The 66,385-nt window shown below is 50.3% G+C and overlaps 22 protein-coding genes across 22 annotated transcripts in view; 15 read left to right on the forward strand and 7 right to left on the reverse strand.

Moving 5' to 3' along the window:
• Nucleotides 1-3,329: 3,329 nt before the first annotated feature.
• AYO21_09928 (hypothetical protein) lies at nucleotides 3,330-5,126 on the forward strand (the record flags this gene model as incomplete). The annotated part of the gene is made up of 1 exon (XM_022659854.1): nucleotides 3,330-5,126. The coding sequence occupies one exon, from the start codon at nucleotides 3,330-3,332 to the stop codon at nucleotides 5,124-5,126; it is 1,797 nt and encodes a 598-aa protein (XP_022507797.1).
• Nucleotides 5,127-7,851: 2,725 nt separating this feature from the next.
• Nucleotides 7,852-8,664, forward strand: AYO21_09929 (hypothetical protein; the record flags this gene model as incomplete). The annotated part of the gene is made up of 1 exon (XM_022659855.1): nucleotides 7,852-8,664. The coding sequence occupies one exon, from the start codon at nucleotides 7,852-7,854 to the stop codon at nucleotides 8,662-8,664; it is 813 nt and encodes a 270-aa protein (XP_022507798.1).
• Nucleotides 8,665-9,995: 1,331 nt separating this feature from the next.
• AYO21_09930 (hypothetical protein) lies at nucleotides 9,996-12,025 on the forward strand (the record flags this gene model as incomplete). Its single annotated transcript, XM_022659856.1, has 4 exons — nucleotides 9,996-10,391; nucleotides 10,487-11,262; nucleotides 11,330-11,488; nucleotides 11,542-12,025. The coding sequence occupies 4 exons, from the start codon at nucleotides 9,996-9,998 to the stop codon at nucleotides 12,023-12,025; spliced, it is 1,815 nt and encodes a 604-aa protein (XP_022507799.1).
• Nucleotides 12,026-12,671: 646 nt separating this feature from the next.
• Nucleotides 12,672-13,649, forward strand: AYO21_09931 (hypothetical protein; the record flags this gene model as incomplete). The annotated part of the gene is made up of 1 exon (XM_022659857.1): nucleotides 12,672-13,649. One exon carries the CDS (start codon nucleotides 12,672-12,674, stop codon nucleotides 13,647-13,649), a length of 978 nt encoding a protein of 325 aa, XP_022507800.1.
• A 453-nt stretch (nucleotides 13,650-14,102) lies between these two features.
• On the forward strand, nucleotides 14,103-15,432 carry AYO21_09932 (hypothetical protein; the record flags this gene model as incomplete). The annotated part of the gene is made up of 3 exons (XM_022659858.1): nucleotides 14,103-14,357; nucleotides 14,450-15,027; nucleotides 15,087-15,432. 3 exons carry the CDS (start codon nucleotides 14,103-14,105, stop codon nucleotides 15,430-15,432), a joined length of 1,179 nt encoding a protein of 392 aa, XP_022507801.1.
• A 180-nt stretch (nucleotides 15,433-15,612) lies between these two features.
• Nucleotides 15,613-17,636, reverse strand: AYO21_09933 (hypothetical protein; the record flags this gene model as incomplete). Its single annotated transcript, XM_022659859.1, has 3 exons — nucleotides 15,613-17,152; nucleotides 17,203-17,265; nucleotides 17,314-17,636. The coding sequence occupies 3 exons, from the start codon at nucleotides 17,634-17,636 to the stop codon at nucleotides 15,613-15,615; spliced, it is 1,926 nt and encodes a 641-aa protein (XP_022507802.1).
• A 318-nt stretch (nucleotides 17,637-17,954) lies between these two features.
• On the forward strand, nucleotides 17,955-22,580 carry AYO21_09934 (acetoacetate-CoA ligase; the record flags this gene model as incomplete). The annotated part of the gene is made up of 5 exons (XM_022659860.1): nucleotides 17,955-18,647; nucleotides 18,698-19,722; nucleotides 19,771-20,188; nucleotides 20,739-21,521; nucleotides 21,573-22,580. The coding sequence occupies 5 exons, from the start codon at nucleotides 17,955-17,957 to the stop codon at nucleotides 22,578-22,580; spliced, it is 3,927 nt and encodes a 1,308-aa protein (XP_022507803.1).
• A 547-nt stretch (nucleotides 22,581-23,127) lies between these two features.
• Nucleotides 23,128-24,676, reverse strand: AYO21_09935 (hypothetical protein; the record flags this gene model as incomplete). The annotated part of the gene is made up of 6 exons (XM_022659861.1): nucleotides 23,128-23,225; nucleotides 23,277-23,785; nucleotides 23,840-24,176; nucleotides 24,228-24,450; nucleotides 24,513-24,561; nucleotides 24,612-24,676. 6 exons carry the CDS (start codon nucleotides 24,674-24,676, stop codon nucleotides 23,128-23,130), a joined length of 1,281 nt encoding a protein of 426 aa, XP_022507804.1.
• Nucleotides 24,677-25,638: 962 nt separating this feature from the next.
• On the forward strand, nucleotides 25,639-27,337 carry AYO21_09936 (hypothetical protein; the record flags this gene model as incomplete). The annotated part of the gene is made up of 5 exons (XM_022659862.1): nucleotides 25,639-25,819; nucleotides 25,883-26,130; nucleotides 26,181-26,984; nucleotides 27,042-27,085; nucleotides 27,139-27,337. The coding sequence occupies 5 exons, from the start codon at nucleotides 25,639-25,641 to the stop codon at nucleotides 27,335-27,337; spliced, it is 1,476 nt and encodes a 491-aa protein (XP_022507805.1).
• Nucleotides 27,338-27,725: 388 nt separating this feature from the next.
• Nucleotides 27,726-29,224, forward strand: AYO21_09937 (hypothetical protein; the record flags this gene model as incomplete). Its single annotated transcript, XM_022659863.1, has 2 exons — nucleotides 27,726-27,744; nucleotides 27,798-29,224. 2 exons carry the CDS (start codon nucleotides 27,726-27,728, stop codon nucleotides 29,222-29,224), a joined length of 1,446 nt encoding a protein of 481 aa, XP_022507806.1.
• Nucleotides 29,225-29,841: 617 nt separating this feature from the next.
• AYO21_09938 (L-lactate dehydrogenase) lies at nucleotides 29,842-30,969 on the forward strand (the record flags this gene model as incomplete). Its single annotated transcript, XM_022659864.1, has 4 exons — nucleotides 29,842-30,035; nucleotides 30,088-30,179; nucleotides 30,238-30,524; nucleotides 30,583-30,969. 4 exons carry the CDS (start codon nucleotides 29,842-29,844, stop codon nucleotides 30,967-30,969), a joined length of 960 nt encoding a protein of 319 aa, XP_022507807.1.
• A 1,010-nt stretch (nucleotides 30,970-31,979) lies between these two features.
• On the reverse strand, nucleotides 31,980-32,680 carry AYO21_09939 (hypothetical protein; the record flags this gene model as incomplete). Its single annotated transcript, XM_022659865.1, has 4 exons — nucleotides 31,980-32,203; nucleotides 32,252-32,342; nucleotides 32,397-32,530; nucleotides 32,593-32,680. 4 exons carry the CDS (start codon nucleotides 32,678-32,680, stop codon nucleotides 31,980-31,982), a joined length of 537 nt encoding a protein of 178 aa, XP_022507808.1.
• A 1,204-nt stretch (nucleotides 32,681-33,884) lies between these two features.
• Nucleotides 33,885-34,892, forward strand: AYO21_09940 (hypothetical protein; the record flags this gene model as incomplete). Its single annotated transcript, XM_022659866.1, has 1 exon — nucleotides 33,885-34,892. One exon carries the CDS (start codon nucleotides 33,885-33,887, stop codon nucleotides 34,890-34,892), a length of 1,008 nt encoding a protein of 335 aa, XP_022507809.1.
• A 2,103-nt stretch (nucleotides 34,893-36,995) lies between these two features.
• On the forward strand, nucleotides 36,996-39,339 carry AYO21_09941 (hypothetical protein; the record flags this gene model as incomplete). The annotated part of the gene is made up of 8 exons (XM_022659867.1): nucleotides 36,996-37,082; nucleotides 37,129-37,462; nucleotides 37,521-37,715; nucleotides 37,799-37,838; nucleotides 37,898-38,147; nucleotides 38,203-38,636; nucleotides 38,702-39,028; nucleotides 39,075-39,339. The coding sequence occupies 8 exons, from the start codon at nucleotides 36,996-36,998 to the stop codon at nucleotides 39,337-39,339; spliced, it is 1,932 nt and encodes a 643-aa protein (XP_022507810.1).
• A 901-nt stretch (nucleotides 39,340-40,240) lies between these two features.
• Nucleotides 40,241-42,337, forward strand: AYO21_09942 (hypothetical protein; the record flags this gene model as incomplete). Its single annotated transcript, XM_022659868.1, has 1 exon — nucleotides 40,241-42,337. One exon carries the CDS (start codon nucleotides 40,241-40,243, stop codon nucleotides 42,335-42,337), a length of 2,097 nt encoding a protein of 698 aa, XP_022507811.1.
• Nucleotides 42,338-42,974: 637 nt separating this feature from the next.
• AYO21_09943 (hypothetical protein) lies at nucleotides 42,975-44,771 on the reverse strand (the record flags this gene model as incomplete). Its single annotated transcript, XM_022659869.1, has 3 exons — nucleotides 42,975-44,458; nucleotides 44,515-44,568; nucleotides 44,618-44,771. The coding sequence occupies 3 exons, from the start codon at nucleotides 44,769-44,771 to the stop codon at nucleotides 42,975-42,977; spliced, it is 1,692 nt and encodes a 563-aa protein (XP_022507812.1).
• Nucleotides 44,772-45,311: 540 nt separating this feature from the next.
• On the reverse strand, nucleotides 45,312-49,655 carry AYO21_09944 (hypothetical protein; the record flags this gene model as incomplete). The annotated part of the gene is made up of 1 exon (XM_022659870.1): nucleotides 45,312-49,655. The coding sequence occupies one exon, from the start codon at nucleotides 49,653-49,655 to the stop codon at nucleotides 45,312-45,314; it is 4,344 nt and encodes a 1,447-aa protein (XP_022507813.1).
• A 2,937-nt stretch (nucleotides 49,656-52,592) lies between these two features.
• Nucleotides 52,593-54,315, forward strand: AYO21_09945 (hypothetical protein; the record flags this gene model as incomplete). Its single annotated transcript, XM_022659871.1, has 5 exons — nucleotides 52,593-52,647; nucleotides 52,731-52,851; nucleotides 52,913-53,476; nucleotides 53,530-54,133; nucleotides 54,193-54,315. The coding sequence occupies 5 exons, from the start codon at nucleotides 52,593-52,595 to the stop codon at nucleotides 54,313-54,315; spliced, it is 1,467 nt and encodes a 488-aa protein (XP_022507814.1).
• Nucleotides 54,316-56,206: 1,891 nt separating this feature from the next.
• Nucleotides 56,207-57,361, reverse strand: AYO21_09946 (hypothetical protein; the record flags this gene model as incomplete). The annotated part of the gene is made up of 1 exon (XM_022659872.1): nucleotides 56,207-57,361. The coding sequence occupies one exon, from the start codon at nucleotides 57,359-57,361 to the stop codon at nucleotides 56,207-56,209; it is 1,155 nt and encodes a 384-aa protein (XP_022507815.1).
• Nucleotides 57,362-60,147: 2,786 nt separating this feature from the next.
• On the forward strand, nucleotides 60,148-62,516 carry AYO21_09947 (hypothetical protein; the record flags this gene model as incomplete). The annotated part of the gene is made up of 2 exons (XM_022659873.1): nucleotides 60,148-60,503; nucleotides 60,557-62,516. 2 exons carry the CDS (start codon nucleotides 60,148-60,150, stop codon nucleotides 62,514-62,516), a joined length of 2,316 nt encoding a protein of 771 aa, XP_022507816.1.
• An 836-nt stretch (nucleotides 62,517-63,352) lies between these two features.
• AYO21_09948 (hypothetical protein) lies at nucleotides 63,353-65,479 on the forward strand (the record flags this gene model as incomplete). The annotated part of the gene is made up of 7 exons (XM_022659874.1): nucleotides 63,353-63,532; nucleotides 63,662-63,775; nucleotides 63,828-64,222; nucleotides 64,275-64,383; nucleotides 64,434-64,589; nucleotides 64,639-64,823; nucleotides 64,981-65,479. 7 exons carry the CDS (start codon nucleotides 63,353-63,355, stop codon nucleotides 65,477-65,479), a joined length of 1,638 nt encoding a protein of 545 aa, XP_022507817.1.
• Nucleotides 65,480-65,518: 39 nt separating this feature from the next.
• AYO21_09949 (Acetoacetyl-CoA synthetase) overlaps nucleotides 65,519-66,385 on the reverse strand; it is a gene marked incomplete at both ends in the record, with an annotated part of 1,272 nt that continues 405 nt past the window's right edge. Inside the window, one exon of the mRNA XM_022659875.1 lies at nucleotides 65,519-66,385. This exon is cut by the window's right edge and continues 18 nt beyond it. Coding sequence (XP_022507818.1) covers nucleotides 65,519-66,385 — 867 coding nt within the window.

The following is a 66,385-nucleotide window of genomic DNA, read 5'->3' on the forward strand; positions in this document are numbered from 1 at the left end:
CGCCCTACTTTACTTATAAGACTCTAGAAGGTTCTAGAGGGTATATTAGTACGAGATTAAGGTCTAGATCTAGTAAAAAGTAAATTAAGAGGAGGAAAGGGGACCCTAACGCTACCCTCCAGCTACTGTACTTAGTCGTAGTAAGTAAGCTACGACCGACGGGAGGTTCTCTCCTATATAGTCATTTCCGGGAAATTTCTAGCCCTAACCTAATATCCCTAAGCCGTTTTTTCCCTATAGTATAGTTTAATATATTAGTATACTAAAGTACGAATAGGTCGAGTAACTAACTTCTTAAGAATCTATTATAAAGTATTTAAGAATATCGGAATACTTCGAAGTACTAATGTAAAAGCTAAGTATAGTTTAGTATACTAGTATACTAAAGTACGAATAGATCGAGTAACTAACTTTTTAAGATTCTATTATAGAGTATTTAAGGATATTAGAATACTCCTAAATACTAATGTAAAAGTTAAGTATAGTTTAATATACTAGTATATTAAAGTACGAATAGGTTAAGTAACTAACTTCTTAAGATTCTATTATAGAGTATTTAAGGATATTAGAATACTCCGAAATACTAATGTAAAAGTAAGGTATAGTTTAGTATATCGGTATACTAAAGTATATAGAAAGTAACGTAAGGTAAATAGATAAAGAATATAATGTTAATATAGAAAGGAGGCCTAAATTTCGGCTTTTTAGGCGTTAATTAAACGAAGAGGGGTAGAGAGGGACGATACGACGCGAGAAATCATGAGAAAGGCCGGAAGAAACCCTAAGATTCTCTAATCCTAACCTAAGTACCCCCCCTAGATAATTCTTTCGGAAATAAATAAAGAAGTAGAACTCGATATTCTCTATTTAGTAGGCGAAAAAAACGTACTTCGAAAATTTCTAGTTAAAGAGATATTTACGACTTTAATCTTCTATAGATCTACTCTCTAAGGTTAAGACTATATTAGTCTATCTACGAGACGGAGAGTCTATTAAAGTAGATATTATCGAAGAATAGACCCTAATAAACGTAAAAATCGAAAAAACCGTCTTTTTTTACGATACGTATTAAGAGATATTCGACTTTCTATTTCCTTAGTACTCATTAGGGAAAATATCTTAGAATCCTTCGATAGGTACTATCGAGTAGGGTAGTAGGGTACTGAGTTAGGAGGCTACTATAGGATCTAGGCCGTTGCTAATCCCGAGATGTAAGTTTAAATCATGCGGTCATGCGGTGTACTACCGACCTAGGTTGACCCTCAGCCCTTATAGTGGTATCCAAACCCCAGCACATCAAAGCTGCCTTTCAAGACCCAGACAAGCATCTTAAGGCTCATGATAACGACTCAGGTTATTTGATGAATTAAGTACTGGGAAAATGCCTCGGCCTAGTAAGCGGAAAGGAATATGCCACGCTACGGGAGCTCCTCGAGCCATCTTTCACCTACAGCCAATCCTACTGCCACTTACTCCCGATCTAGCAGAGGACTGAGGAGTGGTTCCGGAAAAGGCTTCTCATGGATAAGGGTCATAAAGACAGGCTGACAGCAGATCCAGTCAACGACTTCAAATTACTTCCGTTCCTGATTGTCGCTGATATACTATATGGAAACGTCTCGCCCGAGATGGAAGCTGAGCCATATTCCATGGGCCCGGAACGCGAGAAGCTATTCCAGCATGTAATTGGTGCAGGTATTTCTCGGTTTAACCTGTCCAAGCACCTGCCAACGGAAGTAAATCGGACTTTGCGATCTTTTAAGCTGTAATGGACCAGGTTCAACACAAAATCATACGAACGCACTGTCAAGGAGGGCTACTCTGAGGTAGTGGTGGTGAAACTCTTCGAAGCAGCCTGGAGAGAAGCGATAAGCTGGGATCATGGCCATCAGACTCTTGACGAGATGCTGTTTGCAAACTTGGACGTCACCATGGATGCCTTGTCCTAGCATCTCGTCCATTTGGCGGACAACTCTAGTGCCCAGAGCAAACTCAGGGAGGAGATCGCTACAAGAACAAAGTCGGGTCGGGACGGAGGTACTGCTTCGGGCTGGTCCGACGAGGGGAACGAATACATCCAGAGCTCGACAGCGCTCCTCGCTGCGTGTATCTTGGAGTCGTCTCGGCTCCGTCCATTGGCCGCATTCACGGTTCCCCGAGCTTCGCCGACAGATCGTGACATAGATGGCTATACCATCCCTGCAAAGACAAATTTTGTAGTTGATACGTTGGCACTTAACATTCGACAAGACTATTGGGGCGAGGACCGGCATTCCTACAGACCTGAGCGGTTCTTCGGCATCCCACGCTCAGACATACGCTACCGCTACTGGCGCTTCGGATTCGGCCCTCGACAGTGACTGGGAAAGTATGTTGCCGAGTTCATTCTGCGAATGGTAACGGTAACAGTGATCAGCAAATTTAGTCTGCATCTGTCGGCGCCCGAGGCTGAGGTCTTGGGCGAGGGACCGAGAGGTCTGAATTTCTCAACCCAAAGTCCAACTAGAATTTGAACGTCTCGAGTAATTTACTAAGAGATACTGCGGGTCGAAATCAGACATGCCAAGAATGATCGATGCCCTTCTTGTCGTGTCACGTCCAATCAGCATATAGTAGAAAGCGATAGTCGTGCCCCGTTTCCTCGCTTCTTCGAAAAAAAGCCTGCAGATCCCCCGGTCACGAGCGATGCCATGTGAAACTACGAACATGCAGCACAACATGAGCACGGAACACGCTTTTCTCGACCCACTTTATATGCTCCTGAGCATCGAGGTGGAAAAATGGATATGACCCGTTGGGTGGTCATAGGAAGGATGGTAGTCCACCGGGCAAGAACGGAGTATAGTGGATGAGCAACGTGCCTTACCCGTACAGCATGTGCGGAAGGCGAGTGATCCTCGTGCTGAGGACAAGGAAACGCAGCCGGGCGAAGCTTTTGCATTTCCTTCTGCGGACCGGCCAGGGACTGAGAGTACATGTAGCTGAATAAAAGAGCGTGAGGCGGAGTCTTGGCTCTTCAAGGTCCTCATTTATATTTGAACTCGGCCCACATGCTAACAAGTACACCTTCAATCTTCTTAGTAGATAGCCAAAGGATTCAGCAAATAAAAACAGCATCTCATTTACACTTCTGCTCGTCGAATGCAAAGCAGAAATTGCCACCCGGGTCCACTGTAGCTAAGTACGCGTAGACCGTATATATATATAGGCGGGTGAATGAGTAGCGAGGGCCAATGCTGTGGACAATCATTGATACTTAAGTAACTTCTTTCAGTCCTGTTGTTGGCAATCCTTAGTCAGCCTGCTCCCCTCAAGTCTCCTCCTTCACCATGTCCTCTACAAATGGGGAGAATCACGGTCAAGCCAAAGAAACAGCTTCTGTGAGCCCGTTCCCAGTGGCAGCACCAGACAAACTCCCCGGAAAGGCAGACACGACAGAATCGCCAACAGGGCACAAGTCCATTGGGGTTCTCCGAATCGAGGCGATATACAACAGCCTTACCACGACCAGCCTCACGGCCCTTCTGGTCTGCATATTCCTTGTAGGCTATGCCTACGGGTTGGACGCGACGGTCAGAAATGTCTACACCACGTATGCCACCGCGAGCTACCAGAAGCATTCCTTGCTGGCAACTGTTAATGTTCTGCGCACCGTCTTCGCTGCCGGCGCTCAGTTTACTTCGGCTCGACTGGCAGACGGCTTTGGCCGTGTCGAGGTCATTGGACTGGCCATCGTCTTCTACCTGGTCGGCAGCATCGTCGAGGCGACGTCGACAGGTGTGGACAGCTACGCAGCCGGAGCGGTTATCTGGCAAGTCGGCATGACAAGCCTGCAGACCATAGTGACGGTCTTGGTCGGAGATCTCACATCGACCCGGCTTCGCCTGTTTGCCGTGTACATTCCCAACCTTCACTTTGCCATCACCACTTGGGTCTCGGGCAACATCACATCGGCCGTCCTCAAAGATACCACATGGCAGTGGGGTATCGGTATGTGGTGCATCATCATCACCATCTGCGTGGCACCACTGGTCGGTACCCTGCTCTTCCTAGACCGGCGGGCACAACGCATCTCTTCTCAGCGATCCACCGCCAAGCGTCTCTCCCTTGTAGAGACATTCTGGCGACTCGACACCATCGGGCTTTTGCTTCTTATCGCCATCATCGCTCTGATACTTACCCCATTCACCATCGCTGGCGGCATCAAGACAACCTGGAAGACGGCGCACGTAATTGCGCCGCTGGTTGTTGGGTTTGTCTGCATTCCACTGTTTGTGTTTTGGGAGCGTCGAGCACCTCAACCACTCGTGCGGCTCCAGGATCTGAGAGACCTAGGGGTCTGGAGTCCAATTGCGCTGTCCATCACTACCAACTTTGCCTACGCATTGCAGGGAAACTACCTATACACACTTCTGGTGATTGCATTCAGCTTTTCGGTCAAAGCGGCCACTCGAATCACAAGTCTCTACCTCTTCACGTCCTTTGTGGTCGGGCCGTTTTGTGGCCTGTTTGTCTACTGGTCCCGACACATGAAGTATCTCGTGGTGGCAGGAACGGTGCTGTACATGGTTGCGTTCGGGCTGCTGATCAGATACCGCGGCGACTCATCCTCGTCCTCCCGGTCGGGTGTCATCGGCGCGGAAGTCCTCCTGGGTATTGGAGGTGGCATGTTTCCATACGCAGCACTGTCTTCCCTTCAGGTCGCGCTGAAGCATGAACAAATGGCGATAATGACCGGTGTCTTCCTTGCATCTCACAGTATTGGTCACGCGCTCGGTGCTAGTGTGTCAGGAGCCATTTGGTCGCAGGTCCTGCCTTCGACCTTGGAGGAGAAATTGTCGTTTCAGTCGAATACCACACTCCCCCGATTGATCTACGCTAATCCGTTTGCCGTCGCGGCTCATTACCCCGTCGGGACACCCATCAGGGAGGCTATCAATAACAGTTATCGCCATGTTCAGCTGCTGCTGTGCGTCACGGGCTTGTGCCTCTGCATTCCGTTGGTCGGATTTGCCTTGTGCTTCAGAAATCCAGAACTCACCGCGGCACAAACTCTAGCGAAGGAGGACGATGTGGATGACTCCAACCTGGCTCATAGCCTAGTTGAAAGACCGTTAAAGATCTAAACCGGTTCTTCGTTGCGTGAGAAAGCTAGGGTCTGGACTCAGAGTTCTCTATAGACAGTAAAAGTCAGAAGCGAGGAGCACGTAGGTAGATAATCAGCAGGTATGGAGTACCGAGGCCTACGGGTAACTACTCCTATGAAGAGAATGAACCCGAAATTTGTACTTCCGTACTCGTACTATCCAGCTTATGATGCATAATGCGTATGGCTGTGACAGGGCGAGACTCACTATGCTGCCTGTCCAATGCTCCACCAATCACTTGCATGGGAACAAAGGCTCATGCGTGAGGAGACATCGTCCGTCTAGGGGAGACGGTCACAGTGCAACAGGTGAAGAGGGCAGAGTTACAACGAAGACACCCGTCAGACACACGCCACAGACCGGCCCGAATCATATGATTTATTGTCTACAGGGATCGCTAATAAAAATGCCTATGCTCCTGTTCGAAGGAGTATGCAGACTTTTCCTACGTTTCAATTACTATTCTTCACTTGCTAGCCATAATTACTCAAGGTAGAAGAAGAATTGATAGACCTGAAACGCTCTCTTGAAGCTTTTTCGACCAAGATACGGGGCTCATTAAACGCTAAATTATTGTAGGCACTAAACGCTTACAGGGGCGAGTAAGAATTCAAAAAAATTAGTAGTTTTACCGAGGGTATAATAATGGTTACACCGCTATATACGTATATAGCGGTATAGGTCTACGTACTTTAGAATAGCGTAATTTATCTAGTAAATAGCTATCCTATAGTATATAAGATTATATTAATATATCTACGCGACCTCGCCGTAAACCGACACCTTCTCGCTACCTCCTAGAAGTACGTGCCTTAGCTACGCTAACGAGAGTAAACTAGCCTATAGTAATGTTAACGCCTTTAAGGCTACTATCTCTAACCTCTCGGGAGCTAGTAGAGGCTACTCTTATACTACCTAGGTCTATAACCATCATTTCTGTTAGTCCTAGTATAATAGAGAACCCTAAGAGACCTAGTTAGTACCTCTAGCTAAGGTTTAACACCTTACGCGCCTTAGCCTAGGCGCGATCGCCTATTCCTAGTGCTACGAGGGCCGCGGCGAGCGAATCTAAGTCTACCGAAGGTAGACTTATACCTAATAAGGTGAGATCGATCGCTCGCGTAGCGCTTAAGGAAAGCCCTATATAGCGATTCTATACCTCGTAGAACTCGTAATAGCTATCTACGCCTTAAATCCTTAATAAGGACGATAGTTTAGACCTATTAGACGATCTAGATGACTAGAATAACTTAATAATTAGCGTCAATAGCTAGGTTTCGAAGCGGCCTTAGAGTAGTAGTACTATTACCGAAAATATATCTATTCCTCCGCCCTCTCATTAACTATAGGCTAGAGAATAATATAAACGCTCTAAAAGGATCTTAGGAATAAGGTAAATAGACTCTCTAGTAATAGAACCCTTCGAAATAACTAAAGTTTCATTTAAAATCGCTACCTCTATAATAGTAGGAAGGTCCTTAGAACTCTCTACGGAGGATAATAAAATAGAGCTATTTAATATCGATATTCTAACGTACGCCTACTAACGATGCCTAGAAGCGAAGTTTCTACCTAACTAATCCCATCTTATAGCTCCTATCCTTAGTAGTAAACTAGTCCTTATTATTTCTATAGAATATCGCTATCTAGGCTACTTACTTTATTAGGCTTAGCGTCTAAATGACGTGACTAGGTTACGTATCTAGGTAGCTTAGCTAGGTAACGTGACTAGGTAGTATACCTACTGAACTAGGGCGAGGCTCTTAGCTAAAGGTCTCTACTCGTACAGTGGTAGGTATAGTATTAGGGGTAATAACTATTATATAGTAATAATAAAACGGTATTAAAGATCCTAATTAGATAGATTCTATTACTTAATTAATTACTCTATTATCCTCTTATTATTAAGGACTCATTAAGAACTAATCCTTTAAGAGGATCTCTTAGAAAAGAACTCTTAGACCTAGTATCTAAGATCTAGCTAATTAGGAGGTAGGAATGTTTACCTGTACATTAGATAGGTAAATTCCACTAGTTACGTACCAGCCTGTAGATTCTCCTATTACATTATATAGGTGAATTCTACTAATTATATTCTAGCCCATAAACTCCCCTATTACAGTATATAGAGGGGTGTTAGTAACGGCCTATATAGATAGGTAGAGGGTAGCGATAGGTAATAGATAGGTATAGGTATTCCGTAATAGTATATCTTTACTAAGACTTAAAGTATAAGGGAAGGGAAGGAAAGCTTTCCTTAGGCGGCGAGTATATAATACTTAAATAATAAGGAATTACTATATATATAGTATACTTAGTGGTTCGTGATCGTTAGTATATAACTTAGCTAAGGGACTTCCCATCATTTCCCTTTCTAGTTGTCACGTGCTCCTATCCTCTAGTCCATGCCCCTGTGAGACTACTACAGCTGGTAGACCTTTCTCCAGGTATCCTCTCTTTAGGTCGTATGTAAGGCCGTTTCCAATACGTTTTTAGGTTACCTTACGAGTCGTAAAACCTTTTGTCGCCCGAGGTCAATTCAGCATAAGTGAATATAATAAGTCTTTACCGGGGGATTACACGGAGCATTTCCCCGTCCTCTAACTACCATTAAAACATTAACCTCATCTGACCCTATAGTCTCGTAAAACACCTACTTCATCAATTTCCATATATCACTATACTCGTTCGTCGTTATATCACCATGCCTCGAGGCGAGCTTAATGTCCGAGCCGCATCTAGCGTTCCTGCGCAAAATCCTCTTTATCCACTAAAGAGAATTGAGTATTCAGATACAGATATGCTCAGAATCGAATACCTCACGGCAGCGGAGGTAGTAAAACACCTGATTCCAGATGATTTTGAAATTGAGGACAAACCACTAGTTGGTGTGACAGTCGCCAATTGGGGCTTCAGCCAATTTGGAGCTTACTCGGAGCTCATAACCACTGTCGAAGTGACGTATCAGGGTATCAAATACGACTTTGGCTTGGAGCTGATTTTGGAAAACGAGGCAGCTTTATTCATGGGTAGGGAACAGTTGGGCTGCCCAAAAATCATCGGAAGAGTTGTCTTCGACCCAACTAGTACTCCGAGAGATCCAGGCTTTCAACTAGGCCACGTTGAGCGGCCAGTCGGTCACAAAGTGATACAATTTGGCTTCAGGCCTGAAAGCAAAATCCACGGGCTGCAAAAAATGCCTGTCCCTGCAGATCAGAAGCAGTTCCTGGTTCTGCGCATATTACCGAATCTCCATAATGACAAGGATCCGGTCGTGCGTGAATATGTGGCCATCCGAAACATTTGCACCGAAGGAGAATTGTGGACAGGAACTGGCTCTATAAACTACGCCCCATCCTCTCGCTTTCTCTTGACAACCCAGCTTCCGGTACTGGAATATCGCGAATCCATACTTCTGAGACACTCCGCGCAGTATATCTCTACCGATTTCCAGACATTTGAGCTCTCACCGAAGGCCGGGACTACACAGACTAACGGTAAAGTCAGTGGGAAATAGGCGTTGCCACTGATACTCTCTGTATGCCCGTGCCACGGACATGACGTTGGCCACACAACTTTTTGATGTCGAATGGCTGATCCGTTCAATAATCAGGGTCAATGGTGAGGGAAAGAATGAAAAAGGTCGAAAGTTTGAATCGCATTGTCCCTCGTGGATGTTTGTCGTGATAAGGTGTCAGTCACATACTCTCTTAGGGTGTCAGTCACATACTCTCTTAGGGTGTCAGTCACATACTCTCTTAGGGTTATTCGCTTAATTTGATTAGAGATGGACTGAAGTCCATATTACCTTACTTGACCACTGGGCTCATATCTTTAGGGGGATGAATTATGACTGATAGCATCACTAAGGCCTGAGATCTTTGGTTGAATGTGTGGCGCTAGTATTCGGTACACCTTCTGTAAGTAAGTCCCATGACTGTGTCACAGAATCAGAGGATCCAGGCACGTGACCAACTCACTGAGCCTTGTCTGAGGAACATCCCCGAGCTACTACCGGGGAAGCCCCTTTCCGTCTCTGTACCTATCTACCCGTGGTGCGGATACCCACATACCCATCCATGTCTGTGTCGCTCTCTCAATGTGGATGGAGACCCTGGAGTTACTTCTGCCAGGCTTTATCCCGCAACGAACTTTGCGAAGCCTGTAGGGTTACAGCCCTAGCTGGAGCGAATACTAGCCCACCTAAAAGAAAACATGACATATTTCATTAGCGAAGCAGCGACCAGGTCAGGATAGCGCGGAACCTTAGTCGAGGTCAAGGTAATTGAGTAGCTTCACGCATCCACGATCCTTTTACTTGCTACTCCCAGGCTGTCGCCGGCATCCGGAGAGTCTTGGCATTCGCTTCCGTACAACCCTTGTCGATATCAGATCGACTCCTTCAGCAAAAGGAAGATCAAAAAAGGGCCGGATCCTCAGGTCTTCCAGTGCATCGCCGCTCGCCGAATTGCTCGTAGGCGAGTCGACCAACAATCATGCATGCACTTATCAAAACCCGAGCGTCAAAAAGCCTCGCCAAGTCCGGCCGAACGCCATCTGGTCAAGCGGGAACCCGCCCATTGTCTTGGCATAGGGCCCGTAGGGCGGCTCCGGGCCACTGAGAATGGTTTCTCGGGTACGACTGCAATCACCAATGTGCGAACACTCTTATCAGCATTTTGGCTAAGGGAGATCTTGATTCTGGGCGTGGCCATTTGATATGCTTTACATCATCGCGATATATCAACCTCCCTGAACCCCAGGTACGTCAATGTTTGCTTTGACTTCATCTGTCTTTCGTCTGTCCTTCTGTTCATTTGTGTCGACTGCGTCACGGGAATCGAAAGCATGGGTATCAACGAGATGATTCACAATGCCAACATGGCCGTGGCGCGCTCCTTCGTGGGCAAGCGCTTCCGGCTTGATGGCTCAGGCCATCGGAGGGAACGAAAGGGAACCTATTTCTTCACCGAAATCCGAGCCGGGTTGGCCACCTTCTTTGCAATGGCCTACATCATCAGCGTCAACGCAACAATTGTGTCCCAGTCTGGCGGCACCTGCGTCTGCTCTCCAGATAGTCCCGATCTGTGCGATAGTGACCCTGACTATATGATCTGCGTGGCTGGTGTCCAGCGAGATTTGGTTACTGCGACCGCCGCCATCTCGGCCTTGACCACTTTCTGCATGGGTCTTTTCGCAAACATGCCAATCGCCCTGGCGCCGGGTATGGGTTTGAATGCCTATGTAAGCTTCTCACCGCGTCCCATGGCTATGTGTCCCTTGTGTGCCACTTGATGTGTCAATCTGAACTTCGCGGGTAATGATCTGACGACTGCCAGTTCGCTTATACTGTTGTTGGATACCACGGATCCGGTCTCGTACCATATCAGGTTGCAGTTACAGCAGTCTTTGTTGAAGGCTTCGTCTTTGTCGGCCTGACCATCCTTGGTTTGCGCCAATGGCTTGCTCGAGCGATCCCGGCATCAATCAAACTCGCAACTGGCGTCGGCATCGGATTATATTTGACTCTCATCGGGTTGACCTACAGTGCGGGTATTGGCGCCGTGGTCGGTGCGCAAGCCACTCCCCTTGAGCTGGCTGGTTGCAAACCAGAGTTCCAGGACGAGGCAGGGCTGTGTCCCTCGGCTGAAAAGATGCGAAGTCCCACTATGTGGATCGGTATCTTTTGCGGAGGTTTCTTCACCGTCATGCTCATGATGTTCCGTGTCAAGGGCGCAATCATCTTCGGCATTTTGCTGGTCAGCATCATCTCCTGGCCGAGAGGGACTCCTGTCACATATTTCCCGTACACGGAGCTCGGCGACAGCATGTTCGATTTCTTCAAAAAGGTCGTCACTTTCCATCCTATCGAGAAGATCTTGACCGTCCAGGAGTGGAATATCTCGGGATATGGAGGACAATTCGGCCTGGCCTTCATCACTTTCCTCTACGTTGATATTCTGGACTGTACCGGCACATTGTATTCCATGGCTCGGTTCTGCGGCGCCATCGACGAGAAGACTCAAGATTTCGAAGGCTCCGCGGTGGCATACCTTGTTGACGCTTTTGGTATTTCCATTGGCGCACTCTTTGGAACACCGCCCGTCACTGCATAGTGCGTACTCATACATCGAGGCATCAAGCTTCGCCCTTTGGCGACACAAATGCTAACAACATTACAGCATCGAAAGCGGTGCCGGTATTTCGGAAGGCGGAGGCACTGGTCTCACTGCCATCACCACCGGGATTTGCTTCTTCATCTCTATCTTCTTTGCCCCAATATTTGCATCAATTCCTCCTTACGCTACGGGCTGTGTTTTGATTATTGTTGGGTCGCTCATGTAAGTCTTCCCAACGTCTTCCTCCGACTTGATCTCACAAGCCTGTGTTATAGGGCCAAAGCTGCCAAGGATATCAACTGGCGCTACATCGGTGATGCGATTCCTGCATTCCTGACAATCGCCATCATGCCGTTCACGTATAGCATTGCGTATGGCCTTATCGCGGGAATCATCAGCTACATGGTGCTCAACACCTTTGTGTGGATTATTGAGAAGGTTTCTGGTGGCCGCATCAGGCCCGCCGACAAGGAGTTCAAGGACCCCTGGACATATAAGATCGAAGGCGGGATTCTCCCACCCTGGCTCGTGCGTGCTGCCAAGGGCAAAAAGGACTTCTGGCGGCCGTATGAGGATATCGAGCACAACACTGTTCCTGCTGGTGCCCCGGGAATGACCCTCGAGGGCAAGGACGGCGACAGTCTCAGTGCTACGGAGGCCATGGCTGCAGCGGGTGCCCCAGAGAGAGGTGGGTTCAAGAGCGATATTAGACACAGCACGACGAGTGGGAGTGAAGAGGGGGAGAAGGTAAAGGTTTGAGTGAGGCCTCCTGCACGGCTAGTATCTTGAATTTGCTTCAGATCTGGAGAGCTATGTCTGTTAGTGACAAAAGGGTCATGTAATCAACCTACACAGTAGGTAGGGCAGAAGTGAAGAAAATGGCGGAGGTATCAGAATGGTAAGTAGATCCCATAAAGTGTAAGGAATAGGTGGTATATGAGCAGTACGTCTAGAGAGAAATGAACTCAGCAGAACGTTCAAACCATCAGCTCCCGAAGCTAACTGATGTATACCGAGGGAGGATGTTGCCGACGAGGAGTCGTAACACCGGAGCTCAACTAAGACTTTTCAATCTGTGAGAAGATGTTTATAATCTGACATCTACTCGCGCTTTGCTCACCGACTGGAGTAATAATCATGTACAACCGGGAATCTATCCGTGCCTCTTCCTCCCATCACAATGATTGTCCCCGGGAGATGACGCAGTTTGCAGATCTTCTCGTTTCCTTGCGATCTCGGTTAGCCGTCCACCCGTCCGCGGCCGTTGCCGAACCTCGGCTTTTGAAAACACCTGAACCTGTACCAGATGCACTCTTGCGGTCACCCAAACCTCCTACTTTATCGGTTGCCTACTTTACAGATATCCGGTTGCATTCGAGTGGAAGTCAGACAAATAGAATTCACAATGAGTGTACCGATGGCGAGCACTCTCTCAGAGCAGATTGCCGTCAAAGCAACTGGTCCAGATGAGTTTTGCTCACTATTCCCGCCGGCAAGAGGAGCGAATCAACTTGGCATTGCGTATGGCGGTTGTACAATGTCCATTGGCGTGCACGCTGCATATCACACTGTGAAACCCGGCTACAATCTCTATTCCGTGCTCGGACACTTTCTCGGACCAACAAGAACGGATCGTACCCTGACTTGTCGAGTTCAACGTTTGCGCGACACGAGAACATTTGCGACACGCCGCGTTGATGTATGGCAGAGTCTTCCCAGTGGAGAACAGCGGCTCTGCATGACGCTGCAAGCTGACTTCCACGTCAATGAACCAGCAATGATGGAATATTCAGCGCCGCCGAAAGGTCGATACAGTGACTGGAGCCAATGTCCGCGAGTGGAGAAATTGGCAGAAGACCTTTTGGCAAAAGGCCACATCACGGAGGAAGATGCCCGAGCTTATCGACATACCACCTCCGTCTTGCTATCATTCTTCGAGAACCGATTTTGTCCCGAGGGAATCTGGGGACAGAATCTCGGTGGAGCTGCAAAGCAGCTTCGGACGACCCAAGACCACCTCCCAATCACCTCCAAGACGTCTGGAGACTGGTTTAGAACAGCTCAACCTCTGACCTCCAGGGCCGAGCATCTTGCAGCTTTGGCCTTCATGATGGATGCGGGACCGTCTTTCATGCCGCTGATCCACGACCACAAAGGCATGCATGATGCTGGTGCTGCGTCAACGTTGGACTTCGCCCTGAGAGTGTTTGTCAACGATGTTGACATGACCCGCTGGCATCTCCGAGAGCGCATGACCCGAACTGCGGGAGTTGCGCGAAACTATGCGGAGTCAAGGATCTGGGACGAGAGCGGCAAAATGGTGGCTTCTATGACGCAGCAGTGCATGCTACGACCGAAGCCTCGCACGGGCGCAGCATTATAGATCCTCAGCATTGCATTCCGTCTCATTTCTATCTTTCCGACATAAACCCCAGTCTCCGAAGGATTCAAAGAATCCTAGCGCCCGAGGGATACTTTCACCTCGGAGTTTCGGTTCAGCACGTCTGGAGTGAGGGATGCGGGGTCAGCGATGGTGTTCAATAGATCGGAATGAATGTTTTCTATGTCAAAGAGCTCACCGCCAGAGTAGAATCAGTGGGGGAATGACGGAGCATTTGGGGTTTTCCACGGAGATAGAACTATAACTGAATTATATCTCTTAGACAAGGACCTTCGTACCGACGAAGGCGGGGAAGAAGTGACGAAGAACCTAGGCTATATATTCAGCGGATTGACAGGGCTGCAGGGCTATATATTGCTACCGAAAAAGTCGCGATATCGATATCACCAAGCATTGAGGCTTGTGTAGTTGCTAAGCTCAAGAATTCTTATCAAGATGTATCTTACAGTCTTACTTCAATGCTTAGCTGCGGGTGTCGCCACAGCATTAACTCTCAATGGAACTGTCTCCATCCCCATGAATTATACCCACTTGATCACTCCAAATTATACGAGTAACGCGTCAACATACTTCATTGACACGAAAACCAATAACAACGGTCTGGCCGACCTCCTGAAGGAAGCCCAGAATGCAACCTTCATCTCCTACAGTTCCGAGTTCACGGACATGCTTGGCCCCAGCCCAAAGGCAGTGCTCTTGGAAGAGAGAAATGATTCGTTTGCTTTCGAGGCTAGTTGAAGCTCCCCTGCGACCCCTCAACAATCTATACGGGATCTGACTAGAGAGTCCAGGGTGCCACGTATGATTGGAGAGGAAACCAAGTGTGGTTCACGAGCAGCATCCTCGACGACAAGCCCACCACGATTTACCGGCTCAATCTGACAGACAATTCAATCCATCAAGTCAAGACGAACCTTGTCAATCCTAACGGAGCATACTATTTTGATGGTTTTGTCTATTTAGTCTATTTTGGCAATGTAAGCGTTCAACCGGGCATTGCGCGAGTCAATGCTGTTACCTACGAAGCCGAAATACTTGCCAATTCATGGTTTGGTTTACCCTTCAATGGACCTGACGATATCACTGTCGTACCCGCTAATCACGATGGGAACGGCCTCGATACGACCCAAGTATACTTCACTGACAACCTCTATGGTGGGCTTGTTGATCGACCAGATTCGGACTACCAGCTCCCTGATGCTGTCTGGCGATACACACCGTCTACCGGTGCCCTGGTTGCTGTTATCCCCCGTTCTGATATTGTTGGAAGCAATGGTGTCCAGGTTAACGCCAATGGAACCAAGCTCTACGTGGGGGAGTACGATTCTCTGCCAGCAGGTGAACTGGAAATTGGGAGCAAGTAAGCATTCCCTGGATATGGCGGTTTCCTGACGACTGGAAGACTAATCTTTGTTTCAGGAATATGCCTGGCTCGATGGGAATCTACGAGTATGACCTTGATAGCCGGGGATTCCCAATAAACAAACGCATGTTCGGATTGGCGAGAACATTCACAGACGGCCTGAAGGTCGATGATTATGGCCGTGTATGGACTGGGGAAGGTGAGGGCGTTGTAGTGAGAAACAGTCAAGGAGCTGTCATCGGGCTGTTTAACCATGACACGCTGATGAGCCAGAAGATGCAGGGGACCAGTGTCGCACAGGTCGCTCTGGCAGGCAATTCTGCTATCATCCTCGCATCAACAAGGCTGTGGAGGATTGACCTGGCTCAGACTATTGCGAGCCCGGGCGCATTCGGAAATTGACGCAGGGACGACGAATAGCATCTTAGATATATACAGCATGTATCCAGATGAGTAGCTGAGCGGAAAATGGCGGCCAGTCTGGCAGTGGGACAACTATCTCTACTGCGGTTGATCAGATCGAGAACTTTTGGAGAGGATAACCTACAAACGATATCTCAGGACATATACTTCACTATACAACTATAGTTTGGCGCGACTTGTCTGCCTGTCTCCGATTCTGTAGCCCGTTGCGGAGCCGTCAGGGAGGTCGATACCCCAAACTATTCGACAGTCCCAGTTGATCTTGTCCCTGTCACTGGTTGGCAACACACGCCCTGACGCCTTAACGACGTTCGGGAGATGAAACTCGCCTATATTTCCTTCACCTTCCAGAATCCAGCGTCGTGCGATCTCCAAAGCAACCACATCCGTGTCCCGAGCCGCGTCAAGTGCAAGAAGCACCCCCGCCACCAGCCAGGCGAGGGTGAACATCAACTGCCGTCCCATGGCGAGCGCAGAGACCAGATCATCCCTTCTCTTATTGAGCGTGCTGAAATATTCACCCCAAGCCACTTCCAGTGTCTCTCTCAGCTCAGCGTCTTTCACGCGCGAAATCGCAAACTCCATCCAGGCGCTGAAAGCAGAAAGATGTCTTGCGTTCTTATTCAAGAGATGTCTAACCACCTCGCTGCTCAACACGTTTGTAGTACCTTCCCACGTCATGTTTGCCGCTGTGTCCCGCATGAGGCGCGAGATATTGAAATCTGGCTCGTCTGGCTCGTCCATGTACCCGACACCGCCCATGGCCTCCTGGCATTCCTGTAGCGAAAGAGTGCCGGTCTTACAGATCACGGCCTTTGAAGTTGCGGTCAGAGTTCTCAGGATAATCTCTGTCTGTTCTCCAGGAGACGGCAGAGGTACGTAGCCCCTACGTTGGATATCCTCTGGGGGAAACCCGTTGTCTGCGAAACTCAGCAATGCAGTAGTGAAGAATGCGAGCTGGAGAGCCCCTCGGTGCTTGACCTCCATATTTGCCAGCATTCGGAGATGCATGGGAAACGTCCACAGCGGTTGATTGATCGTGGTCCGGACCTTCGCGAAGCTCTTAGCAATCGCCATGCCCCGACGCCAGCAAGATAAGGCAGTGATAAAATTATGAGTTCTGGTAACATTCAGAAGCAGGGCGATGGTAGCGATTCCGCGGTCCAATGGACCGATGAGATGAGCTCTCATGTTGTCAAGCTGCAATTCAGCGGTCGGAAGCTCCTTGGTGCCCATCTTGTTCTTGAGGCGATGAATACGAACACCGTTTGTCACCTGCTGGGGTTTCCCATCAATAACCACCGTCTTTCTGGTTGGCGCGACAAAGAGACTGAGCTGCCCAGATTCTGTTTTGGCCAGGATGAGGGCCATATTGCAGTCGGTGGCCGATGAAAAGAACTTGAACCCGGACACAAGATAGTCTCCTTCTTCAATGGCCCCATAACGTCCTGACTTGGTGGGGAGCGGAGAGAAGACAGCAACAGTTTCGGAGTTCTGTACGTCGCTGCCACCGGGTCTCTCGGTCATCCACTGAGACGAGATCCAATTCCCTTCCCGGGAGATGAGGAGACGATAGATTTCATGAAATGGATGATCAGCGGGCACGGAGCTAAGCTGTTTAGCCACGAGCCGTGCTGCTCCGCTGGTCATTGAAACTGGACATGAATATACCGCCGACGATGCAGAGAATGTATAGTTACTACACCATTAGTCGCTGCCCCGACCTGTGGGCTCTCTGGCAAGACTTACAATGCATGCTGAACGAGCCGCCGGTACTCTTTGAACTCGTCCTCGTAGCCAAGCGCTATCACTCTGTTACTTGTCAGGTCGAATCGTCGAGGTATTTTGGTGATGACTTACCCACTCTTCGACCCCCATTTTCCCAGTTCTTTCCAGCCATGACTGGTCACCAGTCTATCATATGGGTAACGGGCACCCCACACATTATAGGCCTTGACGTATGGCTGTTGCGATTCTGCGTTTGATATCAATTCATTGACCTCCGATGAGATTGCCTCTTCCGCAAATTTGATGAGACAAGGTGTGACAGTCTCGAGAATAGAAGGTGGAAGGTACCATTCGAGAACTCGTTGATACGATTTGTCCGACGTGAAAGGATTCTCTAAAGCATGGGGAGCTAGGATGAACCCACTGTCGATGGTAGATGGTCTGAGAGGAGACATGCTTGCGATCTTGAAGGTCTTCAGACAGTTTACTGTTCCGTCAGCAGGGTTTGGAGATTGTTACCCGTATTAAATGGTCTCTTTGTCTTCAAATTGGGGTCGACAAGTGCCGAATGCCGCTAGATACTTGAGGCTAGCCCTCGGCGTTTGACGGGTAATGTAAGTTTGGACCCTGGCACACATTACTGCTTCAAAGGCTAGTACTTTTGGTTGACAGGCATGTTACTCGGCGTAAAGCGGCAAATGCCAAATAACCAACAGCCGACGGAGAGCGTTCCGGAGCGCAGATATTGATACTGAGTACCTTTCAGGAAGAACATGAGACTTAATGCTGGCTTTGAATTACAACATGATAAGAGCAAGGGCTGGCATTCTCAAGATACGCTAATCACCATCAAAATGGTTGCATCTCGATCGAGCAACATCCCGTCTTCCCAACACAAGGCTCAACACCACACTATGCAGCCTAAACCAGTATGGAAGCCGATGATTCCAGCCCACCAGATACCAATGAACATTTACAGAGAGCATATCAACAGTAAATTCAGTATCCAGTTGAGGGACTCCCACGAGCTACACCGATGGAGTGTGACAGCACCCCATGCGTTCTGGATTGATCTCTGGGACTATGTCGGCTTGATACCCGCACTGCCTCTGGGAGTAAAGCATGCATACAATCCGGTCCTATCCATTTCAGAGGTTCCGCCATTCTTCGAAGGAGCATTGATCAACTATGCGGAGAACGTATTGAGCCAGCCGCTAGTGGATGACCAGAGCCCTGCTCTAATCGGCTTGAGCGAGTGTCAACACCTCGAGGGCGAAGTCTGGACATGGTCCTTGTTGCGAGAGAATGTGCGGAGGATCAGAAGCGCTCTTCTCAGAAGCGGCATTCAAAGAGGTGATAGAGTGGCTGCTCTGATATCTACATCGGTCTGGTCAGTTGCCCTGCTCCTTGGATCAGCGAGCATAGGAGCCATCTTTACCTCGATTGCTCCTGATCTTGGGCTAGAGGTAAGATCCCAGTGACTAGTGAGTTCTTTAATATAATATTGACTCTCCAGGGATGTACTTCCCGGCTGCAACAAGTCCAGCCTTCTATATTGTTCGCCGATAGCCACTACATCTACAAAGGTCAACAGCATTCCAATACATCCAAGATTTCGTCAATCATGAAGCTTCTCGGCCCGAATTTGGAGCTGTTTGTCGTACCTAAAGGGCCGGTGGGGCCATTTCGCCCTCTATCAGATTTCCTAGGTAGGTCCAAAGAGACTGATGGTCTAAAATTTGCCAGGCTCCCATTCACAACACCTCTTTACATTCTCTACTCCAGCGGAACCTCTGGCCCTCCCAAATGTCTCGTGCACAGCCATGCCGCCATCATACAACACAAGAAGATCGGGAAGCTTCATAATTCTCTGAAGCCAGGAGAGGTTGTGTTTCAATATTCGAGTACATCGTGGGTTCTCTGGAACATTATGATCGGACACTTAGCTATGGGGACCACCCTCGTCCTATATGACGGATCTCCTACCTGGCCAAAACCTCAGCGCATGCTCGAAGTTGTCGAGAAGTTCCGTGTGAACTACTGGGGCGTCTCGCCAAAGTATCTCAAGGAATTGGAATCGACAAGGTGTATACCCAAGGCAGAATATGATCTATCGAGTCTCCGGATGGTGCAAACCGGCGGATCTCATCTTGCCGCTGATCAGTACTCCTGGTTCTACGCTGTCTTTCCCTCAAGCGTACATCTCACAAGCGTGACTGGGGGAACCGACTTGGTCACCTCGTGGTGTGGTACTGATCCCGCTGGCCCATTGTTTCCAGGGGAGATCCAGATGCCCATTCTCGGACACGATGTCGACATAGCAGACCCCGTTGATGGCAGTTCTATCAAGAACACTGGGGAAGCAGGGGAGTTCGTCTGTCGACAGCCATTTCCGTCAATGCCAGTCTATATGTGGGCTGATGCAGATGGTGAAAAGTATCGAGCATCATATTTCAGTCGCTATTCATTTCCCTGCTGGGCGCAGCATGATTGGGCTAGTGTCAACCCGGTCACAAAGGGCTGGGTCATTCACGGAAGAAGGTACACCACAAGATATCCAGAGAATTTCATGATAACTAACTCTGACAGTGACGGGGTTCTTAACCCGCAAGGCATCAGGTTCGGCTCCGCAGAGATCTACTCAGTTACAGAAGCGGCACCCTTCTTGGACACGATTTCCACCACCCTCTGCGTCGGTAGAAAGAGGCATGGACTTGATTTTGACGAGTCGGTGTTCCTTTTCGTTGTCATGCGCGCTGGGCACATGTTCTCCAATGAACTAGAGCAACTACTGAAGAGCACTATCCGCAAGTCCCTTAGTCCCAGACATGTTCCGCGCTTCGTGGTCGAAGTCAAAGAGATTCCGATGACATCAAATGGGAAGAAGGTCGAGACCTTGGTCAAGGAGACCATCTCAACCGGGAAGATGCCACGGACGATAAGTTCCACGGTGATAAATCCTGGGTGTCTGAGAGCTTTCCAGCACTTCTACAGCCTCGAACCGCAGGTTCGCCCAAGACTATAGAATCTTTCCCATGGTTTATTTTTAGTCGATCTAGAAATCATGTTATGACCTTGCCCGTCATCTCCTGCTCCAGTTGACGATTGAATGTGCTCATGCCCGGGAGGAATATATTCTGAATGAGAATACCTGCTTTCCCTTTCTTTCGGGATCATTCGGGGTTTTAAAAGCCAATCTTTTTTGTCCCGCCTCGTAATGCCGAAACCCCGCAAACAGGGTAAGTCATAGCCGATGAATCATTTCCGCACCGGCGTTGAATGTCTTCTTTACAACATCAGTGTCCCATGAGACGAAGGTGGCACAAATGTCAACATCGACCAGGATCCGGAAAGCATGCGACATATGTCATCGAAGAAAGGTAGTAAACTCCAGAGGGGGATCAAATGGATAAACTGATGGCAACCCTGTTTAGATCAAATGTGACTTTAGCTCTTGCAATCAGCCATGCAGTAATTGCAGGTTGGCAAGCCTTCCATGCAAACCGCATCAAAGAAAGCGGCCCCGATACTTGCCAACAAGCGAATCTCATCCACAGAGCCCCAGAAGTTTTACTCCGCTCAATGAAAATGGCAGATCACCGTCAACACCAGCGAAGACTCCTCAGTCCGTGGATAATCAGACTCAAACGCCGACCAACAGGCCTAGACGGCAGTGGGAGAGTGTCGATATTGAGGTAGGTGCAGAACCTTTAGCAGAGACAACTGAGAGAGAACCCGACGCATCGCCCGAATATGTGGCCACCACGGCAAGCCATGTCGGCAGAAGCGACTATATTGGGAGCAGTGATATCAGATTCCGAGAGGAGATGGTGCAGGGTCAAAGCGATGCCTCACGACTATCACACACAGACTCTGCGCTACTCCAACTACAAAACGCATTCGAGTTGCCCCAGAGGTCTGTACTCGCCAGTCTCGTCGACAGCTACTTCAAGTATTGTTCTCCTTGGACGCCCGTTTTGGAACCTCCGGATGTGGAGGATCTCCATGCCAATGGAACATCTCCTCTCTTACTCAACGCCGTGCTTCTTGCTGGGAGCCGTGTGGCATCGAGTGATACTCTTTCGGCTTCTGCTGAGGAGTTTTACCGCAAAGCTAGGTTGCTATTCGTCTTGGGCCATGAAAGGGACGCGCTCGCCTCCATTATGGCTGTGACGCTGCTTCAATGGTACAATCCCACGGGTCCAGAGCATATCTCGACTAGCACGAGTGGATTTTGGGTGCGTATCGCGGCCGGATTAGCATACCAGGTTGGACTGCACCGAGAACCTGTCACCGGCAAGGACAGGTATCTCCGCAGGAGACTATGGTGGTTAATTGTGGTAAGTCCTGCTCGTCTCAGAGCAGACTGAAGATCTGTTGATCACTCCCAGTGCCGAGACGATGTTATATCCATAGGAACTGGTCGACCTAGGACAATTAACCTGGATGACAGCGATGTCGCTCCTCTGGCCGCCAACGACTTCTCAAGCCCAGACAGCAAGGCACGGTTGTTCTTGGCTTACTCGGGGATTATTCGTCTTCTGGCAGATCTGACCGAAAACATCCGACGCAAGACCATGACGGGAAAGATACAAACCTTTTTAGAGAATGCCCTTTACCGCTGGATCAAGGATTTACCAGCAGAATTCCAGCTCTTCCATGGATCGCCAAAGAAGCTCAGAGCCTACAACTTTGAGGGAAGACAGCTCTTGATCCCATATTTTGTGTTTCTCGTAATACTTTCTCGGCATTCCGCATCGCGAAATCAGTCCATATGCATGTCGTTCGTTGCCTCCTCGTTCGTGGCCGGAATTTTCGAGGACATCTTAAACAGGGGCGAGCTCTGTCATTGCGGGCCAGTATTTACATTTTACGCGTTTGCGGCTGGTCTTGCTCAGATGCTGGCGCTACGCTACGGCTTTCTCCACGATACTGCCGAGGAATCGTTGTCTATCATACAATCATCTCTGGCGGAGCTGAAGAAGAGATGGGGATCTGCTGATGGTGCCCTGGCTGCTTTAGCCGAGATGAAGCGTCTGACTCTGAAGAGCCCCAGTCTGGGCGATACACCAGAGCCTGATATTGAGAGGCTCAAGGAGTTTGTGGATGATTTCGGCCCGGACCTATGCAAACAGTACCAACTTTCAGAACACGACAGCTTTTCCGCGCACGTTACTCACACCTCATCTTCATTATCCCATCCAAGATATACCGATATGACACAGGGTTTTAGAGGGTCGATGAATACTCTCAACGACAGCCGAACATCTGGTCTGCAAGACCCCCGGTCCGAACACATGGACTCTCCCTTTACAGGACCAAGCAATCTGTTCTTTGGCGACTTAGATCCTTTTTCAGGGTGGATAGACGACTTGGAACTGGGCTTGATGACTTATTGATTGTTAAATATTTCTTGTTCGGTATCCACGTGCTGAAGTCTGAGAAGCCTGACGAGAGGGTTAACGATCGATACATAACAAGCCGCTACTACCTTGTACTAATGAAGTTAATGACCAGCATGAAAGAGGCTGAGTTATTGGAGGATGGTTTAGAGGAGAATTTACCCCAGAACAACCGATATCACAGCCGTCAGGGGCCCGGGGGTATGCAGACCACCACTCATGACGGGTGGGATGGGTGTCTGTGTAGTTTGAAAACTATCTATAGGGCAATTCGAGAATGCGAGATTACATGACGGCCTACTTGTGAGTTAGGCCATGGAGAACCTCGCATCGATGTTTGAAATGCTTTCCCAGGAGATATATCATGTAGGATCCCTTGTTCGCCTCTGCTGATGTGATAAAATGCTTCAAGACTCAACTCAGCAGTCGCACAAGCATAGTTCAAAAGAAAAGCATCGACTACAAAAAGCCACCTCTGACACTGTTGATCCCGGTCATTTCCGTGCTGGGTTTTCGGGCTACTAGTACTGACGGTTCGTCTCCTTTAGTCCAATCTTGGGCCATGGTACGACCTTCGGGCAAAAAGTACCCAGTTGAGTGCCGCAAATAGTGCCATAACCCCAATCACAGCAGATGTATAATCTTACACGGAGTCAGTTGGCAAATACCGACCTGTAACTGTGGCAGACTTACTCATGTTTGAACCGCTTACCGGGATGACAACCGGGAAATCGTAGAAGATCAAGACCACGACAGCGAAGGCGACGGTAGAGAGGTTGACAACCCAGCCAACCGGGCTGAACAGCTTGAATGGCCTGTTGATAGGCAGATACATTGAAGACCGCCTCCTATACATCAGCAGGGCAGCTGGAATTGCATACGTGGCTTGTTGCAGGATGAGACCCGTCCCGATAAAGGCATTGAAAGCCGTCGAAGATCCGAGGAAGATGAAGCCGATGATGAATACAATGGTATTGTTGGCCAGGAGCGCCCAGACTGGAACTTGCAGGGACGGATGAACATGACCGAGAAATCTGGACCAGATCAAAGCCTCATCTCGTGCAAGTGACCACGTCAGGCGTGAAGCTGTTTGCTGAACGGCAATGAGTGCCACTGTGGCTGCTGTGAGGAGAATGGCCATGAAGATCGTGGCTGCGGTACTAGATCTGGTCGCTTGTAACCAGATCTCATAGATTGGAAACCTACGCTGCATTAGCAATCGTACTATGCACAGGGGATCATATGCGTCTCCTCACCCAGTAGGGGTACCAAGTACGGCGTCGAAGTCTGCAATACAGTATGTCATTGACACCGCGAACATAAAACTTGTGATGAATCCAATTGTTAAGGTGCTGACGATGGCCCTCGGGACAACCTTCTCGGCCTGTTTGCACTCTTCGGCAAGATGGATTGCGCCGTCAATGCCTGCGTACATGTAATTTGGTGATACCAGTCCCGTCAGAAAGCTGATGCCAGCAGGCCAGCCGCTTTCGTTCACAAAGTTGGTCCAAACGAACTCGCTGCTCTGCTTATGGGGTGCTCGAGCCAGGCAGGTAATGATTATCGTGACGAAACCTGTCAAGGTGATCACAACTGTCGCACGAATCAGCAAAATGCCAGTAGACAGCAGAGACCGTGACTTACATGAAACATCATTGACCCACATGGTCTTCTTCAATGAGAAGATATTGTGCATGCAAACCAGGAAATTGACGGCTTGATAAAGGAGGAAGTAATGCCAGGTTTGAGCCACGTAGCCAGGTTGATAGTGGACGACCATAGCCAGGATGACCTGCGGGACAATGATGGCGATGCCGGCTGTGGTAGCAATCCAGGCATAAGCATTGGTGATGCCGCACGCATAGCTCTATCCGCGCAATTAGCAGAGTACTAACACTTCTGGGTTCAGCAAAGCAATGAGCACCATACCAAGAAACGACTGGCCTTTGGAGGTGCCAATATAGAAGTCCAATGATACCTGCAACAAGTTCTAGTCCCGTCCAGCTCTATAAAGGCAGCGAGACTTACTGGCCCCCAGCAGTCGGATAGACCGATGCAAGCTCTCCCATAGTTAATCCGCTGCACCCGATCATGATGAAACAAACAACGACACCATAAATGAGGGTCACAGAACCCCCTTGAGCAATTGTCAAGGCCAAAGTGGCTGCCACTCCAGCCCAACTGTTGCAGATATTCCAACCAACACAGATTGTATCAAGGGGTCCAATGTCCCTCTGGGTCTCTTGACGAAGGCCTAATGCGGAGAGTTCAACCGTTCGGAATGTTCCTTGGTGCTGAGTCTCAACTGCGGTTATATGAGAAACTTGTCAGTCACCCATATCTGGTAGACTGCATGGAAGCAGCTATAGAAAAGCCACATGCGAGAATGGGGCTCTGTCCATACCTTGTTCAAGCCGATCGAGGGGTTGGGTGCCGTACGCATGATTTCCGACCTTCTCTGTCTCAACGGATCTCATCTTGATGGTCTGAGGCGCTACTAGTTGATAAGGACAGGGCGCAGTTGGTGAGACAAAGGTCATTCATCAAGTCCGCGTCGAAAAACATGAGCTTCCACCGCTTTAATAGACACATGGATGAACGTTTGTAGTGCAAAGATAGAGACCTGCGGAATGGGCCCGTTGACCCTCCACCCCGGACCCCAGACTTGGCAGTCCTAAAAGGGAATGTTAAGTGAGTGCTCTAACCGCTCTAGGTAAGCGCTTCCGTGGGCTGCTCTGAGCCAAACTTTATTTTCCAGAAGGGGAAGCCCGGACGAAAGTGCATTCCCTTTGCCACTCCACTCAAACCAATGAATGCTCCAAGACGATGATATGTTTATCAGACGTCTACTTCTCAATCCATTTCACATCAAAAGGAGTAATAGAGTCCCGTTCTCTGTTGCCTAAAACGACGGGGCAGGCCGGCAGCGGAATTTCACACAGTTGCCTTCAAAACCTATTTATTTCTACGCGCCCCTGCACATGTAGAATAAATTCCCTATCTCCCAGCAAGGCCACTTTATCAACAGTACTAGTACTATAATCAAAGAGAAAACATGCACAGATCGCGAGAAGGTTGGCATTGGACCCCTGGTACGGGGCTCCAAGCTGGCATCCCAACAATTGCAGTGGTGGAACCGTCACACATGATTCGAAATCCCAAAGACTCGCTTGATGTGATTGTTATCGGCGCAGGATATACAGGGCTCACAGCGGCCAGAGACACATCAACTGCCGGTTAGTTTGGTTGAGCTGAAAGACCTCGTTCAACCAACCTTTCTTCTGCTAACCAACACACAGGCTTGAGAACACTGTTGCTAGAGGGCCGAGACAGAATTGGAGGCCGAACCTGGTCATCCGATATTGACGGATATCCTTACGAAATGGGAGGCACGTGGGTTCATTGGTTTCAGCCACATGTCTATCGTGAACTGTCAAGATATGGGATGAAGGACCAGCTAGTGCATTCTACCGACTACAGTAAGAAGCACAATTTCTTCACCTTCAAGACAGCAGCAGGGACCAGGAACATGAGTCACGAAGAAGAGGTGAGTCCGGCGCAGGCCTCAAGTCTTTTATGCTGACTTACCCTGTCCAGGATGCTCTTTTCGCTCGGGCAATAGAGAAATTCGTCAATGTCGACGGCAACCTTGGGAGGACCATCATGCCTTTCCCTTTCAACGCATACTGGAACGAAGATGTGTTCAAGTATTCCAACCTGTCGGTAGCAGAGAGAATAGCCCAAATAAGCCACGATCTTTCCAGCGACGAGAGGCACGCTATCGAAGCCTTTGTGCTCCTTTGCAGTGGTGGAACGAGGGAAAACTCGGCATTCCTTGACTTTCTCCGGTGGTGGGCCGCAGCCAATTACGACTACAAAACGCTTCTGGACACCATCATTGTTTTCAAGTTGAAGTGTGGTCAATCTGGCTTCGCAAGACGCTTTTTCGAGGAAGCACTGATAAGTGGCAATCTTTCATACTCTTTCAACGCGCCTGTGGCGGCGGTCGATTCCTCAAAAGGTTTGGTAGAAGTCAGGACAAAGGACGGCCAACGTTTTTTGGCGAAAAAGGTCATTTGCACGGCGCCGTTGAACGTACTCGAGAACATTGAATTCAACCCGCCACTGGATCAAGCGAAGCGCGAGGCTGCTGCATTGAAGCATGTCAATCAATGTGTCAAGGTCCATGCAGAAGTTAAAGACCCAGAGATGAGGTCTTGGAGCGGCGTCACTTATCCTCATAATAAACTCGTTATCGGAGTGGCAGATGGCACAACCCCGGCAGGAAAAACTCACTGTGTCTTTTTTGGATGTGATGCCAATCATATGCATGCCGATGAGGACATCGATCAGACCCTCGGGGCTATTAAGGAGTTTGGCCCTATGGAGGTTGACCGTGTTGTGAGTGTGAAATCAACTCAGGTCCCAGGGGAAGTGAAGCTGACCAGTTCCACATAGGTATTCCACAACTGGTCTAAGGATGAATTCGCCAAGGGAGCATGGTAAGGAGAATCCCCTTGACGTGACCCAGACCATCACTGCTAACAGTGTTCAGGGTGTGGTATAGGCCAGGTATGGAGGTGCAGTACCTTGAGGCTCTCAGGAGGAGGCAGGGATCCGTGCTGTTTGCTAACTCGGATTGGGCTGCGGGGGGATGGAGGAGTTTTATCGATGGCGCCATTCAATCGGGAACTGAAGCGGCATTGACAGTTCGACAGGAGCTGCGGCCAGTTTCGAGAACAAGTCATTTGTAGCGGAGGATAAGAGGGCAGTATGAGAGTTTTCATCGCCGAAGTACAAGCATACAGTACCGTATATGGCATGACATGTAGGTGTTAAGGTACCCTAAAATATCGAGCTCTTTTGCGTCACGATAATGTGACAGAAATTGAGGCTGTGCATAAAAGTGGCTGATCCTCGGGCCGCACGTGATTGTGGCGTAGTGGCGCAGTGCAACGAGTTCTCAGATGAAGGAATTCGCAAGAGACTCACTCCATTGCAACCTCCAGCACATCCGAATTCCTCGCCATCAAATGTTCTCCTCGTGTTCGCCTAAGCATCCACCAATCTCGCTACACAGAGTCCTGCTCACTATGGCTCCATGTCAAAGCATGGCAGTGTTCCTCGATGCCCACAGATAAAATGCCAAAGGAGCTTATAGGTGAGTTCGTTGTATGCTTCCGAGCCCGACATCCGTGCTAAACGACCATATAGGTTGCCACAATTGCTCGCGGCGACGCATCAAGTGCGACCAGTCCCGTCCAAAATGCAACAAGTGCTTGCGGAAGGGTCTTGACTGCCCCGGGTACGGGATCCGATACAGATTCAATGATGGTATAGCTTCACGCGGCAGATTTACGGGCCGCACAATTCCAATCGACCAGGCCGCAAGTACTCAAGGGCCGCTGGAGCACAGGACAACGCCGGTCCTATTGTGGCCAGATGGCACCACGACTTCAACACTCACCCAAGCCGACCCGGTGATAGAATCCCGTGGTTATGAGGACACAGAACTGCTTTCAGAAGGCGATCATAACTTGCCAACTTTGTCCGCCGACATTGCAGACATTGCAGACAGCGAGCAGCATCTATCTTTCATGAGAGCATTTACTGCGGCCTCGTCAGAGTTATTGCTCGAACCCATAGTCTGCCTTTTATGCAACTCGACACATCAGCACGGAGTCTGCCCCAATCAGGTTTCACCACCCCTCCAGCTTGTCGGTCCGCAGTATCGAGAATTATTCGCACATTTTTCATCAACAATTGCACCGGTGATGGTGGTCTTGGACGGCAAATTCAACGGCTATCGTGATCTTATACTGCCACTTGCCTTTGAAGATCATCTTGTCAGGTCTGCAGTATGCGTCGTCGCGATGCAGCACCTCGCTTATCAACAGCCGGGATTGCAGTCTCGTGCTGAAGCAGGCTTTCAGTCGATCATCTCTGAGCTGCGCTTACGCACATCCACTCAAGCAGATCTCCTCGACATTTCCGCTTGGACCACGATAATTATCCTGTTAACCGGCGAGACCATCACTGGCGGTACCAACTTACCCTACTTGTTCAAGATCCTTCAGCACCTCGCCGCTGCGAACACAAAGGATGGCCGAAATAGCGTAATGCACTCATTCCTGATGGAGCAGACTCGTATGATGACTCTCTTTGCTCAGCCTCTCTTAGGAGAGAGCTCTGGGACTCTGACCCTGAGCACCCGACCAGCAGCGTACTTTGAGTTCATCTCCAACGCAGCTATTTTTCACCCTATGCTTGCACCCCAGATCGGTTTATATAAGTCTGCCATACATATGGCCTGCAACATATACTTGAAGCGTGTCACAAGCGGTCCACCTCACAGTGAGACTGTTGCGGATCTCGCTCGCCTGAAAGGACTGTGTGAACGGATTCAACCCACTACACCAGGACATCATACGCTTGTCTGGGTCTACTTTATCGCCGCAGCGGAGAGTTCGACACTGGAACATCGCGACTTCTTCACTATGCGACTGCAAGAGGTCTTCTCGCGCACCCGATTCCATAACATCCCGACTGCACTTGCAGCGTTGCAGGAGTTCTGGAAGGTCCAATCGGAGAGAAGGTGGACTGAGATTCTACCAGAAGTCATGCCTGTCTTCATAATCTGACAAGGGTCAGAAGGTCTTCTACTACACCCCGCTTTGAATTCCAAGGTAGTCTGCGATAATGTGAAGAGGCTGCATCCTTACGCTGACGTCAAGTCAAATGGGCTGTCTGTCGAGGTCTCCCTCGTCGGAATTTACGCAATCACCGCCTACTCCCCCGTCATTAGGAAAATCAGTTTACACGTGAGACTTTGCACTTCTAATCGCCCTTCGAAGTTTAGATTTTGCACCTGTGTGTGCATTCAAGGTTTCGATTATTTCTGGCATGAAAGAGTTCTACCTGCAACTCGCCCTGTTTAAGAGCCAATGAGCGGGGCAACAGGAATCACGCAGTCTCATAGAGGCACTCCATCGTACCAAGTCTTTACCCCTCCTTGTAAACCCTGTAATGGGAGGACAAATCGACGATAGCTACGAAATCATCCCACTTCCCAAACGATATACCTTCATCTTTACAAATTTTGTACTGTGGGACCGTGTCGGGGCCTTGAGTCCTTTTTCTTCTCCCAGCCTCGTCATCTGCCACTTCCAACCTTGTCTGCCAACTTTTAGATTCAACTATACATTCGGTTAACCCCGTTGTGAATCTGATCAAATTCATCGGAATGGAGCCTACACCAATGGATCCCGAGGTGGTCACTGGCAGATCGCGTATTGCTATCCTCGGTGCTGGAAGCGTGGGCTCAGCAATAGCACTCTGCCTTATCTTGAACCCAGTTGCAAGCGAGATTCTTCTGGTTGACCCGAATACCAAACAACGAGATGCGCAAGTCAGAGACCTCGAAGATACCACCACTTACCATGGCGCTGTTGGGTTCGTTAAATTGATGCGTGGTCCGACACTCGACTAACTAATCAATCGACAGTGGCGGCGGAGTCAGAATACGGTCTGCAACACACAGGGAGGCTGGACAATGCGATATCGTGGTCATCAGCGCGGGTGCAAAACAGAGACAAGGTAGCAATGCCATTTGCTGAGTTCCATGCGAATGTCCACTAATCATAACCTCTTCTAGGCGAATCACGGACCGATTTACTGGGTCGTAACCTCGCAATTCTGAAGTCTGCTACAGATGATATGAAACCATTCCGCGAGGACACAGTCATTCTTCTCGTGGCAAATCCTGTGGACATACTAACCTACTTCTGCCAGAGGTTCTCCGGGCTACCTCAAGGTCAGATCATCGGCAGCGGGACTTTCCTCGACACTGCAAGACTGAGAGGCATCCTGGCTGCAAAGCTGGGAGTCGACGCAGGCAGCGTCGATGCCTATGTCCTTGGTGAACATGGAGAATCACAGATGGTATGCCGTCACGGACCAAAGATCACCTCGGTGTTGTTGAGCTGATCAGAAGCTACAGGTTGCTTGGTCTTGCGTCACCATCGGTGCCGTGCCGCTGGATCATTGTCTGCCACCAGGAGCGTTCATTGACCGCAAGGCCGTTGCGTTGGAGACAAAAGACAAGGCGGCAAAGATCATTGAGGCCAAAGGGGCGACAGCTTACGGCATCGGCGCTCTGAGCGCGGCTATCTGCAAATCGATTCTATTTGATCAACGAAATGTTCGTCCCATTTCTCACTGGGTTGACCAGCTAGGATGCTGCTTGAGTTTACCGGTCGTCCTAGGACGACGGGGAATAGTCAGATCCCTCAGCATCCCCCTGAATCAAGAGGAGAGGATGCTTCTGGTCAAGAGTGCCGACGCCTTGAAAAAGCTGATTCAAGAAGCGGAAGCGACTCAGCTGTAGCGGCCAAAGATTACCGCGTCCTGCACTGACCAACTCTCACTTCCTTTGCCTGCGAGGTAATCTGCGTTTAACGCTCTGCCAGCACCAAAGAAGCCTGGAGCGTTTCGAAAAGACAAATGGAGGAGCTTCTGACATGACAGCTTCGGTGGAGGTGTTTATGGAGCACGAAAGAGGCGGTTTGGGCAGTGTGTATCGTTCAAGGTGGATTCGTCTGAAACTGACAATATTTCCCTCACGATGCACAGAGGCCTGTCATTGTCATAATTCTCCACGGGATTGCGATGAATATTTGTATTTCGGGGTTCGTACAGGGGCGTATTGTTTTGTCCGAAGTGGTTCTGGCGGTGAAATTGGGTTATTACGGCCTTATCGAATACCTTGAAGCTAGTGCTTTGATGGTTGGATACAAGGCGCGGCGATTATTCGTGCTACCTCCAAGCTTTTCAGTACTCATTCTTTATCTGCGTGCACAAGATGGTTAAGAAAGTAGTTCCTCAATTGATCCCAGTAAGAACGTTCTGTGCGCACTCAACCACCACGTAGCCCTTGCGGTCTCCCCACTGCAACGCACCACACTGAAGAGTATGTGTGTGGACCGCTCTTCCAGAGGTGTTTGACTGTTCCCATAGTGTTCCAGCCCTCGCAATACCCTACACTCCTGCTTTGGCTGATCCGCCTAATGTAACCTACAAGCGTTGTAATCTCAATAACAAGAGAAAACTTTGTTCTGCCTATGTCGAAGTTTCACTCCTTGCCACCGCCTCTCTCTCGTTACCTTGGCCCTCTATTTAAGCGAAGAAAGCCACACGTTAATACCGAATGGCGTGATATCTAACGTAGTTGCAAACGAGGGACGGTGGAGCGTGCTCTAGAACACATTGCTGGAACAAATAGTTGCGGACCATATGAAACGGAGTGTTTCCATTCGAGCTGTAGCCGATGTGGAGCATGTACCCAACTATTGCGAGCAGTTTCAACACATATCCAGTGAATGCAGCCGAGGAATGTGGTCAAGGCCGATCATCTGACGTGTCATGGGTGCTCGTCAAATGCAGAGGTATCCGGCGATCATTGTACCAATCCAAAGTTTGTTCGAAGTTTCTGCATCTGTGGTTCGTGTAGAAGTCAGGTATATACTCTGCCATGGGAAATTCAGGCGTTGACGCGTTGAAGGTTATGAGTGTGAGATCACTCGTGCATTGCAGACTGATGCGGAGCATATCGATACAATGATCTGCATGCGTACTTAGTGTCGCTCTTTGGCGAGAACGGCTCGACTTACCAAGGTGCTCCTGGATCATATGAGGTGTTGTCTTGAACATAATCTCTTTGTCGGCGTAATATTCGAAATGAGTCGCTTTCCGCAGAAGATTCTGGTACATTGGTTACATAAACCCTCTTCGACAGCCAATGATGAGGAAGCTCACCAGGCAGTGTAACTGGTGGAAAACCTCTAGATTGGCAGCATACTGGCCGCCTTTGTCCTCGGGGTATCTGATTGAAGACTCCAAGGATTTCCCAACCTTGACAACTTCAGAGGCTGAAATGGGAAATGGGTCCTCTATTTGGACTTAATGTAAGTGCACGTCAACGTCTCTGGGTTGGTGGAGATAATAAGCATACCTGGAGTGATTCTGTCCCACGCGGCATCACGCTCAGGGCTTGGGGGACCACGAAATCCATTGTCGTTAAACAGCTCGCCGTGGAACATGACCTCCTGATAGGTGCCCACAGAGAAGAGCGCCGGAGCTAGACTTCTTAGCAGACTGGTCGAGTCGGTCCCATTAGATGTCCTTACAGTATGTAGACAGCTGTCTGCTACAGTGTTGGTCGCTCCTCAAGAAAGATATAAGGCCATATGTATAGGTCAAAAGAGCAGCGAAACCCACGAGGACATAGGCGCAGACTATTATCGATATGCAGCCCTGTCTCTTCGTTTGTTTCTTGACATTTTGTGTCGTGTAGAGGAATGGAGTGGATTGATTGTCCGAATGAAAAGGTATCTCTAGGGAAAGCTCAACTGGCTTCATGGTTTGGTCGTGGGCAGGAGTCGAAAGAGGTCGAGAATCTTGATGCACATACGTCCCACTGCTCGCGACGCAAAATCCAGTTTATACTCTTCACACCTCTTGTCGGTGACAATGGACATGCACATAGAGAGCTCCTCTCAGCTTCCAACGCCTGGAATTCGCTTGACTGTGCCACATTGTCGCATCACTGTGTCTCTCGTTGGAATATGCCGCGGACTTGTCAGTAATATTTCGACAAAGAGTGGCCGAACAAGCATTCGAAGACGCAGAGAAATGTTCTGGAATCCTTGGGAGGAGGGACATGGAACGCGACGTGACTTTCGGATAATAGGGTAAATTGTCAGCTGAGCCTTCTTGCGATGATATCGTCATGGCTGGTGCAACCCCAGGCCTCGCATGGGCTTGGCACCTTGGCTCTCTTGGCATCCCCAAAGATCTTGGCATATTGGCATCTTTGCGATTGGTTGCGACGGAAGCGAACGAGGCTGGTATTCCTCCACTCAGCTCGCTACAACGAAACGTTCACTCTCGCGTTGATCGTGCAATTCAATCTTCGCAAACTTTGCAGGTACCTCATGGTAGTTGAGAGGTCTCGCCATCATGGATTCCACTCCTCATGCGACCTCTGCAATGGCTGGGCAAACGTGCTTCTTGAGACCACGAAACCTACTTGGCAGTTCCAACTTGAATGGAAAATCAAAGCAGTGTATATCGAAAGCAAGTCGTCTGGAGAGGGAGATGAAAGGCTATAAGTAGAGACATCCTTCCTCTCTCTCAACAGCTATTTCTCATACGCATTAACAAGCAAAGGCACCAAACCATTCATTATTCACGTTCCAACCAGAGGCAACCTCTTACAACAAAACAAACAAACACTTTTCCACAATGAAGACCGGAGTCATTCTCTCAGCCCTTGCCGGCGTTCTTTTCTCTCAAACACTCGCTGCTCCTCTTGCTCCCGCGGAGCTCGCTCGCGAGGCTCAGAACCAAGAGCTCTCCAATGCTGCAACTCCCATTGCCATACGACTTGCTGGAACTCCAGTTGGTACTCCAATTGCCAAAACACCTGCTGTAACTCCAGTTGGTACTCCAATTGCCAAAAGACTTGCCGGGACTACAGTCGGTACTCCCATCGCCCTTCCGCTTGGTACTCCCAATGGAGCAGCCGATGGAGAACTGGCAGCCAACAAAGTCTTCAGACGCGAGTCACAAGAGGATGCTCTGTCGCCATCCGTCTTCGCGTTCGCGTACTTACAGCCTGCCGAGGAGGATAGCAGCGACCTCATCACTGCCAACAAGATCTTTTTAGCTGACGGCGAATCCTCGGCCAATAAGGTCTTCAAACGTGACATTCGGCTTGCAAATGATCCAGCTGATGCTCTCTCCCCGTCTGTCTTCGCGTTTGCCTATGTTCACTCTGCGGATGAGAATGACAGCGACCTCATCACTGCCAACAAGGTCTTCAAGAGGGGTCTCATCAATGCCAGCAACCCTGCCGACGGCGAGGCATCGGTTAATAAGATCTTTCAAGTCGACGGCGAGGCATTGGCGAACAGGATATTTGTTGCTGATGGCGAGTCATCTGTCAACAAGGCTTTTCTAGCTGAGGGCCAGGCTTCGGCTAATAAGGTCTTCAAAAGACGTCTCATACTCGCCAGCGACCCGGCCGATGGCCCGGTCTCAGCTAACAAGGTCTTTCTAGCTGACGGCGAGGCATCGGCTAACAAAGTCGCCAAGAGAGGTCTCATCCTCACCGACGATGACTCGAACAGCGCGGGTTTCTACTCGATCTACTGGAATGCGGCAAGTGACGGATCCCAAGATGCCACTGCTACTCTTCGGGGAGCTACCGCTGGTGCTGGTCCTATCGCTCTCCCGCTTCTCGCGAATTAAGCACGGGGTGCAACGATATCAGGCACAAAATATCAGAAAGCCTCAACAAAGGAATCTGTGGTGATAGACGTGAACCCAGCCTTTTGTTTCTCTGGAAGAACAATTGGCGAGCATCAAAATTTGGCGATGCAAAGGGACAACGAAAATCAAGAGACTTTTCAACTCGAGATCATCATTGCTGTGATATAGCAATGGTCATGGGAGAAGGAAGTTGAAATACAAACTCTCGTTAAGTATTTGAAAATCGCTGAATTAGTTAGTTTATCAGAATGCATTGCTTCGCTCTTAATCCCTCAGCCCCCGATGTTTATAACAGTGAACCAAGGTAACCCTGATTGATATACACAAGAGATCGTTTTGCAGAGACAAGTCTTCCCGATGGACTGTCTGTGGTTTATCCAAGCCAGCGCCATGTAGAGGGCGAAACAAAAACGGGCAGTAGATACTTTGTGGTCCGTCCTCAGGCGAGGTGTGAGGAATCATGTCACCTCTACCTTACCGGCTCGGGTCAGCTCCATGTCACTATGACGGTGCCAGGGGGAATCTTGCGCACAGGATTGTTTGGGGGAGGATGTGGACCAGGCTCAACACGGGCATCGAAGATCTTTCAGGTATGCTGTACCATCCTCCAAAATATCCAGCTGCTCCTTCTCACGTGCATCATATTTTCGCCTGACATCGCGAACTCCCGCAACTTGAAACGGATGCTGGAGGGAAAGAGCTTCGGGCTTGGTCGAGGCTTCAGACCAGGGTCCATGAGTTTGTCTCCTTATTTTGGAAAACGAGAGACGAAAAGGAGGCTCAGCTAGGCTCCTCCGGCACATCCAACTGGTCTTCCTTCATTGTGAAGAATGGCAGCCAGACTCAAAGCTACGAGAAATCTCAGCATTGGAAAAGTAACTGAGATCTCGAACATAAGAATCAGGGAGAATGCGTTGTAGTCAATGATCGTGCAACTTCTTTCCCTTTTGCGTTGCCTCGGCTAAGAGTCAGCAATCTTCCAAAGTGGAAAGGCAGACTTTAAGGCTGAGCAATTTGTTCTCGACTCGCGATCCATCTAAAGCAAAGAGCAGGACTACACTGTTCAGTGCTCAAAGAGCTCCACCACGAAAGGGAATCTGATGGAAAATTTGTGGCATGTCCATTGCCCACAGGAATTTGACTGGAAACTCCAGTATTTCAGGTTCGTTGCCAGTTTGTCCACCTGGGGTCTTGATGGGACACACAGCGAGGGCCTTGCTCTTCCTCTTCAGCCTTCTAGATCACTCGTCCTCACCGGCACTAGCATTGTCAATCGCGATTTGACGCGCTCGCGACAAGTGATCGCACCTTTTGGCAGCTACCGCAACTTCTGCCACAAACGTAGAGGGGCAACCTTGGGTGGCTAAGTATGTTGTGAAGTCCACGTCGGCGAGAGATAAATCCCTCGCTCTACCGCTCTAGCCTCACGCAATACGGCATTCCCCGAACCCTGGTGTTGCCCTCGAAAATTTTCCAGGTACTGATACGAGGTATGGCTGACATGCAGAGTTGCGAGTGCGGCTGCCGTGCAAGAAAAAGTTACAGGAAAGTGAAAGATAGAGGATGAGAACGGCTTTGACTCGGATCAAGAGGACTATATGTCAACGAGGATTTCGAACACCCTGGCCTCGCCAAGAGATAGAGCGAGCTGGCCATTCTCGCACGGAAGAAAAGGCAACTTGTTGACTTGTCACAACAAAATGTCGGTGCCAAAGAGGTAGCCATCGGACGTGGCCGGCCAATGAAGTCGACAAGAGAGCTTGGAAGGAATTTTGTTCTGCCGCAGGTTGTCTGGTCAATCAGATTAGAAGATCGAGCCTGTTTGCCCGAGTCGGGTGCTTCACCCCTAACAGGTCTAGTAGAGTCGACAGTTGCCAAGGAAGCTTAACTCCTTATTTCACGCTCATGACCCGCCGTTGCCACGTCTGGACTCTCAAATCGTGGATACAACCCCCTCGTTTGTAGGTGCCATCCCGATATCAAAGACAAGGGAAGAGTGTAACCTGAGACGAGCTCATCCAAATATCCGACAAACAGCTGCCACATATCGCTGGGGAATAGCATTGTCTAGAAATGCCCATCATGTTGCCGCCGATAAGTACATTCGCTGAACGGATGCTACCATCCTCGTCCCTCTTTCGCCATCTCGTCCTTCGCCCCTACCTGTCTGTGAAATGGCACCTCGTCATACCGCTGTAGCTATAAAGACCTTCAGACGCCCACGGACTCGGGTCAGAGATACACCACTCCTCATACTCACATTTCTCTCCACTGGTCCCTCACCGTGCCTGTTGACAACGCTGAGACTGCCAGGGCCGGTGGTCTGCAACACCTGGAGGCCGACAATGGCCGTCAAGGCGCCACCACCAAGAATGAAGTTGTGCAGTTCGTTCGCCACGACTCAGAATATGACAATGCTCCTACACAAGAGGAGCTTCATGGACCCAATGCTCTTCGCCGAGTCGCCGTGCCCATTCCATGGTCAGTGTACACGGTCGCCTTTGTGGAGCTTTGCGAGCGTTTCTCCTACTACGGAACCCAGGTTGTTTGTATGCCTCAAAAATGAAATATCTGCTGTTTTTACAGGCCACTAAACATCCATTACAGACTCCAACTTTGTGAACCACTCTCTTCCACTCCCTGCGCCGAATGGTCCGCCGGGATCTCACCATAACACTGGGGCTGGTGGTGGCTCCGACCAGGGTATCTCTGGTGCTCTGGGTCAAGGTCCTCGGACCGCCAATGGCATCAATACCTTCAACACCTTCTGGGTGTATTGTGTGCCCCTTCTTGGAGCCTACAGTAAGTCCCCTTTCGCTGGTGTCACCATAGGCTTTTCATGACCCGGCCACTCAAGATTTCAGGGCGAGGCTAACTCGAGACAGTGGCCGATGAACACTGGGGAAGATACAAGACCATCTGCGTGTCTATTGCTATTGCTATCATCGGTCACATCGTCCTCGTTATTTCTGCTATCCCACCAGTCATCACAACACCACCGCTTGCTATGCCGTTTTTATGCTCGGTCTGATCATCATGGGATTTGGGACTGGTAGTTTCAAACCCAATATCTCGCCTTTGATCGTCGAACAAATCGATGTGACCAGAGCCTTTGTCAAGACGTTATCCTCCGGAGAACGCGTGATTGTAGATCCGATCATCACGCAGAGCAGGATATATCATTACTTCTACCTCTTCATCAACATTGGCGCACTTGTTGGCCAAATTGGCATGGTATGTTCCCCTCTGAGAACTGTGCTTGCCATCCAAAGCTCACCATTATGCCCAGGTCTACGCCGAGAAATATGTGGGGTTCTGGCTTTCGTTCCTACTCCCTCTCCTAGCCTTCCTAACGACTCCTTTTGTCATGTGGTGGGGACGCAACCGCTATCAGCAAAGACCACCAGCTGGATCCGTCGTAACCAAGGCCGTCCGCTGCCTCGTCTACAGAATGAAGGGTCGCTGGTCTTTCAACCCAGTCACCATGTGGAAGCATACCAGCAACGGTTCGATTCGGGAAGCAGTGAAGCCTTCCAATATTCAGCCCTCTCAGCGGCCCGTGTGGATGACGTTTGATGATGCTTGGGTGGACGAAGTCCGCCGTGGCTTTGCTGCCTGCGCGGTCTTCTGTTACTACCCGCTTTACTGGCTTGCATACGGTCAACTGACCAACAACTTTACTGCTCAAGCAGGCACAATGAAGCTGAACGGTGTGCCCAACGAGTAGGTTCATCTTCTGCCATGTTGTGTGGTGCATCTGCACACATGCTGACTGGAGTTTCTTGTAGTGTTGTCAACAACCTCGACCCTTTCGCCCTCATTATCTTCATCCCCCTCTGCGACTCATTCCTTTACCCTGGTCTGCGAAAATTGGGCTTCAACTTCACTGCACTGAAAAAAATTACTGCGGGCTTTTGGCTCGCGGCGGCAGCCATGATATGGGCTGCAGTTGTTCAGTTTTACATCTATAAGAGATCACCATGCGGGTACCAGGCCAACAGCTGCTTCAATGACGATGGCTCTGTCAACCCGGCGCCTCTCAACGTCTGGATTCAAACGGGTTGCTATGTTCTCATTGCCCTCTCCGAGATCTTCGCGTCGATCACATCCCTGGAGTATGCATATTCCAAAGCGTCCAAGAACATGCGCTCTCTAGTCCAGGCTATCGCTCTCTTCACAAATCTCGGCTGCTATCGCCGAGGCTTTGAATCGTCTTTCGGGTGATCCGTTGCTTGTCTGGAACTACGGTGTGTTTGCTGTGGTTGCCTTTGTTGGTGGCTGCTTGTTCATCTGGCAATTCTGGTCGCTTGACCAGCAGAAGGATGAACTCAACTTGTTTCCCGGGGGTTTTGTGGTGGCGCAAAAGGATGTCGAGGAGGTCTCGATCAGTGAGCCTCTACCGCATACAATTGACGAGAAGAAATAAACTGGACATGGCGGGTTAGATAGTGAAACTTGCGAAAATCTCTGAAGGGATTGTCGCTGATCCGCAACCTCTTTGGTGCTATCTCTGCGACCCCTGAGAACACTTCTCCCACAATTGTCGTCCCACGGACTGAGTGCTCTATTTCAGCTACTGAATGATGCTACCATCCGAGTTTATGCCGTACTTTCGAGAGTCACCGCGGTAACCGTGCTCGTGTAGTGAAATAGACGAAAGTAACAGAACGCAATCTTGATCCTCATCTACTGAGTCTCCTGAGAAAGGAGGTTGTTCAGTGGAACCAAACGGTAAGAGCCAGGCCTTCTGACACCGACCGACAATCAGTGGTCAATCCCGAAAGGCAATGAACGCTCGCGTCGTGGTCAGTCTCGTCGACCGAGGCAAAATTCCAGTCGATTCAGCCGCCCAGCTTTGTAGTGAATGGTTTTCCTCACCATCTTACACTCCGAGTGTGCCCGAGCGTGGAGGTGGCGAACGCAGCTCGATATACCCATCAACATCAAGGTACTTGTATGGACAGGCTCTTGGCAATTTCCATGGCGCTCAATGGGAATGGAGCTGGGTAACCGAAGCATCTGCCGCAGGCTTGAGTTACGCACGAAGTTCGTTAAAATACGTGGGGCGGGGGGGCTCACTAATCCCCAAAGAAGCTGAAGAGGGTGAATCGATGATTTGAACCGAGGCATCTGGACAAGGCTTGACCTTCCAAACCTGGCGATGATAATTTTGGCCCGATCATGACACCTGCTTGCTTCAAGGGCAGTGAGCAGCTTAAATACCAATCTTCCCCTTCCCTTGAAGCCCTTGATTCAAGCAGGCTGGCTTCTTCCTGTCCCTATCTTTGTTTCTAATCGCTTTCCGGTTCCTCCGAAACTCCCTCGAGATGCCTACGAATCCAGAATGGGTCAAGGCCCTCAAACCGTCTGGTCCTCAAGGTTCCGAGCTGCTCTCCCAAGAGAGAGCCAAATCCAGCCTCGACGTCGATCAGCTCGCTGATTTCATGTTTACACGGGAGAACCTCGAGAGAAATGAACGTATTCTTAGGATCCTTCAAGCCGATCCTGTTTTCGACAAGTCACAAAACTACTTTCGAGGGAGAATCAGCCGGATTGAAGCGGCGTTGGCTAGAGGGAAGAGACTGCATCAGTTGGAGGTCAAACATAAATGGTCAAGAGATGAATATCAGACAGCCAATGATCTAATCAGCGAGCCAACTCCTTATGGCCTGCATGCGAGCATGTTCGTTGTCACTCTGCGCGAGCAAGGTACTCCCGAACAGCACAAGCTCTTCCTAGACAAGGCGGAGGCGTATAAGATTATTGGCTGCTATGCTCAGACTGAACTTGGTCACGGCTCGAATGTCAGGGGATTGGAGACCACTGCTACCTGGAACTCCGACGACAAGACTTTCACAATCAATTCGCCATACCTCACTGCCTCAAAGTGGTGGATTGGCTCGCTTGGAAGAACTGCCAACTATGCCATTGTCATGGCACAACTGTTCATCGACGGTAAATCATACGGCCCTCATCCTTTCGTGGTACAGGTCAGGGATCTGGAAACTCATCAACCGCTCACTGGCGTTCACGTCGGTGATATTGGCCCAAAGTTTGGATACAACACCATGGATAATGGTTTCCTCTTATTCAAGAACGTCAAAATTCCACACGTCAATATGCTGGCTCGCTTCTCCAGGGTCGATCCCAACACCAACAAATACGTCCGCCCTTCAAACCCTTCTCTCGTCTACGGTACCCTCACCTTCGTTCGAAGCACCATCGTCCTGCAAGCGGGTTCTACCCTGGCCCGTGGCGTCACCATTGCCACCCGTTACTGTGCTGTGCGACGACAATTCCAAGATCGGGATATCCACGAACCCGGTGAAAATCAGGTTCTCAACTACACCATGGTCCAGATTCGACTGCTACCGTTGCTCGCAGCAACCTACGCCCTCCACTTCACAGGCAAGAGCATGATCCGATTGTATCAGGAAAACCAGAAACGCATGAGCGCCGGTGATGCTGGCAAGCTATCCGACTCCACTCGGGGACCAGGACCAGAGGAGCTTAATCCAGGCACCGATCTTCTGGCCGACTTACATTCCACAAGTTGCGCCTTGAAAGCCTACGGTTCCACCACCGCGGCGGAGGGCCTGGAAGTTTGTCGTCGCGCCTGCGGCGGTCATGGGTACTCGTCCTTCGCTGGTATCGGTGCATGGTACGCGGACTATCTTCCCACAGTGACTTGGGAGGGCGACAACTACATGCTCACACAGCAAGTGTCCCGATACCTCTTGAAATCTGCCCGGAGCGTTCTCGCTGGTAAGGCGGCAAAGAATGACACCACACGGATCCTGACTGATTTCATCCGCCGTCGCGACATTGGCTGTGCATTCGATGTGATTGGCAACGACGAAGACCTGGTCGCAGCATTCGCATGGCGTGTTTCCTTCTTGACTTTTGAGGCTCTTCGTCACCGCGATGAGGACAAGCAATCCTGGAACTCCTTGCTTGTGGACTTCTGGCGTTTGTCCACAGCACATGCCCAGTATATGATCGTCAAGAACTTCCATGATGCGTTGCAGGATCAGGCCACCAAGAAACAATTGGACGAATACACGGTGACGTTGTTGCACAAGTTGTTCCGTCTGTATGCTCTGCATACACTTGAACGCGAAGCATCAGAATTCTACTCATCCGCCGCAGTGACGGTTCGCCAAATTACGTTGGCACGCACAAAGACGGTGATGAAACTGCTCGAGGAGATCCGCCCCCATGCTGTTCGATTGGTCGATGCGTGGAAGTTTTCCGACTGGCAACTCGATTCATCCCTCGGAAGATACGATGGCAATGTGTACGAGGACATGTTCCACCGGGCGAGTGAGTTGAATCCGCTGAACAACGTGGTGTTCGATCCATACCCAGATTCCAAGACGCTGTTCAGAAAGGACGAGAGACAGGATTTGAGGAGCAAGCTATGAAAACACTTAGAGTCTTTGTGCTTCTTGTATGTTTGAGTATAGGCTTTTTCACGCACACACCCTTGGTTATGTTGACATGGAAAGCTTGGAAAGCGTGGAAAGCGGTCAACGTCCCCATAGACTCGGTATAGATAAAATCTCAGGATACACGTTATCTATGGAGTTGACCGAATCACAGGGCCAATTCTGCATCTCATCCTGAAGAGTCTGCATTTATTATAGTTCACCATAGCCAATGATTTCGATACGACTCCTTTCGAGATTGGAATAAGAAAAACACAAAGCTAAGGAGAAATAAAATTGGCAGAGTTGCGTATGTGGGTATCTCATTTATGATCGCTCCATGTTGCCTCGCCCATGCGCCAGCTTGCTCTTTTCCAATGCTGTATCCATTGCTACACCAAAACCCCTTCGCAGCGAGACGAAATCGCAAATCGACAGCGACAGTGAAAGCCGCCGCCCAGATATTGCGACGACGGACTCAAAAGGATGGACGGATTCAGCCAACGGATGTTCTCCGGCAAGGTTTCGTCTCCTCCATAATTGACGCCTGGGTTTTTCGGCTACAGATGTGGTGAACAAAGTATTGTGCCGTAATATCTGTCGTCCCATTGATTCACATGTCTAATTTGCAGTTTTAGAGGGCGCCAACGTCGATCTCTTCCCAACCCTTGGGCCCAATCGCTTCGTAGACACCCACGCGCCGACTTAGAACCGTACCCAATCCCCTGTGAACTTCAATCTGAAAGGGTTCAAAAGGCATCTTCTCCCCGTCGACTGAGAAATGGCCAGCGTCTCGATTTATGTTCTTTCTGTAGTTGCTCTGGCCGGCCGCTCGACCCTGCTTGTACTGCCCATGGTCGCTGTCTCCTGCAGACTCTGCCATTGTCCCATAGCGCGGAATGACACGGAGGGCGCTGACTTTCCGGACGCGTACGCTTTCCTTGTCAAAAAAGGTGCCTTTAGGAACGGAAAGCAGGAGGTCGATGGCTTTCCGTCTCGGAATGTCGCCATCGATGGTGACTAGATCGAGCAGGCCATCCGAAGGAAGAGAAGCAGGAAAGAATGGGGCATCCGCCGTCATTATGGTCATGTTGCCGCAGTAAAAGTTGCCCAGATTGGGGTAGGGAGTCAGAGGGGTCCAGCCAGCGTCGGTGGGCAGAGGATCATTGACCGTCCCATACTGTAGTGGGGGGAGTCCAAGACTTTTGGACATATCCAACGGCCCATCCAGATCAGCATGAGAGATGGGAGCTTGGGTCGTTCTTTTAGCCATGTAGCGGGCGTAGTGTTTCTTTATTTCCTCCTTGTCCTCGATCTCGGTCTTGACAGCGATCTCACAAGGGTAAAGCGTCTTGCCCAGGAGTCGGACGAGAAATCCGTAGAAAAATCTTGCGTCACCCATCCATCGAAGGTTCTCTGTTCCCAGGTCACTTTCTGCCACTATGCCGAGCGATTGCGACAAGAACGAAAGCGTCCTGGTATTTCCCTGTGTGATACTCGCGAGGTCCAAAGGAGTCCGCACACCTTTCACAATGCAGAGGGCGGCGGTGCTGCATTCACCGGTTCCGGTCAGATTCCACGCCATACCGTTTCCACTACCACAGGGTAACTGGACGACTGCCACTTTTCTGAGGGCCTCAGCGGCATTTGGTTTCCTTGCGAGGCCGTTTATACATTCATGGGGCAAGCCATCCCCAGACACACTCGCAATGGCGTCGAATGCGTTAATGTCCAAATTTTGAGCAATCTCGACCGCGTGGCCACGATGCGTTGTCTGCTCGGCGTCGATTTCGCATCGGGCTGCCGCAAATACAGGTTCAATCTCTTTGCTGTACTGTTTAACCGCCTTTCCCTTTCCTCCAAAGGGGTTTATCAGAACTTTTATCCTTTTATTGCGTTGAGCTTGGCCGTATGACCGTCGTAACAGACGCTCGACCCATCTCTCTGCCTTTTCCAGTATCGCGGTAGAATTGTCAAGGGTATAGTTGATATATGCGACAACAACAGGGGAATTTGCTGACTTGGAGGTTGGCTTTGCGTAATGAATGGTGAGCTCGCTCTTGACGATTTCCGCCCAGAGGACATTAAAGTAAGGAATGGAACGGGTATTTGTGGTTCCTGATGCTCGAGGTCAGTCACGGAGGGTTGTCTAGGGCAATTGACCCTAGACCTACTCTGAGAAAAGAATCCAAAGCAGTCGAATCCTTCGCTTCCGCGGAGGCCTTCATCTGCGAAGCAGTCAGAAAAAATAGGTCTCTGCAACCAAAGACGACAAACCTAGAACAATGACCGCGTCAGTACCGAGGGTCAGAGTGGCATTTCTACCGACGCCCAACGTGGACTCTGCGATTGTCTCGCGTTCGTCTTGGATTGCGGCTTGGTCAGAGAAGGGATCCGACGAGCCATGACTGGAAATGTCAACACTTGCCATTGCGGAGGCAGCGGGAGCGCATTATGAGAGTCAAGAGGAAGTCGGGTGACTATGACCAACAATAAAAGAAAGAATAGTGAATGAGTGAATGAATTCGTACCGGGTATCCGCTCTACTCGGATGGAAGACTCGGAGTACAAGTTACATGGAGCATGGAGCAAAAGCCTGCCATTCCGCATGCCAGGCATAAAACTCCCCAAGACCGAATGGAGTCTTGGTTCCCACTCCACCCGAGAACACCAACGTCAAGATTCCCCATTTGGGCCATGGCGTGGATTGCCCAAACCGACCTGCATTTAACCCTGCTGTTTGTGTGTTCCTTGCCTGTGAAAAGGACCTGGGCCGCGGCTCAATGATATTAGGTACCAGGTGGATGCCAGGAAAAACACGAAGTACGGATACGGGCGTATCACGTAAGCTGGAGAACAATCAGCCGCAAAGGCGCCGCAGGTACAAGACAGAGCCGGTTCGGCCGTTGAGCAGGTCTTATTATTATATTATATACCACTTTTCTTGCACTCGGTGTCGACACCAACCCCCTCACGAGGCTGTCGAGTTCTGCCGGCTAGGAAGCGACACGCCTCCGCTGCTCTCACTCCTGGGCGTCTGGGCCTCTGGATCATCAACCACCATCCGTCGAATCTCCACAATCCACGGGTGTTGCAACAACTCAGCAGCCGAGCTCCTCTTTGCCGGATCGCGCTCGAAGCACTTCTTTAGGAAGTCAATCCCTTGCGGACTCAGCTGGTCTTCGGTGGGTAGCTGCGGCGGATTACCCTGGGCAATGTTGTACATGATGGCCCATTCATTATCCAAAGTCGACCAAGGGCGACGGCCAGTTGCCATTTCCAAAATCACGCATCCCAATGACCAAATATCGGCGGCTCCCGAAAAGCGTGAGGTTGCCGGAGCATCGCCACGAATCACTTCAGGTGACATGTACATTGGGGTGCCCGTCATAGTCTTCTGGGGCTGTCGTGGAAGCTGACCAGGATCAACGTTCGCGCGCTGCGGCGCCTCTGGAGCCATCATTGTTTGTCCTTGTCGCGCAATAATCTTTGCTGCCCCGAAATCGACGTATTTGATGACGCCATTGTGATCCAGCAGAACATTTTCTGGCTTAATGTCCCGGTGGACAATGTGTGCTGAATGTAGATAAGCCAGCCCCTCTAGCATCTGCAGCGCGTAGACCATGATGACCGTTTCGTCCTCAATCCGTCCATGCTCGAGGAGGCCGGCTACCGAGCCACCGGAGCAATATTCCATAAAGATGTATACCTTGTCGCGATGTACTTCGATACCATAGTAGGAAACAATGTTGGGGTGATCGAGCACGGCCAAAACACCCATCTCGTCGCCAATCTGCTTGACAATGGTCGGAATCAACTGCGGGTCCTGCAGACGAATCTCTTTGACGGCCATCAAGGTTCCTGTATCAAGATTGAGAGCCGCGTACACGGACCCAAAAGTGCCACCACCCACAAATTGGCCTTGTTGCCATCTCATGGTGATATTGGTTGCAGACGAAGAGAGAAACGTGAGTGATCGATCAGCTTCGTTCGAGCCCTCCAACACCCGTCCGAGAGTGGTCTTGGTCCCTCGTTCCTCGCGAACCTGATCAATGGCAATAAGCTCAGACAGTCGCTGCTGGCACATTTCATTCCGACAATCTTCGTCGTTACGCAACTTGTTGTAGTCCAGTCGCTTGTTCATGCCTGTCAGGGCTTCCATTCGCGATTTCTCTTGCTGTGCAGCCAAGGTCGATCTTGCTCCCATAATGTCAAAGTGAGAGATCAACACAGACATACAGCCAGCCACTTTGACCCTGATGCGTTTGTAGTCCTCGTCCGTGATGTCCAAAATGTTCCGGCCTCGCGTCATCGCCATTGCAAACTCCAACGCAACCACCGCCCACTTGAAGGTCCTTCGGTCCGCCGCATCACAATCGTCGCAGATGAAGCTGACCCAGTCCAGCGCAAGCCGAGTAAGTTTCATATTGTTCATCATGCGTCGATTGGGATCCATGTATGTCAGAGATCGTTTTCCGAATTCCGTAGCGAAGGCGAAACAAGATTGTACCAGCTCTGGACTGGCAATCCCACCATTCTGGGACCGGATCACCTCCACACTTTCCATGATAGTATTCGACAGTTTGAAGGTGGTCTTTTTGATTTTCCCAAGCTCAAGATTCACTCGAGACAAGTTAGCTCGCTGTTCAATCACCACGTCGAGCTCCCTGCCAATCGCATTGGCAAATTCCATCCGCGCACCTTGCAGACGAAGCGATGATCCGTCAGCCACGAGACGAAGTCTGCCCAATCTCACGTCAGTGGGCAGTTCCAGAGCATCGAGCTCCATCCTGGGACCTTCCCAAGTCATATCATCCTCCGGTCTAATGATCAAAATGTAAGGGTTTGAGGGATCTTCCGCCGCGTCATCTTCATGGAACGATGTGCCCAGCATTGACTGGATCTCTTTCGGTCTGTTCCACAGCGAGGCTGAAGCCACAAAATGAATGCCTTTTGGACTGTTTGTGCTTGGTTCCACGAGGAAGTGTCCAGACAACACAAGAGCTTCGGCGAATGCCTGCAGCTGCTCTGGTCCCATACCGACATTGAATTCGGTCGCATTCTCGAATCTTTGCCGCAGAATGCGAGAGAATCTGAACAGCTTTCGTTGTCGTACACGAACGGAATCCAAAATCGCCTTGTAACGTTTCTCCATCTCCTGTGGACTTTCATCCGGTTTGCTTCGAAGCTCTCGCTCAAATGAAGCAGTGAGCCGGAGTAGTGACTTGGCTGTAAGCGAACTGAATTGCTCCGCAACTTCAATATCGCCCCCTTCGAGTTGCCGCCCTATTTCGTTCGAAAAGCCCCATTCTTGTTCGAGAATCTCGGCTTCGCGGAATGTGTTCTTGTTCGCGCCCAATTTCCAGTTCAGCATCTTAAAGTAAAACTTCAGAGCGTCCACGATGACCTTGTCGAAGTTCTCGTCAATGCAAGGAGGCAGATCCCATCCAGGCTCAGGATGCGCCATTGTAAGGTATTCTTGCTTGATAAGGCAGGCAAGCCGCATGAGAATCTGAAACTGTGCAATCATCTGGTCAATGATCATGACGGACTGCTGCGCTGACTCCTTCATCTTTTTTGCGTAGGACAGCCGCATCCGGATAATCTCCTGGATTAACCTGGAAGGGAAGTTAATCAGAGTCAAAAGCTCTTCGATATAAGGTGGAAGGTGGCGCGCAGCAAATGCCTCCGCGTTTTCGATCAAGGTGCTCTTGGCCTTCGTGATGACCTCGCTGATCGCCAGGAACATGCTCTTGTCGCCCTGCAACGACTTCAGCCCATCTTCCTTCAAAATTCTGTCGATAAATGAAGATTCGTCTGAAAGATCGCCGTCTCTGCTAGAACGACGTTTTTGCCTGGTGAAGTCCAACTCAGAATTTCCGACCCACGCCTGGAGGACAGCCAGTTCAGTGTTGATGGATTGTGTGATATTGTGCCAGGAGATGATGGCGTCGCAGCTTTGTTTGAAAGCATCAGAGGCAGCCCTGGTCTGGGCAGCTTCCAGTTCCCTCCGTGACGGATACAGCCATTCACACTTTTCGATGTTGGCCACGGCCTCTTCAACTTGTTCCAGCGGTGATTTACCCACCACCGTCTCGCCCTTGATCTCAAAGGCAATGATTTGTTCGATAATGGGCCCGATATGTGCACGGCCTTCCTCGATGAGCTTCTTCTGCATCTGCAACGGCCGACCATAATATTTTGCTCTTACACCCAGCCAAATCTCGGCACCCAATTCTACTTTGCTCTTTTGCTCGGTTGTGCCGATCAGCCTCTGTTTCTCCTGTTTGACAACATCGCCTTTGAGTACGGAAGCCAGCATAGAATGCCACTCGAGGCGCTCTCTGTTTGCGGAGTTCTGTAGTTCCTCCTCTGTCGGCTGAAGATTTTCCTCATTGCCTAGGAACATCAGTGTTTCCGGATCGTAGGGATCGTCGAATCCGTGTTCAGCTGAAGGCGACTCGTCGTCGGTCTCGTCATCCGTGCTGTATCCGATACTAGGTGTCCGAGGATCATTATCAAGCCAATCCGGTGGTGGTTGTCGGACTCGCTGGACATAAGCCTTCTCTTGCGCCTTGTACTGTGCATTCGGATCCCTCCTCGTGCTTCTCATTGTATTTGACGAATGCATTCTCTTAGAATTGAGGGACAGGAATTGAGGCGGCTTTCTCGGAGGTGCGTAGGTGTTTGAAGGAGTTCGGAGAGGAGCCCCTGGTCTGGCGCCTCGCAAATCCGCAATTGCACTCTGAGCGCTTTCCGAGAAGGATCGGTCCATATTCTGGGGTCCTCCGCTTCCTCCTCTCGGTCGTGGTCCATATGAATTCCAAGACGAGATTGAGGACGAGAACCCCGTCGAGGGCGTATACGCGGAGATGGACGAGGTAGGAGTATAGGTTACAGAACCATCGGGGGGGTCGTAGGAGGTAGGAGGATACGGGTACGAGGAAGATGTGAGGGCATCTTCGTCAGAGCCAGATGAAGATCCGCCGCTTGGGCGATGCATCGGCATCTCCTCATGCTCCATGACGAGGGGCAAGCGACCTTGTTCGAGACGTTGCTCTTCAGTCTTGGGAGCACGGGGTCCGAATCTCGGGAGGGCGACAGGATGCACAGGTGAAGGAGCGACAACTTGAGGTTGGCCCTGGACTGAATGGGATAACGTTGGGTGCAGTAGTGGTGCTGGCTGCAAGTCGGCTGTTGCGGGAGGAGGAGCACTGGCAGTTGTGGTGGCTGCCGCAACCTGTGGCTGATGAACCACCCCAACTCCAACTGGCACGGGGACTGGAATTGGTTGGCTTGTTGCTGACTGAGGCATGGCTGCTGCTGCGGAGAAGAGTTCCTTGTGAAACTCTATCTCGCCGCGTTCAAGGGAGTTGCAAGGATAGTATTGATGGAGGTCATATGGATTTCCTGACGACTTCAGAGCAGAATAATGGTGGAAAAATTAGAAGACCAAGTATCACGTCGACGCCAATCTCCACGGGGCACGCGTCTTGAGATGGTGTCCAGTGCCGTGCCTCCCGTTGTCGCCTCCGCGTCGATGAGTCGCCGTTGGAGGCTTCTTGATTGCCTGGATCTCTGATCCGATCGTGAGGAGCGAGGAAATCAAGTTTGCAGCCTGCTTGGTTACCCGCCCACTATTCGCCCTTCCCACTTCAATTGACACAAAAACCTGGCAGAATGGCGAGATCGCTCTCCTGGTGCTTCCTCATATTTTGAGCTGTCGTGTTAAAATCTCCCACTGATCAAGTCATGAATTTATGGTCGACTCGGTCACCGATTTCTTCAAGTCATTGCTCACAGTTGGTATTGCTAGATACGTCCGCGTTCCACCATATTATGATGGTTTGCGAATCTCCAGTCATTATATCTATATATGCTGCCAGGTTCCGTCTCATTTGGAATGCGAAGGACAAGTACTCAGTACACTATCTATAAATGTCTCAATGAAGGACGACGACTCATTATCCAATTCAGGGTCTTCAGGCTGAACAGTCGCAACACAGCCAATCTGGTGAAAACAAAAAAAGGTCTTGGGGCCGGCAGACTCTGTCATAGCACGTGAGGAGACAGTAACGACTTCAAACTGAAGCGACCCCGACTTTGTCAACACGTCGCGGGGAAAGACCAACTACAGCTCCTACTTGGGTTTCACAAAACGACCTCTCTATCATGGCCCGGCAGGAGCACGGTCATCAGACGAGAATGCTTCGATGGTCTGAAGACTGCGTGAAGAGGGATGCAGCACCATCAGCTCTAGAAAGCAAGACCAATGGCAGAGAGACTGCAGGCGACTCATTTCGTCCTGAAGGTTCTTCAGGCGATACGAAGACAGCTGATGGGCGCACCTCGCACGGAGCTCGGAGTGGTATTCCTTCCAAGGAGACTACCCGTAATAATGATCGAGGGATCGCTGCGGCCAAGTATCTGGGCTTGTAGACCATTTGCGACCATCCCTCCCGTTGTTGAAGCTGCGACACTCTTCTTGGCTGTAATTGTGAGCAACCAATGCCTGTTCGCATTCCTTGGCTATTATTGGAAGTCGCCTGCATTGGGAGTGTGTGCCGTGTGATCAAGATACCGCCAAATAGCGCAGGCAGGATGCGTCTTCCAGATTTTCGACACAAAGAAGCGGATTTTATCGCCCACCTATTCACGAACCTTTCCGAGGTATTGAAGTATTTGGCCACATTATACCAACTAAAAGGAAAAGAACGGACGTCGGTCTCGGTCAGCAAAAGGATCAGGTGAATGTCACGCGGGAAGGTAAGAGGTTCTCGGTAGTAAGTCCCCGCCGCTCACTCGCGAGCATATTCGATTCTGGCGAGATGAGCTCGTAGACGAGGTGTTCGGTAGACGAGTAGCAGTTAGCGTACTCGGTAGAGGTCGAAAGAATCGTGCTGGCCCGTGTCAATCGCTTTCTGTACGGTGCGCGGAGTAGGTAGATACAACCTTGGTATGAGTACTTGTAGGGTTGGCACGGCAGGACCAGTGCCGAAGTGAGATGAAACAGACCAGAAGCGTCGAAATCGTTATCTGTGTGGAGATGTGCTGAGCGTCACCATGCCCCCCACTGGAATCTGGATTTGCATGTGAGCCAATTGTGAAGTAGATGCTTATCTCGCCCAGAAATGCGAGCACAAGGATCCACGCTCCTCAGGCAATGCCCCTAGTGTGCCTGGCAAAAATGGAGTTTGGGGCTTATGCAACCTTCAATTTTTAGCGACGACTAGTAGGCGAAAAGCACGAGGCAGCCTTGGAGGACCGGATATATTGGGCCGTTGGATGGAACATGGGACACAAGAAAGGAATCCCCGTCATTCAGTCAGTACCTGTGGGGTGTTAGGGTGGAGTGGAAGAAGAGGCTGTTGGGACTTTTCCTCGAACCTGCTACGTATGATGATGCGCGCTGGGAGAATCAGTGCTCAGTGCGCTGAGTAAGACGGGGGAGAAACAAGGCAGAGTACGAGCTGTCAACATGGCCATCGCTGAGACGGGCAGCTCTTTTCCTTTGCTTTTCTAGGCACGCAGTCGTAGACAGTGTGTAGCCTCTTGGCTGATACACCTGGAACACAGGGCAGGTTGATTCAGCCCTGATCAGCCCACGGGCAATCACAGGGGCTTTGTCACCTCGATTACCTCTATTTATTATTGTATTGGGCCTGGGAATCTCCCTGGGTGGCGCCTATCTATGGTCTTAGCCCGGCTCTTCCCGGGCTCTCTATCGAGCCTATCGGGGCTATCGAGCCTTATCATCCCCACTCTTCTCCCTCTCGACCTGTCTGTCAGGGGCTCTCGGGGGCGTTACGGGCGCTGTCCGGCGAACTCTGCTTCGGGTCTCCATGCTTAATCCTGGGCTAGGAGGACGTGCCAAGTCTCGCCCTGAGCCTGTCCCAAGCCCTTCCAGGTGGCACAATCAGGTCAATCAGGTCAACCAGGTGCCACTCCACCATACGAACCTCGTTACCCTGTGCCATATTCGTTTCTTTTGCCAGACTCAATTTCGTTTTCAGTCCCGATCTCTGCCCACCTGTTCCCTCCACGCCTCTTCCATATATCAATACTTCATTCCCGCTGGTCCCCGACTTTTGGATGTGAATTCTCAGAGGGTTTTCTCCTTTGGTCGCCATTCCAGTCACTCCCTTCGAACCCCTGGTATTCTTCTGGGTTCAGAGATTACTCCTTACATTTGGGGACAGCACACTTCACCAGCACACCCTTGGTTGTACAGAACTACAGTCACTCTTTCAAGATGTCGACTGACGATTTGGGGTCGCTCCCCTATGTTCCGCTTGAAGTCTACGAGGGTATGTGATATGTTTTGCTCTCTCCTGATCTCAGCCTCGGCGCCTTGAGAAACTGGTCCCAAACTAATACCACCTCGCTGCAGGAACCTCGATGACTGGTGGAGACTCTCTTACAGAGGATCTCAACATCTATTACAATGCTGGCGACATTGCCTGGATGATCACCGCCACAGCCTTGGTGCTTCTCATGATTCCCGGTGTTGGGTATGCCGTGTCCTCTCGTCTGCGTTTGATATTGGCCTCGTTGCTGATCAGCGAATCGCAGTTTCTTCTACTCGGGCCTTGCGCGACGGAAATCTGCCCTCTCGCTCATTTGGTTGTCGGTCGCAGCCACGGGCTTGATCTCCTTTCAGTGGTTCTTCTGGGGTTATTCCTTGACCTTCTCCCATACCGCGGGTAAATACATAGGGGACCTCGAAAACATTGGTTTCCGCAATGTCCTGGGAGCTCCCTCTGTGGGATCAAGCAAGATCCCCGATCTCATGTTCGCCGTGTACCAAGGAATGTTCGCTGCCATCACCGTCGCCCTCGCCATTGGCGCGGCAGCCGAACGTGGACGAATGCTCCCCGCTATGGTTTTCTCCTTCATCTGGTCGACCATTGTCTACGACCCGATTGCCTGCTGGACCTGGAATGGATCCGGATGGATGTTCCAACTGGGCGGCCTCGATTTTGCTGGAGGTACTCCTGTCCATATCGCCTCCGGTTCTGCTGCTCTCGCCTACTCTCTTATGCTGGGAAAACGCCATGGTCACGGTACTCACGAGCTGAACTATCGCCCACACAACGTTACACACATTGTCATTGGCACTGTCTTCCTCTGGGTCGGGTATGTGGTCTGGTCGCGCCTATTTGATCTTTGACGACTAATTGATTGTTTAGGTGGTTCGGCTTCAACGCTGGCTCTGCTTTGGCTGCCAACCTCCGTGCTGTCATGGCTGCTGTGGTCACCAACTTGGCAGCGAGCGTCGGCGGTATTACCTGGTGCATCCTCGACTACCGTTTGGAGCGCAAATGGTCCACCGTCGGCTTCTGCAGCGGTGTTATCTCCGGCCTGGTCGCAATTACTCCAGCTAGTGGCTTCGTTCCCGCATGGTCCGCCGTTATTTTCGGTGTTGTTGGTGGAATTGCTTGCAACTATGCCACCAAGCTCAAGTTCCTCCTTCACATTGACGATTCCCTCGATATCTTTGCAATCCACGGTATTGGTGGTCTTGTCGGCGACCTCTTGACTGGACTCTTCGCAGCGGACTACATCGCTCATCTGGATGGATTCAGCGAGATTGACGGCGGTTGGCTCAATAAGCACTGGATTCAACTGGCCTACCAACTCTGCGACGGCGTCACTGGAATGGCATATTCCTTTGTCCTCAGCTGTGTCATCCTGTTCCTCCTCAACTTCATCCCAGGCCTTCATCTACGTGCATCCGAACAAGAAGAGATCATGGGCATGGACGAGACTGAGATTGGCGAATTTGCATACGATGTGAGTTATCCCTTGACAATCCGCGCTACTTGTGATGGCAATTACTGACTTATTTGTAGTATGTCGAGTTGTCCCGAGACGTTGTCAATGGCCTCGAGCAAGACACTCCTGCGCAGCGAGAAGTACCCAGCTCCGATGGCGAGCACCCCGAGAAACCAGCTACCGTTCCTCAATCACCATGAACGACAAGCATAGTGGTGACATGTTAGATTCCAGGATGTGATAATCAATACCCCCAAATGCTCCCCAGGTGGCACGAGTTCACCGATCATCTCTTGTACTGAATAGATAAGAGTCTTTTTCTGTCTTCTTTGAATAGCTCATTAAAATCAAATATCATACTATTTTAATGCAAAGTGATACCTCAATTTATCCAAGAGGAGTGCCATAATTCTATGCCGAGTACCTTGTCCTGGTGGATCATTCAGGAAAACTAGCCAGAAGCTTTGTATATCCTTCGACGCGTTCTTTCAACCTGGACATAATTATGTCTGATTCACCGTTCTCACATACGTAGTACGCCAACCACGTTACCCTAACGTGAGGGTAATAGTTCGTCCCCGAATGCTTTTCCCGTGCAGCAATATTATAGCCGACCACGTAGTATGAACCTCCCTGGGCTGGGCGATGTTCGCTACCGGCTCATGAACGACGCTCACTTGTTCATGCTTTTTCTTTTACCGCCATGTTCTTTTTCTTTTCAAATTGGCGCCGGGATTGTTCTAAACACGCTTGTACATTTTACCCGGGCATGAATCTCCTTGACAAGAAATAATAGGCTAATAGGCTTCATCCTCGGTCGGAATAGTTTTCTTCGGGGAGATTGTCTCAGTTCAGCAGGTGTGAAGGATGTTTCTCAATCCATCACAACGATGTACTATGACTTTTGGTACTGGAGGGTTTCATCGCACAGTGCCTAGCGAGCTAGGAGAAGGGATGTATGGAGGCATCCTTCTATAGAGTCCCAGTGAGTAAATCCCAACGCCAAGCGGTTCCCTCTGCTACTCGTATATCTCCAGTGGGGACAAGTCATAGAGGTACCGGTACAAAGGTTCAAAAATCACTTGTATATATGTTTTCTCTTTCCAAAATTCTGTCACGCAAAGACCCCCTTACTACAACAAGGGCGAGTACCGAGTTCGAATCCCGATTACGCCACATTCTGGATCCTTTCAGGTCAAAACTAACCCCGGGTTAGCAGGCATCAGGACCCCGATTCGAATCCTCCCTCCTCCCTCCCTGCGAGATTTCAATCCTCGATTTGACAACATCAATCTTGTAGTATAGAATTCGTAGTATAACCGGGCGAGAAAAACCAACCCGCAAGGGCGAGTTCTCCTTATCACAGACCAGTAGGTTGAGCTGCTCTGGGACAAGTTTTTGCCATTTTGGAGTGAGTCGGATGTTTTACTTTTGGCATTGTTAGAGCCATGAAGGGAGCACTTGAATTTTCGTCAGAGTAACTAGCAGCTGGCACTTGAGACGTGGGGAGGGGGCGTCAGGTTTATCTCCTGGGATTGATACACGGCTTGGAAGTCTTCGGTCCCCTAAATCGGCGGGCGTGATACTAGTGTATTTGGGACGCTCGAGGTTACACACGTAGTTGAAATTGAGTAACAGACTGAAAAGAGAAGGCTGCTCTACATGACTTTTGCCATTCGCATTAAGATTATCTGAGTATACGCCTGTTCCATCGTAAAGGAGTGACATCGTTCCATTCCCATAACAATCAAGTCATTGATCTCGCTAGCTTCCACATTCCCCTCTTCTGACTGCTTTTGTGTCAAGATCCGCAAAGCTTGCCCTAGATTTAGTAGGAAATGGTGCATATCGTGCAGATGAGGGGTATATACAATAAAGAGATGCTTCTCAGTTCTTGATGCTGTATAACAGCTCTGCCATGCTTCCAAGCCTCTTTTTCAGAGACGTACAGAGGAAATCATCCCCAACATTCTGAGCTAATGTAGGTCTGCGGTGCGAGATTCAGTGGCAAGTCGGGTAGCACCGACGGCATCTCGGGGTCCAGTCGCCGAAGTTTCAACCTTAAGCGCCGTTGAGATGAGGTCTCGTTCCTCACGAAGTATGGGTCTGGCAATATTGGAAGTAGTTTTGGAGCTCCGGGAAGGTATCTGTGCCTGTCGCACTGCTGGCATATTGTTCAGAACATGCACGACACTGAGTGAGAGCCTGTTGGAAAGTGGTGCTAGACGGACAGAGCAGGTCGAAAACCAATCCTACTGCCTGGCCAGCCTGACTTGCAGCATCGTAAATGCGGTAGCACTGTGCTGGGGCTGTTAGGAAGTTCTGTCGGCTTACAATCTCGGCGATCGGGTTGGCCATCAGTCCACGTCGAGGCATCTTAGGGGCCCATGTAGACGTGGGCTTGGGTAGAGGAGTAGTCGGGGCTGCGCTGGACCAGTCAGCCCAAGTGGTTGTTGTAGCCGGGGCCGGGCACAGTGGCTGGCCCAAGACATCGAAGATGGCGAAGCTGAGTCCAAAGTGCTGTGGGTTGAGGTGGAAGTAGCCCTGAGCTGGTTCTTCCCAAGCACACGTGGTATCGGTAGGATTTGGCCACAATGAGCTGAGGTTCGCTGGCAAGAACAATTGAGGAACGGGTTTGCATTCTTCCGGAGCGCAAACATAGGTATCAGCCGGGGGATTTTGTTCCCAGTTGCAGCCAATCTGTGGAGGAGTACAGATGGTGCCAGGGGCACATCCCCACAGGTAATTGGTGGGTAGAGCAGCTTTGGGAGTATAAGTGGGGTTGACAACCCTTGAGGTACACGTGACAAGGCCTGGGTATGTCGAGACAGTCTCTGTCGTGGCACTCACACTGACGACGGTGGTTGGGACAATATCTGTGATAGTGCTTGGTTGGACGCTCACAACGGTGCTCACGCTAACTATTGTTGTTGGGCTAACGATGGTTGTTGGTACGACCACGGTGGTCGGGCTAACGACGGTGGTGGTTTCAACGATTGTTGTAGCGCTGACAATGGTGGTTGGACTGACGATCGTGGTCGGCTGGACTGATATCTGAGTAGTTGTGTCGGTGATATAGACCGTGTCGGTTGTAGTGACTGTCACGTAGTCGGTCTCTGTGGAGTAAACGATCTTCTCTGTCGTGGTTGGCACATATTCTGTTGATACCGACCACACGGTAGAGTAGACAGTAGCACAGGAGCTTGAGCCCCAGCCGTCATCTCCGCCACTGCCGGCCTGGGCCATGGTGACAAGAAGAGAGGCGGCAAGACCGACAAGCTTCAGCCTCATCACGTCCATATTGAGATGAGCGAATGTACAACGAATGACGGAATAGCGACAGCGAGGCAGAGGAGATCTCTGAAGGAAGAAGAACGCGAGGAAATCCTGGGAGTCAATCCATACCTTGTCTGATATATGAGATTTGCAGGTCCTGTCCTGTTCCTGTTCAGTCCCGCGTCATAACTACCACAATGGGCGGTGTCCCCACGGAAGCGATGCTACCTAGTACCGACAGATCAATGGCTTGCATATCGGGCAAAGTAGAGCGGGCCAGCGTTGGGCCGTGCAAGTGCACGTGTACGAGGCCTACAAGTAGTGAACTATTTTCACCAACCCCTGCTGGGACTATTGTCTTGAGGCAGCCACCGACTGCGGGACGGGATCAAACCTGCTTTGGCATAGCAAATGACGAGGAGCTTGGACCCCAAAAGGCCGCCAATCGATAAAATATCTATGATGCTTGGAGGAGGCTGCAGTTCTCACTCGGCGGGCTGAAGTCCGCAGTTTGTAAGAGGTCCAGCAAAAGCGATTGAGCGCAATGATTTGAGTACGTATCCTGAGTCCTCCATCTTGGTCACTTGGATCTGAAGAACGCAGATAGTATTTGGGGGCGTATTTCGAGTAGCTGCTCGCAGTGTTCGGCTGGAGGTGGAAGAAGCGGACACGGCTGTGGACTTGTGTTACACAAGAATTATCCCTGATCACAACGGACAAAGCTACCAATTAATCTAAGCCCTAAACTCAAGACTTCGAAAGACGGACAAATGCCGAAGAAAGACACCATAACTATTTAGAGCCTGGCTCGCGGAATGGATCCACCTGGGGCGTTGAGAAGGTGGTTGGGATGAGGCTGAGAATGCCCAGTAGAGTATGGCTGCGGAGAAAAACCACAAGCCAGTGGACGCTGGTGTGGTGTGAGACGGGACTTTTTCTTTTCTCTCTAAAAAATATTGTTCGCTTTCGAAGGGTCGCTTAGAGTAGTCAATCCCCCGAGCCCATGCACAAATGCAAGCCTCTGTGCTATTCAGTCGGAGGGCTCTGGCCCGGCTCTCGAAGCGACTGCAGCGAAAGGCGGGGAGGCAAAAGGTCCGAGTCGTGGCGGAAGGACGCATGCACAGGGTTGGATTTCCCCTCCTAACTGCGAGTTGTTCGAAAAACCACCGTCTGTGCATCGCGCTCTTCATTCATGTTACCAGCGGCAATAAGCTGAGATGGATGCGGAGGACTCCCGTGTTTCGTACGGGTAGGCTTCTCAGGCGGCGCCGAAAGGATGCTGACAGGTTCTAGTCGTCAGCCTGATGATGGAGCCTGATGGAGTAGGTAGAAAAGACTTTTTGCTGGTAGAATCGCCGCAGCGCAGCAGTCCGAGTAAGTGGAGGCTAGCGACGGTGAGGTAATAGCGTGGGTAGCCAACAGCGCAGCACCAGGCACCGGAAAGGTGGTGAGGTGGCTCCCTACAATACGAGGCCCCCCGCCTAAACCACTTGCACCCAGATGCGTTCTCAGCTCCGGGCCCAGCGGTTGCCTAGACCCCAAGATCGGCAAAGTCAACGGCACATCAAGCTTGACAGCGAATAACTGCTTCACCTGGCAGCGAAGTCGTCGCCGCCCTGTGCCGTCCCGTGCGGGGGCGCCAAACGCTATTCGCAGCCACACAGCCAACATTGGCAGTGAACAGCGCACTTCAACCTCACAACCAAACCATCCTTGAACCCCATGTCAGTGTGGATGCGTCCTACGAACCGAAGAGGCAACCCATCACCTTACACTTCGGTACCTGTCAGCAGTGGATTGACTCTCTCGCGTACTGGTCTCCCACAAGAGGAGGAAAATGGAAAAGGGAGGAGATGGCTCTCCTAGTAGCGCACAAGAGGAGGGAAACGGAGGAAGGTTGAAGGAATGGGCTCTTACTACTCGAGGCGATGCACGATCTTTTACATGGCGATGAGGCTGAGCCCTATCCTGCAGTTCGAGCATCATTCTACCGCATCCTTCCAAATCACCACAATGGTTCTGGTCTCTGCTTTGTCATTGATTATTATTGTCCGAGGAGCTCTCTTCACCAAACCAAGCTGTGGGGGCTATATTGTTACTTGTCTCTGCAAGGACCATCTTTTTCTGGTGCAAGCAAGCCGACCAACTCCAATCGATGCAACCCAGTCGAAGGGCTTAGCTTGCCCCAGCCTTCCTTTCCTGCCCGCCCTCGCGGCCTCGGGCTCAGTGCATGCAGTGAGCATCCTTGCTTGTTCCAAGATACCCTTGCAACAGTCTGCTTGCGATGCCAAATCTGGTAGGCTCATTCTTGCGCCCAACCTCCCGTCTTTTTGTGTCTTTCCCTCTGTCTTCCGGGTGTGGAGACGTCGCTTGTAAGGCTTCCTCAACCTTGGGCCTGAGACCACCCACCTCTTATGCACGAGCGAAGGGCCCCTTGCCTACCACGGTCTGGATCATCGCTATTCCAAGATGTCTGTGGATGGTTTTTCGAGAAGACATTCCAAGTCTGAATCCGCTGGCTCTCCGATACCTTCGCCACAAACTAGACTCTGCTAGCCGACGTGCCATTGCCGCAGGGACCACGATCATCTGAGCCGGTCATGTCCTGTAGTAGTGGGAAACTCCCGACTTGCACGTTCAACTTCTTTTGCAACTGATGGAAGGCCGTATCTATAGCCTGGGGGAAGACCTGAGCCTCATGGTCCAATTTTGAACTCTGCTCGGTACATTTGAGGTTTCGAATCCATCCAGCAGCCATGTTGTCCATACTGCATTACGGCGCGTGGGTACTCACCCTCGCTGGCGTTGTTCTATGTGATCATAACTCTAGCAACATAGGTCTCTGGGACAGGCCGAGAGTTGCTTTGATCAGAGACAATGTGTATCTTGAAGGTGGTTATATGCAAACCGGGGTGTATACCAACGGTGTTTGGGATTCATTGGAGTCTTCTACCTCCTCTCAGGGCTTTTTGTACAAGCTCAGCCTGCATGAGCCGTTTGATACCACCAAGGCCAACCCTGCGATATTCCAATCTATCAACGAGGGGCCGCTCAGCAACTACTACCTCGATGGATATATGTTCGCCGACTACGATGAGTTTTACGCTTATGGGTAAATTTCCCGCACCCTGTCGTATGGCGTTGTGAAGTTGACACTTTCTCAAGGGGCATGTACTACGTTTCCGGGGACACCGTCACAGACCGGACAGTGAGCGTTCCTCTGTACGACATCCCGCCGGATTCGAATGTCGTGGCAGGCGTTCCAAATATCGCGTATTCGCCTGAGAGTGGGAGTTTTATTAAAGACATAACCAACGGTGCGGGAGCCAACGCTCCAAGTGAGAACCTCAGCTTCTACTTCAGTGGGAAGTACAATGCAGATGGCACAGCCTTCTCTTATTTCCTCCCACCAAAGGACTATTCTCCATGGCTCATCAAGGTGGACACCAAGCTTCAAGGACATGCGGACTGGTCGCGAGAGGACTTAACACTTAGTAACATCACACTACGCTCCGAGGGTGCTCTTGTCTGGATTCCTGCTTCGACTCAAGGACTGCTGATTGCGATTGGAGGTGTCGTCTATCCTGCAGATTTGAATGGATACCTCAAGACAGACAACACAACAGACATCACGGTTGCTCAGAGCTTTTTGACTGAATTTCCCGTTTACGATATCGGATCCAGTACTTGGAGTATTCAACCGATTAACCCAGGATCTGAAATCCCCGATGGCCCACTGGCGCAATTCTGCACCGTTGTCGCTTCCAGCGCCGACTATTCTCACCATGAGATCTTCGTCTATGGAGGGTGGGACAGCAATGGGGGCCCGGCATCCGGCGAAGTGTGGATTTTGAGCGTGCCCTCCTTTACATGGATCAGGGCAAACACTGATGGAGCTGGAACACACAAAAGACAAGGTCATGTCTGCGTATCTCCATACCCCGACCAAATGATGGTTATTGGCGGAACGGGAGACTTTGGTGCCGGGCTGGACAGCAACAACAGTGTCGACGTCTTCAATCTGAACGACCTGACCTGGACAGGTAAATACGATCCCGAAGTTCATGATGATTACAAACCCGCTGCGACTGTGGCCAGTGTCATCTCTGCGACGCCGACTGCCAGCGGGATGCCTTCTCTGGTTGCCGGCTGGTTCGACAAGGCATATAACAAGGACCTGATCAGAACGTGGGCACCCTACAATGCAACCTCTAGCACTTCAACGAATACCCCTACTGCCACGCCCACCGAGAGTCCGTCATCACACAAGGACAGGGACTGGGTGGTTCCAGTTGCTGTCACGGTCCCCGTTGTGGTTGGCGTTGCTTTCTTTGCTGGTCTCATCTTCTTCTGCTGCCGAAGGGCAAGAAGGGACCAACAAAAGCAAGAGGACTCTTATGCGCACAACAGAAAGAGCGGTATCTTGTCCTGGATACGGTCGACGCCTTCAGCTGTGCCTGGGAAAGACATTGGAACTGAGTCATCGGTCACTGAGGTAGAACGTCCCCATTCTCCAACACCCATGATCCAAACAGCTCCTCATGAACTTCCGGCGGAGTATTTTCTCAGCAAAGACCCGGGAAGTAACCCGGACCGCTGGTCGTCATCCACGCCTGTGCGGTCACCAAGAGGTGAATACGACGGCCCCGTCGAAGGCCCAAACACTGAGGTGCACGAGGTCCATGGGTCTTCTCGAATCACGCGTCCTGATGACATCAATTATGATATTCGTAATATGACCATGTACCCGCCTAGTTTCGTCAGCGGTGGCCAGAACAGGCCTACGGGCACCTCTTCGGTCTCACAATCCGGCGATTCCAACTCTCCTGCATCACCAAATACCACGTCAGTAGGCGTCGCAAGCGCTGGTTTCGCGCCCATTCCCGAGGGCGAAATGGCGCTGGGGAATGAGCACATCTCAGGCTTCGACAGGGCAATCTCCCCCATTGATCGACGGGAGTCGAGGCCGACGCATGATCGCAAGGCCTCTGATGTCAGCAGTGCTTCTTCGCTGCCGTCTCCGGACGTTGAGGATCACTCCGCGGTCGCGAACAGACCAAGAGCCTCACGAAGCGTCTCCGGTGGCGATGTCGACATCGGCGAGGAAGGAATTCGCACGATATAATACTGCGTCTACGTCGACAGGAGAGTTGCGAAGCGCTTCCCTCTTCAGAAATAGTATCCTCGTTGAGTATCACGGGATTTTCATGGACATGTTTTCTTTCCCTTTTTTTTTAATGACGGGATGACATAGGTACGGGAGGGATTGCAGCAAACGATTTGACAACTAAACAGCCATTATGATTTTCCAGGCCGACGGTCTCGAAGCTCAGATTTAACAAGCACATAGAGCGATCGAGACTTCGAGTCTCATTAATAGTGGGAGAATAATATCCATCCACAAACAGGTTTTTCTCAGCGTGCATTGACCGTTGGCTCTCAAACCACAGAATATGTGCTTCTAAACCTCGTCCTATCAAGCGTCGACCTTTGGGGGAAAGCCATTCTGGGTCACCAATTTGTCTTCCTAAAGCGTGCTCTGTTGGATATTACCCAGTTCAAGTCCAACCTTTTTAGTTACTCTAGCCTACAACTTCGTCTAGATCAATTTGCTTCGTCTGATATGTTTGTGTCTCCGACATCCATTGTGAATTTTCGATCTGTAAGCAAGAATTGAGGGTATAAGTACCTTGAATTGGCACGTCATGGTATATACTTCTTCATAGGGTATTTCTTTGTATTTGCTGTGGCTGATTGACCAAGTACAGCCTCAAGGGGTGTTGGTTCGAGGGAGGTAAGGCTGTCAATGCAAGCTCTCTCTTTACAAGGCTGAAGTCTGTACTTGGACAGCCTTGGCTTGTTTGCCACTTTTGTCCCAAAGTTTGACCGCATGCATCATTCCCTGGTCGTGGCCGACGTGATGCTCAGAATCAGAAAATACTGCACGCAACCAGCGCCGACATGGCCGAAGAAGATCATCGCTCGACAGAGGGCATATATACCGGTCTCCCTCTCGACCCATCCGCGTTCGATAGTGACCCCCGAATCTCTTGGTCGAAACTCGACAACAAGTTCATCCTCGAAACCGACGAGGGCAACGAGTTCGAATGGGACACTGCTCTGAAAAGATGGATACCAGTGGTAGGCAAATTCGCAACATGAGACCTTCGAGAATATATACCGCGCCCTCCATGATTTCCACAACATTCTTGCACTACGGTGTCAGGAACAGATTCTAACCTGCTCCATATTGTTGTCCTTTCGTTATAGCTGGACCAGTCCCTGTTGGACCAACAAGGTGAAATCTACAAGGTTGCAGGTGTCGACGAGGATGCGACAACCACCTCACAGAAGAAGAAACGGAAACAGCCAAACGGCGATGAGGTACGCATGCCCAGGGACCTCACAAACAGACGCTAAATCCAGCTGTTATCAGTCCGGCAACAAGTCCAAAAAGCCTCGAGTCAATACTGCCGTCTACGTGACTTCGATACCTCTCGATGCCGACCAAGAAGAGATCCAACATGTCTTTTCCAAATGTGGTGTCATCGCAGAAGAGATCGACTCTGGAAAACCACGAATCAAGATGTACGAGGATGACAAGGGCCAATTCAAGGGTGACGCACTCGTGGTCTATTTCAGACCCGAATCAGTCAATCTTGCGATTCAAATGCTTGACGACACAGATTTCCGATTGGGAACGCAAGGTCCAATGGGCAGGATGAGAGTCCAAGCAGCAGATTTCTCATATAAGAGTCAACAGGATGTCCCCCCAAAAACAAGCAAGAGAGAACAAAAGAAGGTCATCCAAAAAACAGAGAAGATGAAGGCGTATGCTTGCCCCAATCATTTCAATTGGACCCCGAGGCTGATCTAGAGGCAGTAAACTCATGGATTGGGATGACGACGACCCGCAAACGCTACAGGACACAAGCTCCAAGTGGGACAAGGTGGTAATACTGAAGCATATGTTCACGCTCCAAGAGTTAGAGGTAAAGAGTTCTGCGCTAGCGCAGGTGATGCAGAACTGACCGAAGTCCAGGAGGATCCCGCGGCGATGCTTGAAATCAAAGAAGACATCCGCGAGGAATGTTCGAAGCTGGGCCAAGTCACAAACGTTGTCCTCTTTGACCAGGAAGCTGAAGGTGTTGCAAGTGTCCGTTTCTCGGATGCTCAGGCTGCAGCTGCCTGCGTCCAGGTATGTCATTCCGATAATTGTTTGGAGGCCGATGCTGACAGGAGGACAGCGAATGAATGGAAGATGGTTCGATGAGAGACAACTAGAGGCGTTTATTGCAACAGGTCGAGAGAAGTTCAAGAAATCAAGCGACAAGAAGGTCAGCTTTGACGACGAAGACGATGAGGAAGAAGGAGGAGAGGGCGGCAGATTGGACAAGTTTGGCTCGTGGCTGGAAGAGCAAGAGAAAGAAAAGTGACTACAGCTCGTCAAGGGCTATTGCTCTCTACGTCAAAAGCCCCGGGTTTGCATTGAACAATAGCACCACACCCCATAGAAAACGGGTTGTTGAGTCCTAGAGCCTCGTCAGGGTTCGACAAGATGGAATGTTGTACTTGTATAAATTCAATAGTAATTGGAGCAGCGAGGACCGCCTCTTCTACCACGACTCACTATCCTTTTCAGGCCCTGAAGGACCTCTTGATGTTATGCGCACGCTGTCTATTTCTGCCTCTTGGCCTGCGTCCACCAGCGTTGTCTTGGGAGGGCCGCTTGCGCTCAACGTCTGCCTCGTCCCCGTCGAAAATGGTCCCGAGCTGACGGTTATTTCGAATGTCATTATTTTGTGGCACTCTTCCTTCATCTTCTGCGGGACTGTCTCCATTGGCACGCCCCTGCCCTTGCTCCGGCTCATCAGCTTCAGGAATGGGATCGAGTTTCGTGCGCGGAAAGGACTTTCCGCGAAGTTTACCCCTTCTAGGCTGGTCATTCGTCGTCTAATCCTGTGGAGATTGTCCGTTGCTGAGGTTGTCTATTTCCAGTTCCGGGAGCGGAACATCCTCTCTTTTCTCAAGGCTTGCCATGTACTTTTTCCATTTGCGCCGGTCGAACCACCACTCTCAGAAGCTTGAGTATACCTTCCTTCTAGATTTGGCGAGAACCATGAGTACTTAGTCTCGACACATCTTTTGCTGCAGAAGCTCGGCAGCGTACGTATCCATCAGTGCCCAATTGGCATCTTCCTTGGGCACGTTCTCCACGTCTTTTAGATTCTTTCCAAGTTTGGCCAGCTTCTTCATGGCGGGTTTTGGGCATTGAGAGCGATCGGGCTTCGGAACTGTTCCTCTGTATTTCTCGGGTGGCTCGTCAGTAAAAAGATTTATCCAGTTCTTTTCAGCAACCATCCATTTCTGTTCGCTGTTGTATTCGGAGCGCTCGGGTCTGGAAGGAAGATGGCTCTCCAAAGTCCCAGCACAAATGTTGAGGGGTGCGAAGAAGTCTTTCCTAACGTGACGAGCCAAATCCCGATCTCTCTTTTGCTGCCATACCTCCTTCGAGGGCCTAGACGGTAAATGGTCATTCAACGCGTCGGTGCGCATGCCAAACTTCTCGATCTTGGATGCGAAATTGTCTGGTGGAAGATGTACAGCGCATCCTTCTCCCGCCTTCTCCTTTGCGCCGTGAAGATGTAGTTCACTCTCCCCAAGTCGTTCTTTAAACCACTCTCTGCGTTTGTCATAGTCAGCGATCAAATCTTCTAGGGTTGGCTGACTGTCTGGTTGTGTGTTGCCTCCATTGCCCGACTTCGGTTTCCCTGTCTTGGGCTTTGAGCCCATAGTTCCTTCTCTGCGCCGCTTTGGGTCAGGAGGCCAACGCCCTTCTGGCTCCCACTCCCAGAAATATGTTGTACCAATCGCTCGCCCGGTTTCGTCGACATCGTAAACAGCGTAATTGAAGAAATTCTGCATGTAAAAGGTGAATTGATCTTCCGTAGTTCTCCAGACGCGACATGACTTGACATCTAGGTTGAACTCCTG

This window comes from Fonsecaea monophora (assembly GCF_001642475.1).
Source record: "Fonsecaea monophora strain CBS 269.37 chromosome Unknown Scaff106, whole genome shotgun sequence".
NCBI lineage: Eukaryota > Fungi > Ascomycota > Eurotiomycetes > Chaetothyriales > Herpotrichiellaceae > Fonsecaea > Fonsecaea monophora.